This window comes from Lolium perenne, chromosome 5 (assembly GCF_019359855.2).
Source record: "Lolium perenne isolate Kyuss_39 chromosome 5, Kyuss_2.0, whole genome shotgun sequence".
NCBI lineage: Eukaryota > Viridiplantae > Streptophyta > Magnoliopsida > Poales > Poaceae > Lolium > Lolium perenne.
The window spans coordinates 214,612,018-214,684,106 of NC_067248.2; the positions used below are offsets into that span (position 1 = coordinate 214,612,018).

General features: G+C 42.3%; 1 protein-coding gene and 1 pseudogene across 1 annotated transcript; both read right to left on the reverse strand.

The window, feature by feature from the left end:
* Positions 1-11,232: 11,232 nt before the first annotated feature.
* Positions 11,233-12,248, reverse strand: LOC127301902 (glutathione transferase GST 23). Its single transcript, XM_051332193.2, has 2 exons — positions 11,846-12,248; positions 11,233-11,741 (listed from the first exon to the last, which is right to left on the reverse strand). The coding sequence occupies exons 1-2, from the start codon at positions 12,161-12,163 to the stop codon at positions 11,391-11,393; spliced, it is 669 nt and encodes a 222-aa protein (XP_051188153.1). The 5' UTR covers positions 12,164-12,248; the 3' UTR covers positions 11,233-11,390.
* Positions 12,249-14,684: 2,436 nt separating this feature from the next.
* Positions 14,685-15,550, reverse strand: LOC127298217 (glutathione transferase GST 23-like; annotated as a pseudogene).
* Between the last annotated feature and the right edge of the window lie 56,539 nt (positions 15,551-72,089).

The following is a 72,089-nucleotide window of genomic DNA, read 5'->3' on the forward strand; positions in this document are numbered from 1 at the left end:
ACGAGTGCGGGCGCAACCACACGTCGCCACCGCCTCCGCTCATTCATCTCCGGGATGCCTCCATGTCGTCGAGGCGTCCGGTTTCCGTGGCGTTCGAGTGCATCCGAGCGGTAGGTTCACCGCCGAGATACGCGCCGGTGGCTTCCGCCTCACCCTCGGCACGTACAACACGCCGGAGGAGGCGGCGCGCGCTTACGACGCGGCGGCGTGGCGCTTTCGGCGGCCAGGGCACGACATCAACTTTCCGGATGTTGAATCGCTAGAGGAGGCGGAGTTCCTCGCGCCACCGCCGTGCCTCGTCACCGACGAGGACCGTCGCCGCATCGCTGTGTGCAGCGCAGGATCGCCATCGCCGAGCGACGAGCAGTTGATGCGCCAGTGGAGGGCGCGGTCCCCCGACGCGTTCTTTGCTAACCTTAGGGCACAACGCAGGTCCAACAGGCGCAACCGTCGGGCCGTCGCCGCCTTCGAGCTCGAGAACTCGAATACAACTTGGACCGAAAACGACCCTCGGTGGGATGACCTTTGGACGGAGACAACCTCCGACGACGAGTAGAGACTAGACTAGTAATTTATCTATTTTATTGTAATTTCAATAAAGTCGTTGTCGGTTCTATTAGTTTAAATTTAGTTTATAAAGTCGTTGTCGGTTGTTTTTGTTCAATAAAGTGGTTGACACGAAATTTATTACGATTGAACTGAAATTAAAGTACAGAGCTCAACTGAAAAATAAGATACATGGCTAGATTCGAATGTTGGAGCCATTCAATCATAGTCGTGCCTAGTCCTATACACGTCGCCACTGTAGTCATCAAAGTCGCCGACGTCATCGTCGCTAGCATCGGGGTCGCGGTTGTCGAACCTCGGCGGATGACCACGCGTGGGCTGGGATTGAGGGTAGCGCAGGCGGGGCCACGATAGGCCAGGACGCTCTGGAGAGTCCGGCCGCGCCACCACATCCGACGGCCGGCCTCGTTGAAGTTCGAAGGAGGCGGGCCGTCCTCCTCGTACTGCAACCGCCCTCTCACGCCGATTGATGAAGAAGCTGTCCCAAGTCGGGCTGTAGTCGGGATGCCACCGGGATTCCTCCGCTGCTCGGGCGTGAGCTCGAAATAGTAGTGGTTCGTGATGGCCATCTCGCGTGGCACACCTACAGGGATAGGAGGGACCGGTACGCCTCCGACGCTCAGCAACCAGCCGGTCGGGACGCGGTAGCCGGGCGGGCAGGGGTAGTTCGAGGCGCAAAGCGCCTCCGCCTCCCGGGGTGTTAGACATACGATGGAAGCCATGGGAGAGAGTGATGAGGTTTGCAGATATGAGAGTCCAAGCCTACATATATATAGTGGAAAATGGCGGGAATGCGGGAAGAAAATAGGCGGGAACGAAGTGGCGCGCGAAACTTTCATCCCGGGTGGAGGCTCAAACCGCGACAAAAGACCGGGGAGGCTTATCTAGGAGGGCCTTTTGTCACGGTTGGTGGCTGCAACCGCGACTAAAGATGTCGGCAGGATAATAAGGATGTGTCGGTAACCTTTTGTCACGGTTGGTGGCTGCAACCGCGACTAAAGCTGTCGGCAGGATAAGGATGTGTCGGTAACCTTTTGTCACGGTTGGTGGCTGCAACCGCGACTAAAGGTGTCGGCAGGATAAGGACGCGTGGGTGGACGCACTTGCTCGATGAGATAAAGCATGTAGCGCACGACGGCTGTCGAAGTAATAAGACAAAGTAGAAGCGGTGCCGTGCCTATAAAAGGAGCATCGATACGCCTTGCCAAGCAGATCAACAAGCCAAGCACAGTTTAATCTTCATTATTACATAAATGTAGAGATTGTCTTGGGAACTATATATGAAGAATACATTATTACATCGCCATCTAGTGTTGTGATCTTCTACGCCGTAGCCATGGAGAATCTTCATCATTTAGCAAGATGCTTGGGTCAATTTTCACCGTGAAGGGCGGAATTTCTTTAAACTTATTATAATCGTCGACATGTCTGTCTTGTCATCCACTCCCACGATGTTTCTTTTCCCGAAAGAACTATGTGGCGCTTTGGCTCCTCGATTGATGTATTCTTTTGTTGATTTCTTTTTCTTGATTTGCTAGACATGTCCTTCACGTAGAAAACTTGAGCCACCTCGCTGGCTAGGACAAAAGGCTCGTCCAGGTACGCAAGATTGTTGGGATCCACTGTTATCATACCGTACTTATCGTCAATATGTATAGCGCTGAGCTTCACCCATTTGCACCGAAACAAAGGGACCTTAAAAGTGGGACCATAGTCAAGTTCCCATATCTCCTCTATGTATCCATAATATGTGGTGGTCTGCCCATTCTCGTCTGTTGCATCGAAGCGGACACCGCTGTTTTGGTTGGTGCTCTTCTTATCTTGGTCGATCGTGTAAAATGTATTCCCATTTATCTCGTACCCTTGGAATGTACATATGTTTGAAGATGGTAACCTGGCCAACAAGTACAGCTGCTCCACCGCAGATGGGTCATTAATGAGATGTCTTTGCAACCAACTGCCGAAGGTATTCATGTGTTGACGTGTAATCAAGGACTCGGGCTGGCCCGGGTTTATTTCTCGTAAAACATTCTTATGTTTCTCGATGTACGGAGCCACCAAGCTGGAATTGTATAGAACTGTAGTGCGCTTGATTGAAAGAAATCTTGTCCCTCCACACCGTTGCTTTCCTTCCTAGTGTGCCTTTTCCACCAGCCTCCCCTCATACCGAGATTCAGGAACACCAATCGGCTTAAGGTCGGGAAGAAAGTCAACACAAAACTCAATGACCTCCTCGGTTCCGTAGCCCTTTGAGATACTTCCTTCCGGCCTAGCTCGGTTATGAACATATTTCTTTAAGACTCCCATGAACCTCTCGAAGGGGAACATATTGTGTAGAAATACAGGACCGAGAATTCTAATCTCTTCAACTAGGTGAACGAGGAGGTGCGTCATAATATTGAAGAAGGATGGTGGGAACAACAACTCGAAGCCGACAAGACATTGGACCACATCTTCCCGTAATCCCGACAAAGTTTCGGATCCATTACCTTCTCGAGAAATTGCGTTCAGAATGCACATATCTTCACAATGGCTAGTCGAACATTTTCTGGTAGAAGTCCCCTCAATGCAATCGGAAGCAATTGTGTCATAAGCACGTGACAGTCATGGGACTTCGGGTTCTGGAATTTTTTCTCCTTCATATTTACTATCCCCTTTATATTCGACGAGAAACCAGACGGAACCTTGATATCTGAATAGGGCTTCAAAAAGATCTCCTTCTCTTGTTTGGTAAGAGCATAGCCGGCAGGCCCTACAAACTGCCCCTGGATGATTGCCGTTTCGTCCTTTATGAAGTTCCTGGTCCTCCCGTGCTTCGTTGTATCTTTTGTCTTTCCATACACGCCGTAAAACCTAGAATATTCACACAAAGATTCTTGGTCAGGTGCATCACGTCGATTGCAGAGCGGACTTCCGGGACTTTCCAATATTCTAGCTCCCGTAAAATAGATTTCTTCTTCCACATGGGCGCGTGTCCGTCATCGTCTTTCGGAACAGGTCGATCGCCTGGACCCTTTCCAAAGATAACATTTAAATCCTTGACCATGTCAAATATATCAGCACCACTACGGGGACAGGCTTCGGACGGCGGTCTGCCTCGCCATCGAAATGCTTGCCTTTTTCCTTAAGGGATGCTTGCGCGAAGGAAACGACGATTGAACGGGTACACAACTTTTCTCGCTTTTTCCCAAATATTTACTTTCAGTCTCATCTAAACAGTGTGTGCATGCATTGTATCCTTTGTCTGTCTGTCTGAAATGTTACCGAGAGCAGGCCAATCATTGATGGTTACGAATAGCAACGCTCGTAGGTCAAATTCTTGCTCCGTGTGCTCATCCCACACACGTACACCTGGTTTGGCCCACAACTCCAAAAGTTCATCGACTAATGGCCTTAGGTACACATCAATGTCGTTGCCGGTTGCTTTGGGCCTTGGATAAGCACCGGCATCATAATGAACTTCCGCTTCATGCACAACCAAGGAGGAAGGTTGTAGATACATAGAGTCACGGGCCAGGCCGTGGACTGCAGCTCTGCTCCCCAAAAGGATTCATGCCATCTGTACTTAGACCAAAGTATAAGTTCCTTGCCTCACCCGCAAAATCCGGAAACTCTCTCCCGATGTTTCTCCACCGCCGACCATCAGCGGGGTGCCTCAACATCGCGTCTTTCTTACGTTCTTCCATGTGCCATCGCAACAACTTGGCATGCTCTTTGTTTCTGAACAAACGTTTCAACCGTGGTATTATTGGAGCATACCACATCACCTTCGCAGGAACCCTCTTCCTGGGTGGCTCGCCCTCAACATCACCAGGGTCATCTTTTCTGATCTTATACCGCAATGCACCACATATCGGGCATTTATTCAAATTCTCGTACTTCTCACCGCGGTAGAGGAGACGATCATTAATGCATGCATGTATCTTGCACATCTAATCCTAGAGGGCAGACAAGCTTCTTTGCTTCATATGTACCGACGGGCAATTCATTATTTCTTGGAAACAGCTTCTTTAATATTATCATCAATTTCTCAAATCCCGAGTCACTACACCGACCTCTGCCTTCCATTTCAGCAATTCCAATATGCTACCCAGCTTTCTATGCCCATCTTCACAACCTGGGTACAACAATTTGTGGTGGTCCTCTAACATCTTGTCGAACCGCAACCTCTCCTTATCCGTGTCACAGTCTCTTCTTGCATCGAAATGGCCCGACGAAGATCATCATCAACAGGATCATCTCGATGCCTGTTCTTCACCTCCTTCTTCTTCATTGTCGTCCATTGCGGTATCAAAGCATTCAGAGAACATAGATCGATAATACTTCTCATCATTATCTTCTTCCTCATCGCCGTCTTCCATCATAACCCCTTCTTCTCCGTGCTTGGTCCAAACATTATAACTGGACATGAACCCAAACCGAAGCGGGTGGCTCTTAATATCTCTTGAGCAAGAGTAATCCTTCTCGTTCTTACATTTTAGACATGGACAGCACATAAAACCTTGCTTCGACTTGTTGGCCTCGGCCACAAGCAAGAAAGAATTCACGCCCTCTCTCGAAAGCGGGAGCACATCGGTTACCGTACATCCATGGATGACTCATCTCGCATCATAAGCACAATTATATATGTATCAGATGCAATCACCTTGCTAAAATTAGTATTGTACGGACTATGCATATATATATAGTCAAGAAAATAGTTGCTAACCTTTTTGGATCAAAAAGAGGAGAAATCTTATCAAATAAACCAAGTGGCATCCCTCTCACAAGCATTCCATCAAACACCTCTTGTGCACATGTAGAAAAAATGAGCTAGCATACACCTCCACCTTCACCACCAAGGAAAAAATGAGGTGGGGGGGTGGTCAGGCTGCTTCTATATATAGGGCGGGGACATTTTGTCGCGGGCCGTATTACGACCCGCGACAAAAGGGGTGGCCACGTCGCTCCTACCCCTTTTGTCGCGGGTCGTAATACGGCCCGCGACAAAAGGCCGCGACAAAAGCCTCCGCGCGCTCCACATGGTTTCGGGGCGACGTGGCCAGGCCATTTGTCGCGGGTGCAGGCGCGCCCGCGACAAAAGGCTCCCACGGAAGCCCTGTTTTCCACTAGTGGTTAGGTAGTAGAAGAGGATGGGTCAATCGTTCGCCGCCATACGGTTGTTCCACGCGTGCCTGTTTCTGCTCAGGGTCTTGCCGTCGGGGTTCACCCGGAACGGGCCAAGCTCTTGAAAGGCGCCGACACCCAGGGACGAGCACCAAGGCCCGCCGTTGAGCCAGAGGACGAGCGGCTTGGAGGAGGCCTCGTAGGGGGCTTCGACGAAGTAGTAAAAGAGCGCGCGGCCGTGCTCTTCGCTCACCGTGACGTAACCGGAGTACTGATCGAAGTTGACGCGCGGGGGCTGGCCGGGTAGCGCCACGATCTTGTCAGCATCCTTGGCGCCCGGCGGCGAGCTCGGGCAGTGAGTGGGAAGGTGTTTGAAGCTGCTGTCCGGGTCGGCCCATGTGTATGGCTCGGCATAGGTGTCCGGCTTGACAAGCCCGTTCCCCAGCGTATGTGCCCTGGATTGCAGGAAGGTCCTCAACGCATCTCGCTCGTGCAGCAGGGTCGCGCTCGCGAGCGATGCGCCCAGTAGGATGATTACCAGTATGACGGCGTAGGCGGAGACATGGGTCATTGTAAAACTGCGAGGAAACTGAAAGTGTTACTCCATTTACTTGCTGAGGATATGATCATTCGGTGTTTTTATACAGGTATACGGAGCGATCAAAGGGGCGGTAAACTACCACCAAATGGTACTCCAAGCACAAACTTTGCGGTTAGGATTCTCCGGAATCGGTACCGAATCGAACAAACTAGCTTAGCTAGCTGGTGGCTGTACATTGATCGATGTTTGGCCGGGCTCAACAATGCTGTATTTCAGATATCCTTCCAGAGTGCCGGACATAGTTAGAGCATCTCCAACAGACGCGCTAAATCGCGGCGCGCTAAATCTTAGATTCCGCGCGCTGTAAACAGGTAGCGCGCGATGGGCCATATTTTTCCCCGTCGGACGCGCTACTATGCAGCGCGTGCGCGGGCGGAAAAAATCGTCCTCCGCCGGGCGCGGTAAAATACAGCGCGCGCGGACGCGGAAAACAGTTTTGTAGACTATTTTGCAATCACAAAGATCAAATAATCACACATAATTCATGAAACAAATGATGTACCATAATTTTAAATGGACACAAAGTGCAACATACATCACATAGTTCAAGAACGACACACAAAATGACGTAGTTCAACAATGACACACGACATATGGTTCAAATGAACAAAGTGAAACACATATCACAAATGCATATCACACTTCCGCATTTTCCAAATCAACACCTTCTTCTTCTTCCTCGTCATCTTGGGTTGAAGGAGGAATAGTAGCATTCATGGAAGACACGAAGCCTCCCGACGATGGTGCTCCCATACTCCCATACACACCACTCACCGAGCCTCCCATGGTCCCTCCAAAGACTCCTCCATAGCTTGGTCCTCCCATGCCGGCCATGCCTCCATAGCCTCCCATGCCGGCCATGCCTCCCATGCCGACCATGGGCATGCTTCCCATGCCGGCCATGCCTCCCATGGTGGGCATGGGCATGCTTCCCATGCCGGCCATGCCTCCCATGCCTCCTCCAAACGTCGGCATGCCTCCTCCAAACATGCCGGTAGTGGAAGTGTTCATGGTGGCTACCAACAATCTCTTTTTGGCCAACACTTCATCGCGAAGAAGGTTGATGTACTCCTTTTGCCTCTCATCCATATGGGAAGTATCCATCAAGAAAAGCTTCCTCTCCTCCTCCGCTAGGCGTGCATGCTCCTCGGAGGCTTGCCTCTTCTCCTCCAAAGCCAACTTCTTCTCCTCGTTGGCGGCAATCCTCTCCTCCAAAGAGGCTCTCCTAGCTTCAATAGCATCCATAGCATCTTTCTCCAAGTTTCGTTGCATCTTTCTATCTTCATTTGCTTGCAACCTTGCATTTGCAATCCTTTCCATAGCCATGGCAATGTCATCATCTCCAGCCTTCTTTCCCTTCATGTCCTTGGCGGTCTTCCTACCATGCACATTCCTCCGCCCATTGTTGACGGAGTGAGGAGTGGAGCTTCTCTTCTTCCCTTCATCACTTGAATCATCATCATCGATGATTGTTGCATCACCGGTAGCATTGGCCGCCATAGTTGCCGCATCCAACTTGCCGCGCGTCTTCCACTTCTCTTCATTCCCTAGCACGTCATAGCAATGATGCAAGGTGAATGGCTTGCCAAGAATCTTGTTGCCTTTCTTGTTCTTCTTTCCCACATCCCTAAACAATCCTTGAGCCATGGAGTTCTACACATATGCGGAAAAGAAAATGGATGAGCTATATGAAGTAGAACCGTATTCTTCTCATATGAGCCATATGGTGAACATAGTAGAATGACTTACCCTATCATTCTCATTAGTGCCACTTGGATTGAGAACATCGATGTTGGCTTGCACGCCCGCCCATTTTTGGCAATCGGTGTTACCAGACCAACGGGACCGAAGTGAGCGCATGGTTCGCTCGTTCCCACTTGTGTTGTGTGTGTTGAAGTACTCCGTCATCCTCATCCAATATGTTTCTCTTGTTTGATCGGTACCGGTTGTTGGATCCATTCCAATTGTCAACCACGTCTTGCAAAGCAACTTGTCCTCCGCTATGGTGTAGTTGGCGGACCGACCGGGAGGGCGAGGTTCAATCAACCCTTCTCCTTCCTCATCTACATCCTCATATTCCTCCTCTCCATCGGCGGCTTCATCATGCATGAACGAGGATCCAACATTCATTGTCTCCATGAATGTCGCATCATCGACTCTACATTGCAATGAAATTCATCACTTCCCGGCTAGGTATGCATCTAAACTACAATTTGGACGAAAAGTAGTGTTTTTTTTACCTCTCGGGCATTTCATCATGCACCGTATGTGCGCCCGCGCGGTTGCCGGACGGAGGCGGCGGCTGGTTCGTCATCGTCGGAGGAGGAGGAGTCGCCTGGTTCGTCGTCGGAGGAGGAGGCTGCGGCCGGCGGGGGACGGGCGCCTTCGCTTTCTTCGGCGGCGCGACGGAGGCGGGACCGATGTGCGGCCGTTTGCTCGACGGCGCCTTTCCCCTCCTCGGCGCGGGCCGGGCGGTGCCGGCGCCTGCGCGCCATCTGCTGGCGGCGGCGCTGCGTCTGATGCCCGCGCGGCGGGACGAAGAGCGCGCGCGCAGCAGCCGTTGCGTTGCCGCCGTCGGCGCCGCCGCTAGGGTTTGGCGGTGGTGCGGCGGAAGTGGCGGCGGCGGAGGGTGGGACAGAGTAGGGAGGGGTCGGTGGGTTGCCGGAGGGGTCGTCCATCGTCGGGATTTCACCGGCGGCGCGCGGAGACGACGGATTGGGCGCTTGGGCGGCGACGCGGAAGAGGAAGTTTCAGCGCGGGGGATTTTTCGCGCTTGGACGAGCTTTGCCGCGCGCTGTAGCCGACGCGCCAGATATGCCGCTCCGGTTTGTGCAAAATGCCGCGCGCCCAAAAAAATTTACAGCGCCACGCCGTTTACCGCGCCTGCTGGAGCGCCACATTCCCTCCCGCGCGCGCTATATCGGACGTTTTTATGCCGCGCAGCCTATATAGCGCGTTTGTTGGAGATGCTCTTAGCGTACTGCAACGAACCAAGTCGACATCGAAACTCATTCCTGTCGATTGACGCCGTCGATGCTGAAGTGAATCTCTCGCCAAAAATCCATACGACCTGACCGAGGTGACAATTAATATGTCCACCTGTATCAGTATTAACTGATTATTATTAGGTTGTAGAGTATTGGGTGGGTGTGTGACATTACAGTAACATGCTATGCTACCACTCTCTTTAAGGTGAAACAGATAATCTGATGATCAAGCGACGACGATGGTGTTTGTGCACTATTCGTTTTCTAGATGCGTTATTCTAGAAGAACATTTTTAAAATCTGTGTGTGGCATTGGGTAATAGTTCATGTTGCATCGTTAAGCACCACGGTCAGGATGTTTCTTTTTCTTTTCTTTTGGTTGCACTAGTAGCAAAAAGCCTATTGGCGTCATGGCAAAATGGCTTAGCGGCGTGTAGGTGCCACACGTCGCCGTTATCATGACGCTGGTAAATGATATCAGCGGCTATTTAGTACATATGGTGGGAGCTGTGACAAGTTACTCATGGGGGAATATTCAAGTACCAGCAAGATCAGCTCAGGCGATTTCTCTCTTTGTTACAAATTAATCAAGGGCAAAGAAAAGGGGTACCCCACTAGTATCTCAGCATGGTTGGATTTAACCATCAGAGGGTTATGTCAAGTTGAATGTTGATGCTGCTTTTGATATCGATCAAGGTTCTAGTGCAACAGGTGCTATATATAATCCGTAATTCAACTGTCTGTTCATTGCATGTAGCAATTCTACCCTGCCTTATGTTACAGATGTTCCGTCAGAGGAGGCTACAGCGTTAAAGAATGGTTTAGCCCTAGCTAACTCTATGGGGTGTAAACGAATCATGGTTGAAGTGGAGTGCATGGAAGTCATTAAGGTGATGAAGGATGGATGTAACTCTATTGAAACAGCAGCGGCGATATATGAGAATTGTTCGTTTCAGTATCATAATTTATCTCAAGTTTCGTTTAGCTACTTTCTGGGGAAGCCAACATGGCAGCTCACTTCACTTGCTTGCTAGCAAAGCAGAGAGACCTCAATTCACAATATATCAAGCGTAACCTCTGCCGATATTTTATTAGCTGTAATCATGGACCATTTGTCTTCCATAATTAAGAAAATCTGCCATGCGAAGGACGAAAAAATTCTAAGGTAGGGCGAAACCTTGAATGATGCAAATACCAAAATAGTCCTAAAAACAGTAATGATATTTTAGTACAATAAAAATTAAAACATATTTGATTATAAGTAAAACCTAAAAAACATACCAATAATGCTAACTCAACGGCAAAACTTTACATCTTTTAAAAAATATAATGTAATTCAAACAATCAAGACGTTTGATTATCCCTCGTTCGCGTAACTCGGTTTTGATTATCTTTTATGCTGGAAAATTCCTTTCAATTTTTCATGTCACCACGGGTAAACCCAATGTCATCTTAATGGGTAATAATGTGGTCGGAGAAAGTATGACGTGCATTTCGAATATCTTAAAATCTTTGAAGTCTTCAATTCTATAAGTATGTATAATGAATAACTCAGGCTTATCTTGTATATACTAGGGTACATTCAATGATAAATCTATGTAATATAAGCAATGTTATTTACATTGAACATATATACGAGTTTATATTTGGAGGTAAAATAGTTTATGTTTTTGGTCTATAATCAATTTTGTGCAGTGTTCACCGAAACACGCATAACTTTCTCATACAGAGTCCGTTTTCGACGTATAACCACTCAAAATTTTCAGAAAAAACATACGCATTTAAGTGTATTCACAAAAAATCAAGGTAGGGCGGCTGCCCTACCTTGCCCTACTGGGAGCTTCGCCCTTATGGCATTACCTAAATAAAAAAAATTATCTCATTTCTTGGCATGCATGAATGGGCCAACCGTCTTTAGGATTTTCAGAAATTATAGACTAAGTTAAATAGGTTGGGTCTATATTAGACAAAATTCCAATTGAAACACCATTGATGAAGATTATATAACTGAAACCGTCATGTGTAAGGCAGACACTCTAAAAGATGATACTAACATCAGTTGCACAATACAATGCTTATTTATCCGTGGTATATTGAAGATTACGTAGCTTAAATGGAATTACTGGCACTCTACGCTGATAGAAGCTGCTCACGGCGAGCCTTGTTGAGCGCGAGGAGCTTGTCTCTCGGGGGCAGGGTCTCCTTCACCACGTCGACGGCAAGGATCTGGTCGAACCACGCCTTCATTAGAGGAAGCTCCCCTTCGGTGACGACGCTGGCGCCAGACACCTCCTCGATGATCGGCAACCAGTGCGCGTACCACCCGACGACGATGTCGAGGTACCCGAAGGCGTCGCCGCCAAAGAACTTCTTCCCCTCCAGGGCCTTCTCCAGAGTCTTCAGGCACTGTTGGGCCTCGTGCACCACCTTGCTCTGCGCCTCGCCGGTCGCGGTGAAGACCGGGAAGATGGCGGCGTTGCACTAGACAAACCCAGTCCAATCGTCACAATAGAGCAACTGTCTTGTCTACTTAAATACTACTAGAACTCTCTAGGAGTGCTTTGCTGGACAGAGTATAATTGTACCTTCTCGTCGGCATACTTGGCCCAGAACCTCGCCTGAGCTCGCTCGTAGGGGTCGGCTGGCATGATCGCGTAGCCATCCTTCCACACCTCGTCGATGTACTCAACGATGATGGCGGACTCGGCGATCGGCTCGCCGTCGTGGACCAACACCGGAACCTTCTTGGTCACCGGGTTGCAGCGGAGCAGCGCGTCGCTCTTGTTGCCGAGGTCCTCGTCGATGTACTCGTAGGCGACGCCCTTCAGCCGGAGCGCCCACTCCACCCGGATGACCATCGGGCTCGCCCACATGCCAAACACCTTCACGCCCTTCTCAGCCATTCTTGGAGCTTCGTGCTGCTAGCTGCTGCAAGACACCAGGGGGCGTCGATGCCTCTTTTTGAAGCGTAAACAAGTCCAGATCTGGGTTGCCGGGTCATTGTTGGCTACCAAGTAGTCAACTCTCTATCGGCAGGCAAAAGTACTTTTTTTTGTTGAAATAAACAGGCAAAAGTAGTTTAATGAGGTGGGGATACGATGTGATGGTTCAGATCCTCTAGAGGCTTATCTGAAGAGTGCAGAGATATTTTTCTGGAAGTTGTCACAGGGAAGTCATATGGATCAAGCCATAAACTACGATCTGTTATCTTTATAAATATTCCCGCAAACAAATCCCAAGTAGTCTGAGAAATATGTTGTCTGCAGTCCCGAGAAGTGGAGTGCAGAAAGATATTGTATGGTTAATTTTGCAAACAAAAATTGGGACGAACGCTGCAAATCTTACACATGAAAAATAGTGAGCTGCATATTGCATTTATCTTCTCCAAACTGCAGCACTAACTAGGGAAGTCAGCGGCGTACAACCAAATGCTTCACCTGAAGAGAAACAGGGACTAAATTTAATTGTTTATTTCCTGTTCTATTTGACATTGCATCACCGGGCATATATGCATTCATGCTCAGTGGAAAATAGGTCCAAGCTTCAGCGGGGATGATATTGCTCGTCAGCTCATGTGCATATAACAACTACAGGGCGTTTAAGAATTTGTCAACAACAATATATTTTATACTAGTGCTAGCTGCGGGGTTGAAGATCATCGTCAGCTTTACTGTGCTGACCTGATTGTGGGTATGATCCGGTGCTTGCACCTTGCTAGCGATCGTGTTAAAAATGAAAATCCGCATAGAAAATTTCCCAGTGGACGGCCTGGGGCCGCGAGATGACTAGACCACCATAACATGCGGATTGAAATGCATCCAGTAGTGAGTAGTCATTGGCTCATTGCCCAAGAAATATAGACCGTTGATTGTTGAATCTCGTTAACAAATATCATCTCCCGTCTGCTATCCTGTCTACTTTTTGTTTGAAAATTTTAAAGATGTATTTTCTTATCCTGGTTAAAGGTAGCAATGTTGGTGTAATTAGGGGTTTGTGTCCAAATTTTATTCTATCAATTTTTTTTAAGCACATTTTATTCCATCAAGTTCATCAGCTTACATCTATGCAACTCTTCTTTTTCTTTAAACAGTAGGCTATTGGTGAAGGATACAAGAGTGTTCATCCAGATTACAACATTTTTTTTTCGAGGTAGTCCAGATTACAACATAACACCCAACACACTCAAAGATAAACTAAAAGAACGAAGTGAACTAGGCATCAAAAATAAATTAGGTCAAGCGGAAGAGCCAAACAAAAAGCAAGAAGTATCTAAGAAGAACTACGCCTTTGAAGATGAGGAACACGCTGGACGCCGTAGCATTGTCGTCCCGTCTTCAGTGTCCATCATCCGAGGAACCCCTGTCCTTGGACAAACAAGAGACGCTGGCACCGGCAGGCCAGAGCTCTCCCTAGAGCCTGAGCCGGCGTAGCAACAGACGTTGCAATAAGTCAAGACGCGTACACCACCAATACAGACATCGCCTACAGGAAGCTTCATCGCCAACGTCAACACCGCCGACAAGGAACAAACTGTGGGCTCCAAGGCGGCGCCTTCAGCAAGGAAGCGACACCTAAAGGTTCTGCCACCGCCCGATCCGAGCGGATCTAGGGTTTTCACCTGAAGCAATAGGTCGTATATGGAGGAAGCCACGACGGCGTCTTCAAGAAGAAAGCGGCGCCCATGGGCGTCGCCAGCCGGACACGCCGGGCAGGTTTTCACCCTGACACGATGTCTGTATCCGAACCCGAGCTTGGCCAGCAACTGCCAACCACACCCACTGCAAATCCCTCCCCGGTCATCACGCTGCCCTCGCGACCGCAACCATCGAGCAACACTCGAGCCGCGGCCTCCGTCGGTGTTCCACGGCTCCCACCAGCCAGGGCAGCTACCCTGACATCCAAAGGGGTCCCACCCTCGCCGATTGTCAAAGAAGATAGGCTGCTCACGCGAGACCGGCCACCCTAGCCACCGCATCAAGCACAACTCCATGGCCACTTGCCCAAATCATCCTCGCCGTCGCCCACACCGCCTTGCTCCACCCGACGCACGCCATCACAGAGACAATCCATCGGCCGGGGGACAGCCACCCGAGTTGACCCAATCTGAATCTGGCTGGTTTTTCGATCTGCATCCGAAGACGGGGGGGGGGGGGGGGCACCACTGGAAAAGCACCACACACCGGCTCCCTAGCCGTGCTGGAGCTCTCCCGTGGCTGAGATCTACCCTCCCGCCACTCCCTTAGCCAGAGAAATCTTCATTTTCTAGAAAAGATACCTCGAATAGCCCTTAATTTTACATTACATGGATTTTAATATGTTGTCGCATCAATTAACACTCGGGAGGAAATACGTGGCTAGTACACCGCATAATTGACGAAGATTATACAGAAAAAGTATCTGAAAAGAGGAAAGCTCCAGCATCTGCATCGATCGATGCATATAGTCATTTAGTTCGGAAAGATGTTCCAAACATCTGTTGCACAAGTGTGCAAGACTTATTATTGAACCTTATGTGTCTGGATTGCCTCTCTACGCCGACAGAAGCTGCTCGCGGCAGGAGTTTGTCTCTCGGGGGTAGGGTCTCCCTCACCACGTCGACGGCGAGGATCTGGTCGAACCATGCCTTGATCAGAGGAAGCTCTTGGTCGGTGACGATGCTGGTGGCAGACAGCTCCTCGATGATGGGCACCCAGCGCGCGTACCACCCCACGACGATGTCGAGGTACCCGACGGCGTCACCGCCAAAGAACTTCTTCCCCTCGAGGGCCTTCTGCAGCGGCTTGAGGCACTGCTGGGCCTCGTGCACCAACTTGGTCTGCCCCTCGCCGATCGCCGAGGTGTAGACTAGGTAGATGGCGGGATTGCACTAGACGAACCCAACACAATCCTGACATTAGAGTAAGTACTAGTAGAACTCTAGCTAGCACTAGTAGTGCTTTACAGGGCACAGCATATATATGTACCTTCTCGTCGGCGTACCTGGGCGTACCTGGCCCAGAACCTGGCTTGAGCTCGCTCGTAGGGGTCGGCCGGCATGATGGGGTAGCCATCCTTCCACACCTCATCGATGTACTCGACGATGACGGCAGACTCGGCCATGGCTTGCCGCCGTGGACCAGCACCGGAACTTTCTTGGTCACTGGGTTGTAGCGGAGCAGCATCTCGCTCTTGTTGGGGAGGTCCTCCCTAATGTACTCGTAGGTGACACCCTTCAGCCGGAGCGCCATCTCCACCCGAGCGACAAACGGGCTCGCCCACATGCCGAACACCTTCACGCACTCCTCAACCATTGTTGGAGCTCGGTGCTGCTGCGAGAGACCAGCAGGTGTCAGTGCCTCTTTTGAAGCGTAAACAAGTTCAGACTTTTCTTTTTTCAGAAACTAGCATAGTGGCCCTCGCAAATGCGAGGGCGTCATCTTTTGGTGGGTTGGAAGTGTTCTATAAATAACACATCATTTTAATCGAAAGCACATTATTTTCTATTTTCTACAAAACATAGTAACTTTTGTACCAAACTAAATTAATCCATAAATGAGAAATAATATGGTGTATCTTCTACGTCACATATCCTTAACTATTCTAACGAAAAATAGGAGTTCTAGATGCGATCAGAAAAATATATAATTGGATGCAGGTGTTCTGATGCTTTCACTAATCATAGTAGCTAAATTTTCTAATCGGATGAGAAGACAATTAAACCATAATTACAAATATACCGATTAACAAATGTTCTCTCTATCTAGAAACATCTAGAACTCAAAATCTAGGACAATTCTGGAAGCTCAAACTAACCACCTACTAATAAATAATAACAAATTTGACTACGTAACCTTTTGTGTAGCTTGCAAAATATAAAGTTCTACAAAAATACATGCATTTGTGTATTAATTCAACTTGATCATTCTGTGCATCCAACAACAGCTAATCATACTAATACCTTATTTTGCTCTCAGAATATGTAATGCCATCCGTTCTCCAATTTCACCACTTTAGATGTGAACTATACTTAAACAACACTTTACACACTATAAGTAGAATTGTATTTTTAATTATTTTAAAAATATACGGTTGTACACCATCCATGTATTTGTATTATTCGTAAATCAACGTTCAAATCTTAGTAATACTACCATAGATTACTTATTATTTTTCATTAGTAGTTGCAAAATCACAGCGACGGAAACTCCCTCCGTCCCATAAAAAATATCTTAGATTTGTCTAAATTTAAATTTATCTTGATACTAAATATTTTCTAAATATATTTAAATTTAGAAAACGTTAAAACATCTTTTATGAGATGGAGGGGGTAAATGAATTTATTAGTCTCATGTGCGGTGCACCGTGGCAGAGAAGAAAAGGAAAAATCCGATCACAGACCACCAACATTTTGCTCAAGTCTTCCTGCTGGGCATGTGAACATCGTATCTCGCCATCAGCTTCTAGCTGCGTATGCTTTCTTTAAAACAGCCACAGCTAGAGTCCTACGTATTTACTTTACATAGTAACGTGATTGAAACGGTTAACATGAAATCTATAGATCCGATTTATTCTAGCTTATATACACGGCAGCTACGTACGTGTCTAGAGAGTCCACATCTGGAACGTTATCTCTTTACCATTAACAGTGCCAAATATGTTACGGCTGACACGTTAAACATGTTACGTAATTTTTAATGCATAAGTAAATCCTAACCGTAAAATTTAGATCTAACTGTCATGATAATTTAGATGATGTGGATTAACGTGGTGTCTCTATTATATATTCGTGTTTTGCTTTTAGTATATAATAGATTGCCTGTTTTGCTATGTTTGATGGATTTCTTTGTTCCATTAACTTCCAGTAGTTTTGGGCAATGTCCAGAAGTGTTAAGAATGATTATGTTACCTCTGAACATGTGAATTTTTGATTATGCACTAACCCTCTAATGAGTTTGTTTTGAGTTTGGTGTGGAGAAAGTTTTCAAGGGTCAAGAGAGAAGGATGATATACTATGATCAAGAAGAGTGAGAAGTCTAAGCTTGGGGATGCCCCCGTGGTTCATCCCTGCATATTTCAAGAAGACTCAAGCATCTAAGCTTGGGGATGCCCAAGGCATCCCCTTCTTCATCGACAACTTATCAGGTCACCTCTAGTGAAATTATATTTTTATTCAGTCACATCTTATGTGCTTTACTTGGAGCGTCTGTGTGTTTTTATTTTCGTTTTGTTATTTTCATTCTCTGAATAAATTCATGCTTGTGTGGGAGAGAGACACGCTCCGCTTTTTCATATGAACACTGGTGTTCTTAGTTCTATCTTTAATGTTCATGGCGGAGTTGAAAACCGCTTCGTTAATTGCTATTTGGTTGGAAACAGGAAATGCTTCATGTGGTAATTGGTATAATGTCTTGAATAATTTGATACTTGGCAATTGTTGTGCTCATATAGATCATGTTTAAGCCCTTGCATCATGTACTTTGCACCTATTAATGAAGAACTACATAGAGCTTGCTAAAATTTGGTTTGCATGATTGGTCTCTCTTAGTCTAGATATTTTCTGGTTAAGGTGTTTGAACAACAAGGAAGACAGTGTAGAGTCTTATAATGCTTGCAATATGTTCTTATGTAAGTTTTGCTGTACCGGTTCATACTTGTGTTTGCTTCAAACAACCTTGCTAGTCTAAGCCTTGTATTGAGAGGGAATTCTTCTCGTGCATCCAAATCCTTGAGCCAAAAACTATGCCATTTGTGTCCACCATACCTACCTACTACATGGTATTTCTCTGCCATTCCAAACTAAATTACTTGAGTGCTACCTTTAAAATTTCATTCCTTGTCTTTGCAATACATAGCTCATGGGAAAATAGCCATAAAAACTATTGTGGTATTGAATATGTTGCTATGTATCTTATTTCTTATAAGTTGCTTGTTGAGCGGTAACCATGTTTCTGGGGACGCCATCAACTTTTACACCTTTGTTGAATATCATGTGAGTTGCTATGCATGTTCGTCTTGTCTGAAGTAAGGGTGATTTATCATGATCAAATGGTTTGAGTATGCATATTGTTGGAGAAGAACATTGGGCCGCTAACTAAAGCCATGAATCATGGTGGAAGTTTCAGTTTGGACATCAATCCTCAATCTCTTATGAGAATATTATCTGTTGTTGAATGCTTATGCATTAAAGAGGAGTCCATTATCTGTTTTCTATGTTGTCCCGGTATGGATGTCTAAGTTGAGAATAATCAAAAGCGAGAAATCCAATGCGAACTTTCTCCTTAGACCTTTGTACAGGCGGCATAGAGGTACCCCTTTGTGACACTTGGTTGAAACATATGTTATGCAATGATAATCCGTGTTAATCCAAGCTAATTAGGACAAGGTGCGAGCACTATTGGTATTCTATGCATGAGGCTTGCAACTTATAGGATGTCTTATACATAACACATATGAATTATTACTACCGTTGACAAAATTGTTTTTATGTTTTCAAAATGAAAAGCTCTAGCACAAAAATAGTAATCCATGCTTCCCTCTGCAAAGGGCCATTCTTTTACTTTATGTTGAGTCAGTTTACCTACTTCTTTCTATCTTAGAAGCAAACACTTGTGTCAACTGTGTTCATTGATTCTTACATGTTTACCTATTGCACTTGCTATATTGATTTATGTTGACAATTATCCATGAGATATACATGTTACAAGTTGAAAGCAATTGCTGAAACTTAATCATCCTTTGTGTTGCTTCAATGCCTTTTACTTTGAATCTATTGCTTTATGAGTTAACTCTTATGCAAGTCTTATTGATGCTTGTCTTGAAAGTACTATTCATGAAAAGTCTTTGCTATATGATTCAGTTGTTTAGTCATTGTTTTTACCATTGCTTTGAATCACTTCATTCATCTCATATGCTTTACAATAGTATTGATCAAGATCATGTTGGTAGCATGTCACTTAAGAAATTATCCTTGTTATCGTTTACCTACTCGAGGGCGAGTAGGAACTAAGCTTGGGGATGCTTGATACGTCTCCAACGTATCTATAATTTCTTATGTTCCATGCTAGTTTTATGACAATACCTACATGTTTTGTTCACACTTTATATCGTTTTGATGCATTTTCCGGAACTAACCTATTAACGAGATGCCGAAGTGCCAGTTCCTGTTTTCTGTTGTTTTTGGTTTCAGAAATCCTACAAAGGAAATATTCTCGGAATTGGACGAAATCAACGCCCAATATCTTAATTTTCCCGGAAGCTTCCAGAGCACAGAAGAGGGGCCAGAGGGGAGCCAGGGGCCCCACCCCACAAGGCGGCGTGGCCATGGGGGGCGCGCCCCCCTATGGTGTGGCCCCACCAGAACTCCTCCGAGGCTGCCCTTCCGCCTACTTAAAGCCTCCGTCGCGAAAACCCTAAAAGAATAAGCCACGATACGAGAAAAGTTCCAGAGCCGCCGCCATCGCGAAGCCAAGATTCGGGGGACAGAAGTCTCTGTTCCGGCACGCCGCCGGGACGGGGAAGTGCCCCCGGAAGGCATCTCCATCGACATCACCGCCATCTTCATCAACGCTGCTGTCTCCTATGATGAGGAGGGAGTAGTTCTCCCCCGAGGCTGAGGGCTCTACAGGTAGCTATGTGGTTCATCTCTCTCTCCCATGTGATCTTTATGTGATCATGAGCTTTGTATCACTATTAATCTATGTGCTACTCTAGTGATATTATTAAAGTAGTCTATTCCTCCTTCATGATGTAATGTGGACAGTGTGTGCATCATGTAGTACTTGGCGTAGGTTATGATCGTGATCTCTTGTAGATTGTGAAGTTAACTATTACTATGCACTCTAGAGTTACTTTATATGAACTCTGGAATTACTCTCTATGGTGTGACAGTGACAGTGTTTGCATCTTGTGTGATTCCTTTATGACGTTGTGGAGCTTGTTTACTCCGGCTTGAGGGTGCTCTCGTAGCCCTACACAATGAATGGTGTTTGTTATCCAACAATAGAGTCTTTGAAAGTAGCATAAGAGAAGAGAACTTATTTATTTATGTGATCGTTGTTGAGAGTGTCCACTAGTGAAAGTATGATCCCTAGGCCTTGTTTCTAAGCATTGAAACACCGTTTCCAATAAGTTCTGTTACATGTTTACTCGATGCCTTCTTTATTTCAGATTGCTATTACCACTCATATTCATACATATCACTTGCATCTTACTATCTCTTCGCCGAACTAGTGCACCTATACATATGACAAGTGTATTAGGTGTGTTGGGGACACAAGAGACTTCTTGTATCGTAATTGCAGGGTTGCTTGAGAGGGATATCGCTGACCTCTACCTCCCTGTGTTCGATAAACCTTGGGTGATTCACTTAAGGGAAACTTGCTGCTGTTCTACAAACCTCTGCTCTTGGAGGCCCAACACTGTCTACAGGAATAGAAGCGTGCATAGACATCAGACGGCGCCGCCGCCAATCCCATCTCGGGGGATTCGGAAGATCGCCTCTGGCACCCTGCCGGAGAGGGGAATCATCACTGGAGGGCTCTACATCACCAATGCCCGCCTCCGGACTGACGCGTGAGTAGTTCATCCTTGGACTATGTGTCCATAGCAGTAGCTAGATGGTTGTCTTCTCCTCTTGTGCTATCATGTTTAGATCTTGTGAGCTGCCTATCATGATCAAGATCATCTATTTGTAATGCTACATGTTGTGTTTGTTGGGATCCGATGAATATGGAATACTATGGCAAGTTGATTATCGATCTATCATATATGTGTTGTTTATGTTCTTGCATGCTCTCCGTTGCTAGTAGAGGCTCTAGCCAAGTTGATACTTGTGACTCCAAGAGGGAGTATTTATGCTCGATAGTGGGTTCATGCCTCCATTGAATCTGGGACAAAGGATGAAAAGTTCTAAGGTTATGGATGTGCTATTGCCACTAGGGATAAAACATCAATGCTTTGTCTAAGGATATTTGTATTGATTACATTACGCACAGTACTTAATGCAATTGTCTGTTGTTTGCAACTTAATACTGGAAGGGGTGCGGATGCTAACCCGAAGGTGGACTTTTTAGGCATAGATGCATGCTGGATAGCGGTCTATGTTCTTTGTCGTAATGCCCTAAGTAAATCTCATAGTAGTCATCATGATATGTATGTGCATTGTTATGCCCTCTCTATTTGTCAATTGCCCAATTGTAATTTGTTCACCCAACATGCTATTTATCTTATTGGAGAGACACCACTAGTGAATTGTGGACCCCGGTCCATTCTTTTACATCTGAAATATAACCTACTTCAATCATTGTTCTCTGTTGTTCTTTGCAAACAAACATCATTCTCCACACCATACGTTTAATCCTTTGTTTACAGCAAGCCGGTGAGATTGACAACCTCACGGTTAAGTTGGGGCAAAGTATTTTGATTGTGTTGTGCAGGTTCCACGTCGGCGCCGGAATCCCTGGTGTTGCGCCGCACTACACTCCTTCACCAACAACCTTCACGTGGCCTTGGTTCGATAACCTTGGTTTCTTACTGAGGGAAAACTTGCTGCTGTACGCTGCTGGTGTGTAGTTGACACACGTCTGTTGGGAACCCCAAGAGGAAGGTGTGATGCGTACAACAGCAAGTTTTCCCTCAGTAAGAAACCAAGGTTATCGAACCAGTAGGAGATGAAGGCCACGTGAAGGTTGTTGGTGAAGGAGTGTAGTGTGGCACAACACCAGGGATTCCAGCGCCAACGTGGAACCTGCACAACACAATCACAATACTTTGCCCCAACTTAACAGTGAGGTTGTCAATCTCACCGGCTTGCTGTAAACAAAGGATTAAATGTATGGTGTGGAAGATGATTGATACGTCCAAAACGTATCTACTTTCCCGAACACTTTTGCTATTGTTTTGCCTCTAATTTGTGTATTTTGGATGCAACTAACACAGACTAACGTTGTTTTCAGCAGAACTGCTCTGGTGTCTCATTTTTGTGCAGAAATCCAACTTTCAGGAAAATCCTCGGAATTTATGCGAAAGGTCCTATTTTCCCAGAATATTGACGGAGCCAGAAAGGCAAGCCAGGTGGGGGCCCGAGGCCCCCACACACTAGGCCGGCGCGGCCCAGGAGGGGGGCGCGCCGCCCTATTGTGTGGCCTCCTCGGCTGGCCCCCGACGCCCTCCTTTGGACTACTTAATGCCTTCGACCTAAAAACGCACGGGGGGTTAGAAGAAATCGCCAGAAGACATCCAGTACGCCGCCACCATCGTGAAACTCCGTCTCGGGACCAGAAACTCCGTTCTGGCACTCCGTCGGGACGGGGAATTGGAGGAGATCATCGCCATCATCACCACCGACGCCTCTCCATCGACCAGCCATGTTTCCCCCATCCATGTGTGAGTAATTCCCCCGCTGTAGGCTGAAGGAGATGGTAGGGATTGGATGAGAATGGTCATGTAATAGCATAAGATTGTTAGGGCATAGTGCCTAGTGTCCGTAGTTGGTACTTTTATGATATTGTTGCAACTTGTTATGCTTAATGCCTGTCACTAGGGCCCGAGTGTCATGATCTCAGATCTGAACATGTTATCAATTCATAATGATATTCATTGCTTTATGATCTTACCTGCAAGTTGTATACACGTATTGTTATCCGGAAGCCGAGGCCCCAAAGTGACAGAAATTGGGACAACCGAAGGGGAAGGCGGTGATATGAGGATCACATGTGTTCACGGAGTGTTAATGCTTTGCTCCGGTGCTCTATTAAAAGGAGTGCCTTAATTTCCAGTAGATTCCCTAGAGGCCCGGCTGCCACCGGCTGGTAGGACAAAAGATGTTGTGCAAGTTTCTCATTGCGAGCACGTACGACTATATATGGAACACATGCCTATTGATTGATTAGTACTTGGATACCATTTTATTATTATCTGCAAATGCCCTGCTTTGATTGTTACATGAGTTTCTCTCATCCATGCAACACCCGTTCATCCATCCCTGTGCCTACAGTATTTTAATCCTGCTGTTTACTAAAATCACTACTGCTGTCTTTGTTACTCTGCTGCTGTTATTTCACTACTGCTACTGCTATAAAACTGTTACTACTGATAAACTCTTGCGAGCGAGTCTGTTTCCAGGTGCAGCTGAATTGACAACTCCGCTGTTAAGGCTTTCAAGTATTCTTTGTCTCCCCTTGTGTCGAATCAATAAATTGGGTTTTACTTCCCGCGAAGACTGTTGCGAACCCCTATACTTGTGGGTCATCAAGACTATTTTTTGGCGCCGTTGCCGGGGAGCATAGCTTTATTTGCAAGTTCACTTGGATTGATATTGTTCGCTGCAAATTCTCCATCATGGGTAAACCTCGCGATACTAAAGTCGCCATATTACCATCCACTACAAGAAAAGGTACAACTCTGAGTACCTCTGCTGCTCTTGATTCACCATCTGTGATAGATAAACTTGTTTCACCACCACAAGCTTCACATGCTGGTACTTCTGCTAGATCTGAAAATTCCTCTTATAATTTTGATGATGCTCTGCTGTGCTTGATAATGATGGTTCATTAGGATCTTTTCTAGATGCTACAATTGCTAGGTCTAAACAAATTGATAATACTGAAACTCCTAATGAAAATGCTGCTACACCTGTTAATTCACCTGAGTCTGTTGAATACTCTAGCGATGATCTTGATGAAGATTATGTAGAACTTGATGATGATTTTATTGATAAATGCAATGCTACTACTGATGCAAGAAAAATTAAAAAGTTGCTTGCACAACATACTGTTAGATATAAGCTATCTCCTGATCCTAAATTTGCCACATCTCCTATAAACATTAAGGATAAGGATTATGATTTTTCTCTTGATCTATCTCATATAGCTATTGTTGAGAAAACACCCTTTTGTGGTACTGAAAAAGAAAGTGCTGTTGAACACATGATTGAGCTATCTACTCTGAGTAGCTTGTTTTCTGATGATGTTAAGAAGCGTACTTACTTTGTTGCTAAAAAATTTCCATTCTCATTAAAGGATGATGCTAAAACTTGGTATAATAGTTTGCCACCTGATTCTATTAATAGTCCAAAAGAATTGCTTGATGTTTTCTTCCGGAAATACTTTCCTGCTAGTGCTCAACATATTGCTTTGCATAGAATTTACAATTTTAATCAGGAAGATGGAGAGAAATTGCCTGAGGCTTGGGCGAGATTTTGCTCTCTTATTAGAGCTCGGCCTGAACATGATTTGGAAAAGCATGATTTACTTGATATATTTTATAGTGGACTAACCATTGAGTCTAGGGCATACCTGGATAGTTGTGCTGGTTGTGTTTTCAGGAAAAGAACTCCGCATTTATCGAAGAATTATTGGCGAGAATAGGCCGGAATCATGATGATTGGTCTACACCTGAACCAACCCCGACACCGATATTGAAGAAGAGGGGGATGATTAAATTAAATGATGAAGATATGAGGGAAGCCAAGAAATCTCTTAAAGAGAAGGGTATTAAATCCGAAGATGTGAAGAATTTACCTCCCATAAAAGATTTATGTAAGATCACTCCCCCTTCATCCATGATTGAGGTACACTCTCTTGAACGCTTTACTAGGGAAGATATTCCGTATTCAAAACCTCCTGCTCAATGCTTAGATGAGTTTGATAATTATATTGTTAAGCAAGAAAATTTTAATATGAGAATAGAGAATCATTTAATGGAAAATTCTCAAGCTATTAGTGAATTGCATGGTATTGTGGAGAGAACCTCCAATGATGTTAAGATGCTTTGTAAACATTTTCATATGGTGCAAACTCAAATTGATCAACTCACTAAAGTACAAAATGACTTGTTAAAAAACAATTCTAAAGAAAGACATGCTTATGAAGTAACAACTAGAGGCGGTGTTTCTACCCAGGATCCTCTATATCCTGAAGGGCATCCCAAAAGAGTTGAACAAGATTCTCAACGAACTGAAACTAGTGCTCCATCTAAGAAAAAGAAAAAGAAACATAAAACTGTTGTAGAATCCTCTAAACCTGTTAATGATCCTAATAGTATTTCTATTTCTGATGCTAAAACTGAAAGTGGTAATGAACATGATAAAGATAATGATAAGAATGATGCTTCTGATAAAGAAGAGGTTGAAGAAGAACCTGAAAAGCATGCTAAAAATAAAAAGTATACTAAAGAAGATTTTGTTGCTAAGAAACATGGTAATGAAAGAGAACCTTGGGTTCAAAAGCAAATGCCTTTTCCTTTTAAGAAACTAAAATCAAAGGAAGAAGAACAGTATAATAAATTGTGTGATTGGATGAAACCTTTATTCCTGCAAATCCCTTTGACTGATGCTATTAAATTGCCTCCTTATTCAAAGTATATGAAAGATATTGTCTCTAACAAAAGAAAAATTCCCAATGAGGAGATTTCCACTATGCTAGCTAATTACTCTTTCAATGGTAAGGTTCCAAAGAAGCTTGGCGACCCAGGTATACTGACTATTCCTTGTTCTGTTAAGAATAATTATGTTAGAACTGCTCTATGTGATTTGGGAGCGGGTGTTAGTGTTATGCCTTTTTCTCTTTATAAGAGACTTTATTTAGATAAGTTGATACCAACTGATATATCTTTGCAAATGGCTGATAAATCTACTGCTATTCCTGTTGGTATATGTGAGGATGTTCCTGTTCAAGTTATTAATAACTGCTTGATATTAACTGATTTTGTTGTGTTGGAAATGCCTGAAGATGATAATATGTCTATTATTCTTGGGAGACCTTTTCTTAACACCGCAGGGGCTGTTATTGATTGCAATAAAGGAAAAGTTACTTTCAATGTTGATAACAGGGAGCATACCGTTTATTTTCCCAAGAGGATTGAGAAAGCATGTGGAGTTAATACAATTTCTAATGTGAGAACTATCAAAGTGGGAACTATTGATTGTCCTATATATGAGCCTAAAGAAGAATATCAAACTCTTGTGATTGGATCCATATCAATACAATACAAGGTAACATGATTGATTTGAGGTTTATTTCTTCTTATGCTATGTAAAATTTATTTGGTGGCAAGACTTGATCAACCTTGTTAACAAATTCATTTTATATGCATAAAGGAACTAAACAACATCTCTTTCTTCCTCCACTTGATCTACTTGCTGTAGCACTTTTGTTTTGCAAAGTTCTTTAGTTAATTAGAGATTTCAAAATCTTTTTCTGCCCTGTAATAATAAATTTACACCCAGAAATGTGCATTTTTCAAAGTTTTCAAAAATTCACAAAAATTATACCATTGGTCCTATTTTCGACGAGGCACCTGGGAACACCTGGGGATGACCAGTGGGGCACCCCAGGGTGGCACTCCACAGGCCGGCGCGGCCTGGAAGGGGGGCGCGCCACCCTGGTGTGTGGGCCCCTCCTTGCCCCACCACTTCATCTCTTCCTCCCACTCTCTTCTCTCTCCCGAAAAAACTCGCACCAGATTTCTCTCACTCGCGTTTCTGCTCAAGAGCTCAAGATTTCTCGATCTCTTTGCTCAGCCCAGATTTCTGTCTGAAATTTGGCACATTTGCTCTCCGGTAGGTGACTCCTCCGATCACCCAAGTAGAATTTTGTTTGGTTGAGTATATCTTGAATATTTTGCTGCTGTAGGTAACATGTTTAGTGAGCTTGCATGCTTGTTCTAAGTGGTAAAAACTAGTTTTGATGCATGATTAGTACTCTAGCAAGTTCCTATGGTAGTTTCCCTCAATTATATGTCACCAAATCAAGTTTTATATTGTTTGTTGAAAAATTTCAGAAAAGGGAGATGGACAACTATAACTTTGGAGAAATGTTTGAAGGGGAGACGAAAAGCTCGAGGAGGCCCTCAAGGGCAGCCACCCGATTCAGGCGATCCTATAATGAGGATGTCATCGCGCCAAGCTTCGAGCCCGAAGAGGACAATGGAGTCCCTAACGCTTCAGCTTTCCCAAGTTATGACTTTTTGAGTAATGCAGGGTTGCTGGATGATTTCTTGACCCTTGACGGTAAGGCGGGCTTAACCACCTACATGGGAGATGAGAGGGAGCAATACCACATGCTCACTAAAATCTTTGTGGAGAGCTTCAAGTTCAACAACAAGCACTATCACCCGACAGTTGCATTCAGGATCTATGGTAATCCTATTACTATGAAGTTGATGGATTTTTGTACTGCATTGGATATCGCCCCTGTAGGTACAGCGAAGAGGATTGAGGACAATCCCAGGGTTTTGCTTGAGCTCTATCGAGAGATCACCAATGATGACTGCCGCACCATTCAGCGTGGCAAGATAAGAAACATTCAACTCCCCGCCATTAAGTATTTTGCTTATTACCTTGCTACTAGCATTCTTGGTAGGGAGAACACTAGCAATATTTCTAGTTACCATCTTGCTTTCTTAATTGCTGCACTCACTGGAGAGACACCTTATCATCTTGGTTCTCTTATTGCTCGCCGCTTGTCTAACAAAGGGCCTATTTTTGGAGGAATTATTGCATCACGCATTTTAGCACATCTAGAGCTTCCTCTTGACCCTACTGATGTGAAAATAACTCCTATAAGGCTTGATATTGCTGCTATGAAGAGCATTAATTTGTTACATCTGACTCTAGTTTAGATAATATTGTCTATAGAATGTTGTTTGCTGACGGGGAAGAGAGGGAAGTTCCATTGCCACAGCCAGATTTCTTCAGTGTTGACAGGAAACCATGGTCGCGCTCTAAGGAGATGGATGAGAAAATGAAGATACAAGGCTTCCACCAGCAGCATGACTCCGAGGAAGCCAAGCCCTCCTACGACTACACCGTCACGTATCCGGGTGCTTCTTCCAGCACATACCCGGAATATGATCCATCTTCGTCGTACTACGGAGGTGCTACTTCATGGGCACCATGGGATTGATCTCCACTTAGACCAAAAGCCTAAGCTTGGGGGGAGGTATACCGGCATCACTCATTCTTTGCATATTATGATTGCTGGATACTTGTACATACTTGTTTAGTTTCTTAGAGTGGTTTTCTAATGAGAGGGAGATGATATTTGGGGAAGTGCTGTCTAAAAAACAGATTCTGGGCTGTTACTAAAAAAATTCCTGTGCGCAGCCAGAACGTCATTTTGAGCTGCCAATTTTTTTGCATATTCCCCAGGTTGTTATCTAACTTTCATTAGTTGAACACTTTTCGAGCGGAGCAGCGGAAGAATTTCTTAAAAATCGATTACTGTACTGCTGTCAAGTTTTGGCAGATTTCTGCCATCTTGCTTTTCTGTGTTTCTTTTAGTTTTCATCTTCTTGTTTTTGCTTTGTTTCTTTCCTAAAACACAAAAAGACCAAAAATATTTCTGTTGTTTCTCTTTACGATTTGTTTACTTTGGTTTCTTGCTTTTATTTTGCTTTGGTTGCTATCGTTGGTTTGCTATAAGAAAATCCAAAAAGATTTTTCTTTGTTTGCTTGTTTCCTTTTGTTTTTGTTTCTAATTCGAAAACACCAAAAATATTTGCTGTTCTTCTTTGGTTTTGTAAAGTTCATTATGAGTTTCAATGGTCTTCGGTGGCTGGAGCGTGGTTTTCATTACATATTATTCAAGCTACACAAGTGAAAAGGCAATAATGATGATCTACGACAATCCGATTGTGGTGAGAGGCTGGTATGAACTCTATTTGTTTTCATTTTTGTACATATACTCATCCATGTGAGCATGCTTAGTTGGTTCATGTGAGGTATATGTCACTTAAGAAAGTCTAGTAGTTCATGATCTCTCATGATTAGTTCCAATTTATTAATATGAGTAGCATGTCATAAATATTTGCTTGCATTGTTTTATTCATAGATAGATATGACATTGTGGTATCCTCCTCTGAATAATTCACTTGAATCAACTTGGCACATGCTCACGCATGCATATGACTGAACAAAAGTCAATTAAGCCTCGATGATTTACTTCACCTCAGAGTTCTTGTCTCACTTTTATGCCTCCGTTAATTTATTTTGTCGCAAGCATGATTATGACAGTTACTGCTCTCTTGATTGTCGCTTCCCAGTCTATTGCTAGCCTTCACTTGTACTGAGCGGGAACGCTGCTCGTGCTTCCAAACTCCTGAAAACTAAGTTATTCCAGAGTGTCCACCATAATTACCTGTGCATGGCATTTCAAACCATTCCAAGTAAATTCTCATGTGCTACCTTTAAAACCTTCAAAATGCTTCTCAATTTGTGTCAATGTTTTATAGCTCATGAGGAAATATGTGGTGTTTATCTTTCAATCTTGTCATTTACTCCTGACAGACTTTCATAATGGACTAGTGGCACATCCGCTTATCCAATAATTTTGCAAAAAGAGCTGGCAACGGGGTTCCCAGCCCCAATTAATCAACTTTCATTAATAATTCTCTTCACATGTTTTGTCCTGATTTATCAGTAAGCAACTTAAATTGCAAATAGACACTCCTCCATGGTATGTGATTGATGGAAGGCACCCGAGGATTCGGTTAGCCATGGCTTGTGTAAGCAAAGGTTGGGGGGAGTGTCATCCATAATGAAACTAAAATATATGTGTAAACAAAAGAGAAGAGGGATGATTTACCTTGCTGGTAGAGATAACGTCCTTCATGGGAGCCGCTCTTGAAAGTCTGGTTGACGAGGTAGTTAGAGTACCCACTATCATTCGTTGACAACAACAAACACCTCTCAAAATAATTTTACTCCTGTTTTACAAATGAAAAGCTCTAGCACATGTTAATCCCTGCTTCCCTCTGCGAAGGGTCAATCTTTTACTTTTACATTGAGTCTCCATCCTTTCTTTGAGCATTTTCTTGAGAGCACAACTGTCATTCTTAGTATAATATGCTTGTCCCAAAATGTGATTAACTGTGGTATAACTTTGATGCTTTTATCTTTGATAATCTCTACTTCCAGTCTTCCCATGAACCTCAAAGGTGCCCAAGCATTTATGTTTTGCTGTATAAATACGGGCAAGCGAGATACCACTTTATCATATCCTTCTATGAACATTGCAATCCTGCTGATAGACATGATTCATGATGCTCATTATTAATTTGTTGGTACCTTTTCCATGATTGACATAGCTATTAGATGATTTTATTTGCATGTATCTTATTATGAATTGCTTAACTACTTGCCATATCATGAGAATATTTACATCATATTAACAAATGTGTTCGTGAAAGTTCTTTTATCGCACTCAGTTGTTAACTGAATTGCTTGAGGACAAGCAATAAGCTAAGCTTGGGGGGAGTTGATACGTCCAAAACGTATCTACTTTCCCGAACACTTTTGCTATTGTTTTGCCTCTAATTTGTGTATTTTGGATGCAACTAACACGGACTAACGTTGTTTTCAGCATAACTGCTCTGGTGTCTCGTTTTTGTGCAGAAATCCAACTTTTAGGAAAATCCTCGGAATTTATGCGAAAGGTCCTATTTTCCCAGAATATTGACGGAGCCAGAAGGGCAAGCCAGGTGGGGGCCCGAGGCCCCCACACACTAGGCCGGCGCGGCCCAGGAGGGGGGCGCGCCGCCCTATTGTGTGGCCGCCTCGGCTGGCCCCCGACGCCCTCCTTTGGACTACTTAACGCCTTCGACCTAAAAACGCACGGGGGGTTAGAAGAAATCGCCAGAAGACATCCAGTACGCCGCCACCATCGCGAAACTCCGTCTCGGGACCAGAAACTCCGTTCTGGCACTCCGCCGGGACGGGGAATTGGAGGAGATCATCGCCATCATCAGCACCGACGCCTCTCCATCGACCAGCCATGTTTCCCCCATCCATGTGTGAGTAATTCCCCCGCTGTAGGCTGAAGGGGATGGTAGGGATTGGATGAGATTGGTCATGTAATAGCATAAGATTGTTAGGGCATAGTGCCTAGTGTCCGTAGTTGGTACTTTTATGATATTGTTGCAACTTGTTATGCTTAATGCCTGTCACTAGGGCCCGAGTGCCATGATCTCAGATCTGAACATGTTATCAATTCATAATGATATTCATTGCTTTATGATCTTACCTGCAAGTTGTATACACGTATTGTTGTCCGGAACCCGAGGCCCCAAAGTGACAGAAATTGGGACAACCGAAGGGGAAGGCGGTGATATGAGGATCACATGTGTTCACGGAGTGTTAATGCTTTGCTCCGGTGCTCTATTAAAAGGAGTGCCTTAATTTCCAGTAGATTCCCTAGAGGCCCGGCTGCCACCGGCTGGTAGGACAAAAGATGTTGTGCAAGTTTCTCATTGCGAGCACGTACGACTATATATGGAACACATGCCTATTGATTGATTAGTACTTGGATACCGTTTTATTATTATCTGCAAATGCCCTGCTTTGATTTTTACATGAGTTTCTCTCATCCATGCAACGCCCGTTCATCCAACCCTGTGCCTACAGTATTTTAATCCTGTTGTTTACTAAAATCACTACTGCTGTCTTTGTTACTCTGCTGCTGTTATTTCACTACTGCTACTGCTATAAAACTGTTACTACTGATAAACTCTTGCGAGCGAGTCTGTTTCCAGGTGCAGCTGAATTGACAACTCCGCTGTTAAGGCTTTCAAGTATTCTTTGTCTCCCCTTGTGTCGAATATATAAATTGGGTTTTACTTCCCGCGAAGACTGTTGCGATCCCCTATACTTGTGGGTCATCAATGATGTTTGTTTGCGAAGAACAGTAAAGAACAAGTATTGCAGTAGATTGTATTTCAGATGTAAAAGAATGGACCGGGGTCCACAGTTCACTAGTGGTGTCTCTCCGATAAGAAATAGCATGTTGGGTGAACAAATTACAGTTGGGCAATTGACAAATATAGAGGGCATAACAATGCACATACATATCACAATGACTACTATGATATTTAATCAGGGCATTACGACAAAGTACATAGACCGCTATCTGATGTCTACGCACGCTTCTATTCCTGTAGACAGTGTTGGGCCTCCAAGAGCAGAGGTTTTTAGAACAGTAGCAAATTTCCCTTAAGTGAATCACCCAAGGTTTATCGAACTCAGGGAGGTAGAGGTCAGAGATATCCCTCTCAAGCAACCCTGCAATCACGATACAAGAAGTCTCTTGTGTCCCCAACACACCTAATACACTTGTCAGATGTATAGGTGCACTAGTTCGGCGAAGAGTTAGTGAAATACAAGTAGTATGGATGTATATGAGTGGTAATAGCAATCTGAATAAAATATGGCAGCGAGTAAACATGCAACAGAACAGTAAATAAACGGAGTTTCAGTGCTTGGAAACAAGGCCTAGGGATCATACTTTCACTAGTGGACACTCTCAACAACGATCACATAAATAAATAAGTTCTTTTCCTTTGTACTACTTTCAAAGACTCTATTGTTGGATAACAAACACCATTCACTGTGTAGGGCTACGAGAGCACCCTCAAGCCGGAGTAAACAAGCTCCACAACGTCATAAAGGAATCACACAAGATGCAAACACTGTCACTGTCACACCATAGAGAGTAATTCTGGAGTTCATATAAAGTAACTCTAGAGTGCATAGTAATAGTTAACTTCACAATCTACAAGAGATCACGATCATAGACTTCTGTCCCCCGAATCTTGGCTTCGCGATGGCGGCGGCTGCGTAACTTTTCTCGTCCCGTGGCTTATTCCTTTAGGGCTTTCGCGACGGAGTCCAAAAGTCGGCGGAAGGGCAGCCTCGGAGGGGCCCTGGTGGGGCCACACAATAGGGGGGCTCGCCCCACCCCTTGGCCACGCCGCCCTGGCATGTGGGGCCCCCTGGCTCCCCTCTGGTCTCTCTCCGGTGTTCTGGAAGCTTCGTGGAAAAATAAGATACTGGGCGTTGATTTCGTCCAATTCCGAGAATATTTCTTTACTAGGATTTCTGAAACCAAAAACAGCAGAAAACAGGAACTGGCACTTCGGCATCTTGTCAATAGGTTAGTTCCGGAAAATGCATAATAATGACATAAAGTGTGAACAAAACATGTAGGTATTGTCATAAAACTAGCATGGAACATAAGAAATTATAGATACGTTAGAGACGTATCAAGCATCCCCAAGCTTAGTTCCTACTCGCCCTCGAGTAGGTAAACGATAACAAGGATAATTTCTTAAGTGACATGCTACCAACATGATCTTGATCAATACTATTGTAAAGCATATGAGATGAATGAAGTGACTCAAGGCAATGGTAAAGACAATGACTAAACAACTGAATCATATAGCAAAGACTTTTCATGAATAGTACTTTCAAGACAAGCATCAATAAGTCTTGCATAAGAGTTAACTCATAAAGCAATAGATTCAAAGTAGAAGGTTTCGAAGCAACACAAAGGATGATTAAGTTTCAGCAATTGCTTTCAACTTGTAACATGTATATTTCATGGATAGTTGTCAACATAAAGCAATATAACAAGTGCAATAAGTAAACATGTAAGAATCAATGCACACAGTTGATACAAGTGTTTGCTTCTAAGATAGAAAGAATAGGTAAACTGACTCAACATAAAGTAAAAGAATGGCCCTTCGCAGAGGGAAGCATGGATTAATATTTTTGTGCTAGAGCTTTTATTTTGAAAACATAGAAATAATTGTGTCAACGGTAGTAATAATTCATATGCGTTATGTATAAGACATCCTATAAGTTGCAAGCCGCATGCATAGAATACCAATAGTGCTCGCACCTTGTCCTAATTAGCTTGGATTAACACGGATTATCATTGCATAACATATGTTTCAACCAAGTGTCACAAAGGGGTACCTCTATGCCGCCTGTACAAAGGTCCAAGGAGAAAGTTCGCATTGATTTCTCGCTTTTGATTATTCTCAACTTAGACATCCATACCGGGACAACATAGAAAACAGATAATCGACTCCTCTTTAATGCATAAGCATTCAACAACAGATAATATTCTCATAAGAGATTGAGGATTTGTGTCCAAACTGAAACTTCCACCATGATTCATGGCTTTAGTTAGCGGCCCAATGTTCTTCTCTAACAATATGCATACTCAAACCATTTGATCATGAGAATCACCCTTACTTCAGACAAGACGAACATGCATAGCACCACACATGATATTCAACAAAGGTGTAAAAGTTGATGGCGTCCCCAGAAACATGGTTACCGCTCAACAAGCAACTTATAAGAAATAAGATATGATGCGTGCAATTAACACACGTCCGTTGGGAACCCCAAGAGGAAGGTGTGATGCAGACAGTAGCAAGTTTTCCCTCAGAAAGAAACCAAGGTTTATCGAACCAGGAGGAGCCAAGAAGAACGTTGAAGGTTGATGGCGGCGAAGTGTAGTGCGGCGCAACACCAGGGATTCCGGCGCCAACGTGGAACCTGCACAACACAACCAAAGTACTTTGCCCCAACGTAACAGTGAGGTTGTCAATCTCACCGGCTTGCTGTGAACAAAGGATTGACCGTATTGTGTGGAAGATGATTGTTTGCGAAGAACAGTAAAGAACAAGTATTGCAGTAGATTGTATTTCAGATGTAAAGAATAGACCGGGGTCCACAGTTCACTAGCGGTGTCTCTCCCATAAGATAAATAGCATGTTGGGTAAACAAATTACAGTTGGGCAATTGACAAATAAAGAAGGCATAACAATGCACATACATATATCATGATGAGTACTATGAGATTTAATCAGGGCATTACGACAAAGTACATAGACCGCCATCCAAAGATGCATCTATGCCTAAAAAGTACACTTTCAGTTATCATCCGAACCCCTTCCGGTATTAAGTTGCAAGCAACAGAGACAATTGCATTAAGTATGGTGCGTAATGTAATCAACACAAATATCCTTAGACAAAGCATCGATGTTTTATCCCTAGTGGCAACAAGACATCCACAACCTTAGAACTTTCTCGTCACTATCCTGCATTTAATGGAGGCATGAACCCACTATCGAGCATAAATACTCCCTCTTGGAGTCACAAGTATCAACTTGGCCAGAGCCTCTACTAGCAACGGAGAGCATGCAAGAACATAAACAACATATATGATAGATTGATAATCAACTTGACATAGTATTCAATATCCATCGGATCCCAACAAACACAACATGTAGGAGTACAAAGAAATGATCTTGATCATGATAGGCAGCTCACAAGATCGAGCATGATAGCACAATTAGGAGAAGATGACCATCTAGCTACTGCTATGGACCCATGGTCCAGGGGTGAACTACTCACACATCAATCCGGAGGCGATCATGGCGATGAAGAGTCCTCCGGGAGATGATTCCCCTCTCCGGCAGGGTGCCGGAGGCGATCTCCTGAATCCCCCGAGATGGGATTGGCGGCGGCGGCGTCTCTGGAAGGTTTTCCGTATCGTGGCTCTCGGTATTGGGGGTTTCGCGACGGAGGCTTTAAGTAGGCGGAAGGGCGGAGTCGGGAGAGTCACGGGGGCCCCACACGCTAGGGCCGCGTGGGCCCCCTCTAGGCCGCTCCGCCCTATTGTGGCGGTGCCTCGTGGCCCCACTTCGTCTCCCCTCCGGTCTTCTGGAAGCTTCGTGGAAAAATAGGCCCCTGAGCGTTGATTTCGTCCAATTCCGAGAATATTTCCTTACTAGGATTTCTGAAACCAAAAACAGCAGAAAACAGCAACTGGCTCTTCGGCATCTCGTCAATAGGTTAGTGCCGGAAAATGCATAATAATGACATATAATGTGTATAAAACATGTGAGTATCATCATAAAAGTAGCATGGAACATAAGAAATTATAGATACATTTGGGACGTATCAAGCATCCCCAAGCTTAGTTCCTACTCGCCCTCGAGTAGGTAAACGATAACAAAGATAATTTCTGAAGTGACATGCTATCATAATCTTGATCATACTATTGTAAAGCACATGAGATGAATGCAGCGATTCGAAGCAATGATGAAGATAATGAGTAAACAAATGAATCATATAGCAAAGACTTTTCATGAATAATACTTTCAAGACAAGCATCAATAAGACTTGCATAACAGTTAACTCATAAGCAATAAATTCTTAGTAGAAAGCTTTGAAACAACACAAAGGAAGATATAAGTTTCAGCGGTTGCTTTCAACTTTAACATGTATATCTCATGGATAATTGTCAACACAAAGTAATATAACAAGTGCAATAGGTAAACATGTAAGAATCAATGCACACAGTTTACACAAGTGTTTGCTTCTAAGATAGAAAGAATAGGTAAACCGACTCAACAATAATGTAGAAGAAAGGCCCTTCGCAGAGGGAAGCATTGATTACTATATTTGTGCTAGAGCTTTTCATTTTGAAAACAAGAAACAATTTTATCAACGGTAGTAATAAAGCATATGAGTTATGTATAAGACATCTTATAAGTTGCAAGCCTCATGCATAGTATACTAATAGTGCTCGCACCTTGTCCTAATTAGCTTGGGTTAACACGGATTATCATTGCATAACTTATGTTTCAACCAAGTGTCACAAAGGGGTACCTCTATGCCGCCTGTACAAAGGTCTAAGGACAAAACTCGCATTGGATTTCTCGCTTTTGATTATTCTCAACTTAGACATCCATACCGGGACAACATAGACAACAGATAATGGACTCCTCTTTTAATGCTTAAGCATTCAACAACAGGTAATATTCTCATAAGAGATTGAGGTTTTATGTCCAAACTGAAACTTCCACCATGAATCATGGCTTTAGTTAGCGGCCCAATGTTCTTCTCTAACAGTATGCATACTGAAACTATTTGATTGTGAAAACCGCCCTTACTTCAGACAAGACGAATATGCATAGCAACTCACATGATATTCAACAAAGGTAAAAGAGTTGATGGCGTCCCCAGAAAACATGGTTACCGCACAACAAGCAACTTATTAAGAAATAAGACACATAAGTACATATTCTTCACCACGATAGTTTTTAAGCTATTTTGTCCCATGAGCTATATATTGTAAAGGTAAAGAATGGGATTTTAAAGGTAGCACTCAAGTAATGTACTTTGGAATGGCGGAGAAATACCATGTGGTAGGTAGGTATGGTGGACACAAATGGCATAGTTTTGGCTCAATGATTTGGATGCACGAGAAGAATTCCTCTCAATATAGGGCTAGGCTAGCAAAGTTGTTTGAAGCAAACTCAAGTATGAAATGGTGCAGCAAGACTCACATATAAACATATTGTAAGCATTATAAGACTTTACATCGTCTCCTTGTTGTTCAAACACCTTAACCAGAAAATATCTAGACTTAGAGAGAACAATCATGCAAACCAAATTTTAACATGCTCTATGTAGTTATTCATTAATGGGTACAAAGTACATGATGCAAGAGCTTAAACAAAATCTATATGAGCACAACAATTGCCAAGTATCACATTATTCAAGACATTATACCATTTACCACATGCGGCATTTTCCGTTTCCAACCATATATCAATGAATGAGGTACACTACAAGAAAAGTTCTGATAGACAACGTCTCAAAATCGTCTGCTAAGGGGTATTTTTCGTCGCCTATGGGCCTAACCCGACGATATGGGTTCTGTTGTGGAAACTGCGTCAGGCAAAGTCCTACGACGATTTTTTCGGTCCGTCGCGCTTGGGCGCCCTTCCGCCACGGAAAATCAGACCGTTGCCCAAGTGTTTCCGGGAGCCCGTTGACTGCTGACGTCATGCAACCGACACGTGGCGAGATGCCGTTAATCGCGGCTTAACGGCGTTAACCGGCTGAAACCCCGTGGTAGATGGTAGGCCCACACGAGGCCTGCCACGTCTTAAGCGGGCCGGCCCATTAAGTTTGCGGGCCGGGCCAGCTGACTTAGTTTGACCGGTCAACTATATAGCTGGGCTGGTCCATTAGTTACGTGGGCCGGGCCTAACCTCTAAGGTTGACTGGTCAAAACTTTAATGGGCCGGCCCACTAAGCATGTGGGCGGGCCGAATGCACTCGCTTTGACCTGGCCAACGTGCAAAATGGCCGGCCCACAAGACATGTGGGACCCACTTTCCGGTATCGGGTCTGGCCCATTTACAAAGTGGGGTCCACATTAAAGCAATCGGCCGGCCCAAGAAGTTAGTGGGCCGCCCAATTAGCATGTGGGTCCCACTTTCCTCGCTATCGGGCGAGCCCATTTAGTACGTGGGGTCCACATTAGATCAAATGGCCGGCCCAACAAGCTAGTGGTCGGGCCAAAAGCGGTGGGTCCCACTTTCTGTTAAAGGGCCACCCATTTAGTATGTGGGGTCCACCATATAGCAAGTGGGCCGGCCCAACAAGATAGTGGGCGGGCCAAAAACACGTGGGTCCCACTTTCCAGCTTAAAGGGTCGGCCCATTTAGTATGTGGGGTCCACCATATAGCAAGTGGGCCGGCCCAACAAGATAGTGGGCCGGGCCAAAACACTGGTGGGTCCCACTTTCCTGTTAAAGGGTCGGCCCATTTAGTATGTGGGGTCCACCATATAGCAAGTGGGCCGGCCCAACATGCTAGTGGGCCGGGCCAAAAACACAGGTGGGTCCCACTTTCCTGTTAAAGGGCCGGCCCATTTAGTATGTGGGGTCCACCATATAGCAAGTGGGCCGGCCCAACACGCTAGTGGGCCGGGCCAAAAACACAGGTGGGTCCCACTTTCGTCTTAAAGGGCCAGCCCATTTAGTATGTGGGGTCCACCACAAAAGCAATTGGGCTGGCCCAACTAGTTAGTGGGCCGGCCCAGTAGTGGGTGGGGTCCACCTTAAAGCAAGTGGGCCGGCCCAATAAAAGTGTGGGGTCCACAGTAAATCAAGTGGGCCGCTCAATAAGTAAGTGGGCCAGCCCGTTTAGTTATGTTTATATGCCGGCGTAATAGGCGCTTTAGGATTTTGCGGGCCGGCACATATGTGATTTCGCTTAATTGGGCCGTTTAAGGGATGGGAATTCGTGATTTAGATACTGAGAATATTTACGCAGCATTGATTTCTGTCGGATAGCCTCACTTACCACAAGCACCAAAGAAAAAATGCGCGAAAGAACTATAAAAACTAACTAAATATTACATCAGCTGCAAGGCATTGAAAAAATATTACAGAACCTAGAGAAATTGAATGGTAATTAAACCTAGCAATACAATGAAGGGATCCGGCAATCTTTTAAGTTGTCCATGCAGCACATGGTTTCGAGGTACGGCGGGGATGATCCGGTCCGGTTGATGACGGCGTCGATGAAGCGGCTCCGGCAGGCAGCCGGCTGACGAGGATCGCGAGGGCTCGGGTAGACCAGGGAAGTCCGGCGGGGATGTTCCGGTGCGGTGGTCGTGGAGGTGGGAGAGAGGGACTTGGGAAGTTCCGGTGGGTGGTCTGAGGGAAATGAATTTTTTTTGGGAGGGTCTCCGGGCTAGGGAGGTGGTGATCCAAAAAATGACGGGCATACCCCCCCACCAACCGACTTTGCTGCCATCTCCACAGGGGTAGAATGGGAATTTGGAAGCGTGTGAAATTTTTGTATTTTGTGGGCGGGAAGTTTTGCCGCTATGAGATTTTGAATTTGGCTACCGTCCAAGTATAATGATAAAAAATTGTGATACCGTACTAGTACCTCTGTTCAAGGCCGAGTGCAAAATCAAATCATCATCACATTAAATACCGGTTACTATCATCGTGATCTATCTTGTTATCCCATTCAAAAACCCGTCTGAAATATTTCAGGATTGGCGGGAGATTTTGCCGCCCGACTGAGATTTGATTTTGAATATGGCTATGGTCAAGTAATATAATATAATACTAATATAAAGACGGTACACCTGGTTAAGTACTAATTGCTCTGCTCCGTGATCAAGGCCAGCAGCCACATCAAGCCATCATCATTACAAACAAAATCAGTCAAATCTAGAAGCTAGTATAGTAAAAATCACATCATCATAATAAATCCAGAAAACTAAGTACGGAGTATAATACATCAACTGCATACAACAGCCAAAAGCAGCCAATAACAATGTTAATGTTCACGACAAACTAATCTGAAAATAATACAAGACGCAATGTATGGCCAACATGAAGATTAGGATACCCCAAGATGAATGAATCTGATCTTCATTCAGCATATATTTCTTCGTCACTCCGTTCTCTGATCTGAAGGAAATATTCATTGAACTCCTTCCGTCTGCATTGTGCAGCCAATACATCCTCAAAACGGTATGGCCTTTGTTCATTTCTCATACCATAGTTTCCTAATCTATCGACACGTATTGGCCACTCATCCCGTGCCTTTATATCATCAAAGTACTCTACGATATAACCCAAATCTGCGTAGTAGATGCAGCCAGGTCGAAGTGTCGGGTGCACTCGGGTGTCGACGGAGATACACCGGATATAATGGACGAAGAAGGCACGATCGCCAATGTTATTGACGGCATGGAGAGAGCGGCTCTCGGTGTCCACACGGTACACCAATGGTTGACCTTCCTCCAAATGCTTGTTGTCCAACAACACAAGCAGCAGAGCACCATCCGACTTCACAAGGTAGAACTTGTTATTTCCAAGTTCGAAATGAAAATAGTGTATCCATGTTGACACCGTCGCGCGCTGCTCCAACTGGACATTGTTGGTGCACACTAATTTTCCGAACTCAAAATTGTTCACAGCTATTGCATACAGTTCACCATTGAACGGGGTAATGCAACGCAGAGAATGGTGCTCGGTCGAAAATCTTCCTTCTCCCCAGTCTTCATCTATACCCTTAGTTGGAGTGCTCTCATCGACCCAAGCAATTTCCGCTGGGTAATCTTTGGAAACGAAGACCATAGTCGGGGACTTCATTACAAATGATCGACTTCAGAATAACATATGGCATATGCGCCTCAAACCTAGTATTCAATGTCTTTGTGAGTGGGTTCAAAAGCCGTATCTTGTGCGGCTGGTTCTTCTGGGCAAGGACGATGACGCCACGGTAAAAGCCGACGAAGTAGTATCTAAAATATATTGATGAAGATAACATTCAGCACTAAGATGTTTACGATTGAAAATAAAAATAGATTAACTCTATAGATATGGAGGAATTTGAACCTTGCATGAACTTCCGTTAGATCGATGGTGACGTAGCGGGATGTGCGGAGGTGGAGGAAGGTGAAATCAGCAGCGCGTGGAAGGACGTGTTCTACCATGATCCATTCATGCGAGTGTACGTCGGGCTCGGTAAACCTGAGCGCCAATTTCTACAAACTTGCCTCAAAGCAGAGTAGGTGTCCATGTACTCCTCGTTCGCCAAGAAGTAGTCCCCGATCTTGTGAAGTGGTCCGTCAGCCCGAGAGAGGCCCGGTCCACGGAGGCGCCGCGCTTGGATGCGCCGCCCTCGGAGGCGACGGTCTCGGGGCGACGGCCGCCGGCGCATTCTTCTTGTCCATCGACGGCACCGAACTCGCGTAGGGCGCTTGTTGTTTTTACATTCGATTTGGAGAAGTTGATGGGACGTGAGAGGCGTGGTTGCGTGCGTGAGTGAGAATGAGACTGTGTGCAGAGGGAGGGACAGAGGGGCTCTGTACAGGCAACATGACGGTTGGTCTCGGCAGTTTCTCAAAAAAGCTAGACGTTTGGTCTCAACACGCGCACCGCCTAACCGCTGCGCACCACGACACGCGTCCGTGGTACTGCACGTGCCCGCACCGTTACGTGTACTCAGTTCTACCGTCGAGCCTTACACTGGAAAAATATATGTACTCCGTACTCAGTTTTCCCCTCGAGTATAGTGGCTAGTGCAATATACTCAGTTTTACCCTCAAGTGGCTGGTCAACAGAGAGTCAACAAATGGGATTAAGTTGTCTAATTGAGTAATTTCATGCGCAAAAAAATAAAATCATAGTGCCTCCTACTCATGGAGTCTTGTTAAGAAGAGGAGGTCTAACACGTGGAAAAGAGAATAACACACCACAGGTCCGAAATGATGGAAAGGGCTAGGCAATCCACTTATTATAGATCTCAACAAAAACCACATGGAACTAGTATATTAAACTTATGCAGTAGCCAACGCAACCAAAAGTCAGAAGTGCAGGCTGAGTCCCAAAGGCACAACACAATACGGAAACTTGCAAACTTATATAAAAGGGGCTATGCAACCCACTTATACACACATTAACAGCCATCCTCCTGTGTGACAAGAGAAATTCAACACTGGATTCGGAGGTAGGCACATGAAGCTTTACAAGGGCCAATGGGGCACCAACAAATTAAGGATGAATTGAACCACACCATCAACAATTCAAACTCGAGACCTTGGCTCTAATACCATTTAAGTTCAAACTGACTGAAAAGGCTAGGCAACCAATTTATAAAACATCCACAGAGTTGATCCCAGCTGCAGATAAATGCATCCACCAACAAAATAGGAACATTGCCTCAGTCTCAGGAAAATTTCACAATACCAAGGTACTCACATGTCAATGTCAGTGTTCATCTCCAATTATCTATGGCATTTTATTAGTCTTTGAGAGATTATAACGAACTTGATTGGCCTCCTCCAAGAGGGGCATCACATGCTTCGATCTCGATCTCAACGTATCAACTTGGTTTCTTAACACATCCGCTGCAGCTCGTTCTATTTGGAGTTGTTCCTCCAGAACTTGTGCAGAGAAAGACTTGGACTTGGACTTGGACTTGACCGCAAAAACCAAAGATTTCGCGGGGAAAGTGTTTTTGGTGATATCTTTATTTTTAAGTACCATGGTAAATGTCTCCATACATTCTTCTAGAGTTTTTTCCATACCGTCTTTCCCGGGTTTTGCCATCTCCAATTTCATATTTGCCTGAAAAAATTCAGTCGTGTAAAAATTAAAGTTATTACAGAGAAACATGCAGACGGTAGATTTAATGTGTATGAACTACTTTTAATCCTACAGGTTGGTATGCCTGATTACACATCAAATGCATTTTCACAAAAACGCCTAAAAGATCATATTGACATGCCCATTATTGCTCCTACAAATTGGCAAGTGTGTCGTTAAAAAAATTAAATCATAAAGAAGACTTACAATAACACTTTCTGCGAGTTCTCCTATCACATTATGTTTGTTCTTCTGGCATGCCTCGAATCGCTTCCGCTGCAGTCATCTCTTTGTCTGGTTGCATGTTGTTTGCATGATCTACTTTCTGCATTTTTGTACAATCATATAGAAATCAAATAACGTGGTTAAAATGGAGGATGGAAATATAACATGCACATTTGAGGCTGTATCATCTGGGACTAGCATCATGTGTCCTTGGCCATTATTACCTACCACCACTCCTGATGATGCCAATTGTTGGCTCGAATTTGCTGTGGAAACTGGTTCTGTTGGCAATTGTTGCTGAGAAACAAGATGGCAAATCGGTGGTTGTGGAATGTGTGGGCTGGTACATCTGGGGCTATCATGTCTCGATTCGATGGTTTGTGGTTTTTACGAGACCTTTTACTGTTATCATTCTCGGCCTGTTCGCCACCTCGTGTCAGTCTTTTGTTAGACCTTGTAATAGGAGGAGCAGCACGAGCATCAGGCTTAACCTTTTTTTATTACGCACTGTCACCCATCCTCCGGTATCAGCCTGAGGTTCCTGTTGAGTGTTCTTCCTCCTGTTCGTTCTTGAAAAGTTCTTGCCCGAATCTGCAGATGCCTGTCACACATAAATGATATTTCAATGTACAATATTATATGATGATGATATGCAGATGGACTGGAAAAACAGTAAGGCAACATATGCAAAAACATATATGATGCGTTAACTAAGCAGGAAAAATGTAGTAATGAGATTGAACATGGCATGGGTAACATATTTGGTAGGACTGGGATACAACAAATGGAAGTTGGGACAAATAATTCGATGACAGGATAGAGAAAACTCACCTTGTTGTGTTGCAAAGGATAGTCGACCAGGGCATCTTCCTGAGTCAGCTCGCCATCACAATCAGCAGGATCAAATTCTGAATCAGAGGAATGTTCCGTATCCTTTGTGAGGGACGTGGGTGGCGTTTTTGCACTAGACCTTGTAGAAGGATGTAGTGTTAGGCCCAACGAGGCTGCAACTCGGCTATTATGCAGGATAGTTTGCCTCCGTTGCTCTTCGTACTCATTCTCGAGTGGAAGACCTAACATGCATTGGCGAGAAATGCAGATGAGATTTATCATGGAACTGTGCATGTAAGAACAAATTAATAGTAGCAGTGAGACTGCTCAAAAGGTGTAATGACAAACAAACTATGGCTCAAAAATAATTGATGTTCATATTGTCAAGCTTCATGCACTAGCCAACGCAACCGGAAGTCCGGACTGATGGAAAGGGCAAACAAATTATGGCTCAAAAATAATTTACGTTGGGCAACAGAGGGCAGCAGCAACAATTTTTAGGATAAGTATGAATGTCAAGCTTCATGCAGTAGCCAACGCAACCAAAAGTCCGAACTGATGGAAAGGGCTAAGCAATCCACATATACACTCAAACACATATAAGTGTCATTTCATGCCAATGGTTAACCATATGGAATGGCGTGTGCTTAATATAATTGCCTAGGGTCTTCCAAGTTCCAACAGATCGGTCTATTGGATGAACTTGCTAGAGCATGCAATTCGAAATGGTATCAGACCTACAAGGCCCCGAGTTCAAATCCTAGCAAGTAGCAACGCAGTATTCAAAATAAATATTTCCAGCCTTCCTAAAAAAATATCTAATGATACATGCCTAAGGCTCGGTCTCTTGAATGAGCGGTTTATCACTTAGCACCACAAGTTGGGGATTTTTTATCACAAAACACCAACATTTGGGGAAATTATTTCACATAACATATTATTTGTCATTAGTTGGCTTGACAAGAGCATCACCCTACAGCGTGACACCAATTTACAGTACGTGAGCATGTTTGCTACAAACAAATGAATTTTGGTGTGAAATTTTGTAGACACTCTGTGGAAATGAGAATATGAGTCACACTTGTTACATATGCTACACACAAAATGAATTACCATATGACAAATATTCATTGAAATTATAACCACACAAGAACATGAGATTTGTGTAATATATTCTGTATCAAAGATAAGGTTTTGATAATGTGTACCAATACAACTACCCTGGACATAAGATTTTTTTGAACTGTCTGGACATAAGATTAAACTACTAGTGTTGACAAACAGCTTTGTATTTAGCGTTTAACAGAAAATACCACAAAATAAAGTCTAATTGTCTTTCACCGCCGTCACTCTTAAACCGACGGTGGCCTGAAGTCACTAATGGGCTATCAAACAGAGATCATGTATTCTCGCGAAACAATTACCCCAAATGTTGGTGTTTTGTGATACAAATTTATAGGGTTGTGGTTCTGTGATAAAATAAAATCCCGAACTTCTGGTGTTAAGTGATAAAACCTCATTGGATGAACTGGCTAGAGCATGCAATTCCACATGGCGCACAAAGAGTTGCAAATAGAAAAAATACAGGCAGTTTAATACTATCAATAAATTGCTCTGCTAGCTTGACTGCTATCATAACCTTTGTAAAACGTACTACCACCATCCCGAAGTTTTTACCAAAAATCATTATTAACATGCAAAATACAAATTTAATATCATTAAATAGATAACGAATATATTTTCGTACGGTATCTACGAAATATTATATTTCTTGATAGATTGTTCTGAAAGTTTGGTCAAACTTTACTTGGTTTGACTTTTATAAATAAGCCTTCAGGTTTGGGGTGGAGGTAGTATACTTCAAACCCCAAAAAAGTACCGCACAGATTTGATATTTGGAAAAGAAAAGCGTAACGAAAGCGGACATAAGCTCTGCCTCTTCATCAGCAGATGTAAGGTTACGATCAGCAGAGTTCCGAGATAAAAAAATACAGGCAGTTTAATACTATCAACAAATTGCTCTGCTAGCTTGAATGCTATCATAACCTTTGTAAAATGCATACTTCAAACCCCCAAAACATATCACGCAGAAGTGATTCTCGGAAAAGAAATGCATAGCGAAAGCGGACATAACCTCGATCTTCCTCTCGATCAGCAGATGTAAGGTTGAGATCTCATATAGCTATGCGGCAAACAACTATCTACACTGATCTAATATCAGCAAGAATGCATTGCAAGAAAGCAACGAAAACTAGTGTCAGAAATCAAATGCATATAACAAAAGCGGACATGTAAAGTATTCATCAACCTTCGTCTGAGGCCAGGGCGGATTTACTCTTTGGTTGGGGGTGGTCGACTTTGGGGCCGCGTTTTTTGCCCATCTCGATCTCCGGTGAGGTGGACTACAGAGTCGGGGAAGCAGATCCGGAGCAGATATGGCGCGGTTAACGTCGGCGTCGAGGAAGCAAATCCGGCTTGCTAGACAGCAAGGGAGGTCCGCCGGTAAAACGTGGTCGGTCACTACGGTGGCCGGTGAGGAGGCAGTGATGGTGAGGAGGGGCGGTAGGCACGGCCGTCGTCGTGGGAGTGTGCCTGGTAGAAGCATGAGAAAGATGTGGTGTTCGAATTGTGTTCTGCAGGGAAATATCCTCTGTTGACCGAAGTTTTATAGGCCGACGGGCAAACCGCAGGTTTTGGGGTAGCTTGAAAATGGGACGCGCCAACAATTTCGGCGCGTGTTTTGCGGCAGAGACGAAAGTCACCCATAAGAAACTTTCCTCATGGAATACCTTTTGCTTGTTGGTTGGTCGTGTGGACAACATATATAGTGGGAGATGCCCATAGCTAGCTAGGCCATTCATATCAAACTCGAGTGATTATCACTAAGTTTACAATGAATATATTTCATGACACTCGCTATTGGCCTGATAGTAGAAAATATATTTCATGAATATCCCATATTAGTTAATTTATATTATTTCAATTGCTAAAATATTTTCATATTCTTTTAGAGTTCTAAAAACACACTACACAATGACAATGGATATTACCACTACCTTCTAGGTCCCGGCCATCAGATTTAGGGCTCCTTTGATTCATAGGATTTGCATAGGAATTGTGTAGGATTTGGTTCCAATGGAAAATTTTCCTATACATGTTGTTTGATTCATACGAATATCCTATAGGAAAAATTCCTATGGAAATCTTGTAGTGTAATTCCTATAGGAAAAAAACATTAGCTCATACCTCATGAAAAATTCCTTTTTGCTTCAATCAAACATACTTCATCTTCCTATGGGATTCAAATAGACATGCCATTTAATCCTATGACTTTCCTATTCCTATGCTTTTTCTATCCTTTGAATCAAAGGAGCCCTTAGAGAAAAGTAGCTTAGCCAGAGATTTAGACCTTTGTGCAACAAATACATGAGTTGGTGATATGTGCAAAAGAACAGGTTAACTGAGTGTTCTGTGCAACAATGACAACAATAAGTGGAGTTTCGTGCAAAGGATAAAAGGTGCAAAAGGGATCACACGGAAGGAGAAAGAGAAAGGGAGAGCAAGATGCCTCACGGGGCCGCTGTTATTTATGGTGAAAAGAAATGCTTCACTTTTTTCGGTGAGTGATGTTGATCGGCACACGGTGGTTTCGCTCAGAGACCTGCAGTGCAGGCTACGCGCCCGTCTAATATTCTTTTTTTTCAGCGACAAATGGGAGAGAGAGAGAGAGTCTTGACGATGCGTCTTTACTTGACAAAGAAGATTGCTGGGAGTTTAACTACCTACCGCACGTGACTTGTGCTCACTGATGTGTGGGACCTACACGCATGGGAACCACACGTAAGTGACCGGCCTACTTTATTCTAGGGGTGCCCGTCAAGCTAATACATAGTCTGCAACATGAAACTCTATTCGCTTATAAAATCTGAACTTTGAAATCCAATTTAATTTAAGTCTATTATTGGTCATATCAAGTATAAAATTACATTCTGAAACTTGTTCAACGCTTTCTCATAAATTATTATGGTAGTTTTTTAAAATCAAATGCTAATTGATTTGAGATAAAAACATATATTATTGCACAACAATGGGATATTAAAATATCTATTTGTAAATAAAATTAAGAAGTCAATGTTGTGGTAAGTTAGGAGGTTCAAAGGGTAAACCAAATATAACGTTTTGTTCAATCTCATAGTTAATATTACCAAGTTTGATTCTCCCTGGACAGCTTTGTTATAGTGTTCCCTAATTGGGCATGGTGGTGCATCTTGCCATTTCTAACACTGTTGATGACTAGACTTTTCAAGTTTTCGGTATAAAAAATCGTTTTTCATTTTCTAGATGATAAAATATGTTTATTTTGTGCATGGGGTAGATAAAATATGGGTCAAAATGGCGCATCTACATTTTAAAAATAAATTAGGCCATATTTTAATGTCAATTCCCAAATTTACGGTTTTTAGTGCTTTCTAGCTAGTTTCGCACATTTAAATGACTGTATGCTGATTTATTGAAAGTAAATCAAATTTGAATTGTAGGTGTGTTATAACTTGGTCCTACAAGTCCCCACAAATCATTTTTAGATACATATTACTTACTATATATAGAAACCAGTGATAGTACTAAAATATTCAACCCCTTTGCAAGGATAATCATGTCGACCATTTTGACCTGGTTTAGAAATAAATAAATGAAAATGAAGAAAACCTCAAAATGAAACCCTTCCGCATGGAGTGTGCTTGTATGTGTTAGTTGACAGGGAAAATAATAAACATGTGATAGGGTAGTGAAAAACAAAATGTCTTCACACAAAGCAGACTATCGTGTATGAAGATTCCTGGTTTGCAAGCCAAATGATATAGTTATGGCCATATTTGTGGCATAGTTTGTTACAATGTGCCCAAATTGGGCATGGTGGTGCATCTTGCCATTCCCAACAATGTTGCTGACTAGACTTTTCAACTTTTCGGTATATAAAACTCATTTATCAATTTCTAGATGACAAAATAGGTTTATTTTGTGAATGGGGTACATAAGATATGGCTCAAAATGGCGCCTCTGCATTTTTAAGATAAATAAGGCCACATATTAGTGGAAATTCCCAACGCTTTATGTTTTTTAGTGCTTTCTAGCTAGTTTCACACATTTAAATGACTTTATGCTGATTTATTGAAAGTAATTCCAATTTGAAATGTAGGTGTGTTATAACTTCGTCCTATAAATCCCCAAAAATCATTTTTGGATACATATTACTTACTATATACAGAAACATGTGATAGGGTAGTAAAAAACAAAATGTCTTCACAAGACGGACTATAGTGTGTATGAAGATTCATGTGCTTTGGTTTTCAATTTTTATTTTTTACGAATGTTTATGCCCATTTGAATCTTGGTCAAATCCTAGGTTTGACCAAGATTTAAGCAAGTTTAAAACACATGAAAATGAAAAGGTAAGCCTGGATCCTTCTTAGTCATTCTAAAATGAAGCTTTTGGGGGGTTTTTGAAATCTCAATGTTTGAAACCCAAAACCACTTCTCTTCATATGGTTGGCTTCATAAGAAAGAGTTTAGGGTTAGGGGTAGATACATGATTTGTCGGGTTTGAATATGTCTAGTACTTGTTTATCAATTTGAATGCTTACTATATATATGACTTAAGAATACTATGTGCTTTGGTTTTTCTTTTCTATTTTTTTTTTGATTTTTTTCTGAATTTTTATGCTCATTTGAATCTTGTTGGTCAAATCCTAGGTTTGACCAAGATTTAAACACGCATAAACATGAAAATGAAAAGGTAAGCTTCGATCCTTTTTAGTCACTCTAAAATTAAGCTTTTGGGATGTTTTTGAAATTTCCATGTTTGAAACCCAAAGCCACTTCTCTTCATGGTTGACTTCATAAGACAGAGTTTAGGGTGTTAGGGGTAGATACATGATTTGTCGGGTTAATTTGAATATGTCTAGACATCCATGCTTATTTATCAACTTGAATGCTTACTATATGACATAAGAAGACTATATGTGTGTTGTATTTTCATTTTTTTGTTTTTTTCTGAATTAATGTTTATGCCCATTTGAATCTTGTCAAATCCTAGGTTTTACCAAGATTTAAACAAGTTTAAAACATAAAATGAAAAGGTAAGCCTGGATCCTTCTTAGTCATTCTAGAATGAAGCTTTTGGGGGGTTCTTGAAATCTCAATGTTTGAAACCCAAAACCACTTCTCTTCATGGTTGACTTCATAAGACAGAGTTTAGGGTGTTAGGGGTAGATACATGATTTGTCGGGTTAATTTGAATATGTCTAGACATGCATGCTTATTTATCAACTTGAATGCTTACTATATGACATAAGAAGACTATATGTGTGTTGGTCAAATCCTATGTTTGACCAAGATTTAAACAAGCATAAATCCTGAAAATGAAAAGGTAATTAAGCTTGGATCCTTCTTATTCACTCTAAAATTAAGCTTTTGGCGGGAAGTTTTTGAAATTTCCATGTTTGAAACCCAAAACCACTTCTCTTCATGCTTGACTTCATAAGACATATATAGTTAAGGGCCAGGGGTAGATACATGCTTTTTCTGTTTTGAATATGTCTAGACCTTGTTCATATCGATCAACTTGAATGCTTACTATATATATATGACATAAGAAGGCTATGTGCTTTGGTTTTCATTTTTTGATTTTTTCTAAATGTTTATGCCCATTTGAATCTTGGTCAAGTCCTAGGTTTGACCAAGATTTTAGCAAGTTTAAAACATATGAAAATGAAAAGGCAAGCCTGGATCCTTCTTAGTCATTCTAAAATGAAGCTTTTGGGGGGTTCGATCTTGAAATCTCAATATAATGTTTGTAACCCAAAACCACTTCTCTTCATGCTTGACTTCATAAGACAAAGTTAAGGGTTAGGGGTAGATCGATAAATGCTTTTTTCTGTTTTGAATATGTCTAGACCTTGTGGATCAACTTGAATTCTTACTATATATGACATAAGAAGGCTATGTGCTTTGGTTTTCATTTTCTATTTTTTTTTTAATTTTATGCCCATTTGAATCTTGGTTGAATACTAGCTAGTAGGTTTGATCGACCAAGATTTAAACAATTTTAAAACATGAAAATGAAAAGGCAAGCATGGATCTTTTTTAGTCACTCTAAAATGAAGCTTTTGGGAGGTTCTTGAAATTTCCATGTTTGAAACCAATAGACTTCGTAAGATCGACCGACTTTACGGTTAGGGGGTAGATACATGCTTTTTCTGTTTTGAATATGCCTAGAACTTGTTCATCAATTTGAAATTTCCATGTTTGAAACCCAAAACCCCACTTCTCTTCATGCTTGACTCCATAATACAGAGATTAAGGTTAGGGCCAGGGTAGATACATGATTTTTCTAGTTTGAATATGTCTAGACCATGTTTATCAACTTGAGTGCTCATGCATTATATGACATAAAAAGGCTATGTGCGTTTTTTATTTTTTTATACCCATTTGAATCTCGTTCAAATCCTAGTTTTGACCAGGATTTAAACAAGTTTAAAACATGAAAATGAAAAGGTAAGCCTGTATCCTTCTTAGTCACTCTAAAATGAAGCTTTTGGGAGGTTTTTGAAATTTCCATGTTTGAAACCCAAAACCATTTCTCTTCATGCTTGACTTCATAAGATAAAGTTTAGGGTTAGGTGTTGATACATGATTTGACTGGTTTGAATATGTCTAGACCTTGTTTATCAACTTCAATTCTTACTATATGACATAAGAAGACTATGTGCTTTGGTTTTTCATTTTTTTTATTTTTTTCTGAATGTTTATGCCCATTTGAATCTAAAGGTGAGAGAACACGTTAAAGGTTATTCTAACAAAGGTCATGCTTGGAATCTTACCTATGTATTATTGTACATCACAAATGTGAAATGAAAATCTGTGCATCTCTATAAACCATAAACCCTAACCCTAACTATATAGAAAAAGATGAACAATCCATGCTTTTCGATTGCCTTTTTTGATACACCTTTGGCTGGATTTCAAATTGGGGGGGGGGGGGGAGGGGACGAGTGTGTTTCTTTGGATGCCTCTCTCGTATTTGCTAGTTTTTGGGGGTCACAAAAATTCAGGGTAGCATCATGCCCCCCCCCACCCGTCACGCGCGGAAAAAGTGGTAGGCGAGTAGTAAAATGGCATGAACAACAAGTTTCAAGTAAAATTTCGAATATAACCAGAATGTACCAATTGATAGATGAGTTAACTTGGCTTCATGGAAAAAATAATGTCATGTAAATGAGTTAACTTGGCTTTCCTACCCTTGAATCCATAGGAAACTTTGTACTAATACAGTATAATGATCACCTGAGTTATTACACCAACAGGTCTGTCACTTACGTGTGGTTCCCATGCGTGAGGTCCCACACTTCAGTGAGCACAAGTCATGTGCGGTCGGTAGGCAAACTCCCATCTTCTTTGTCAAGAGAAGACGCATCAAAACTCCCCCCCCTCTCTCTCTCTCCAGTTATCCACCTCCGCTGGCTGCTGGTTTTGGCATTGCGTTTCTACCTCAGCTCGGAGGCCATGGTGTGCACGCACAGTAGGCCATGGCGATTTGGTCGCGCTAAGTGGTTCGTCCCCGGCTGCGACGAGGATCAATCTGGGCGGTGGCTGTTAAGGACCCGATCGCATTTCTTGCTTTCAGCGTGGGGTCTTCCATGTAAAAGTTAGGGATTTAGATGAAATTTCCTGTTTAATCTGTGTCTTGTTGTAAACTGTGCTCTGGTGCATATTGGAAGTCTGAGTCCTTCAGGATCCTTCGGTTGTCCCTCTCTCTCTCAAAAAAAGAAAAAACATCTCTCTCATTATCGGCCTCGCTCGCTCGCTCGCACCTCCTGCGCACTGACAAACCCTGAAAAAGGTCAGACACCATAAATAAGAGGGCCCCACTCACTTCTCTCCCTTCGTCTCCTTCCGTGTGATCCCTCTTCCTCCGAGTTTCACTGGACGGGCAAACACATGTGCTGCCTAGAAATATTCGACCCCTTTGCATGGATAATCATGTCGACCATTTTTACCTGGTTTTGAAATAAATAAATGAAAATGAAGAAAACCTCAAAAATGAAACCCTTCCGCATTGAGTGCTTATAGGTGTACTAGTTGACAGGGAAAATAAGAAACCTGTGATAGGGTAGTAAAAAACAAAATGTCTTCACAAGACGGACTATAGTGTGTATGAAGATTCATGTGCTTTGGTTTTCAATTTTTGATTTTTTTCTGAATGTTTATGCCCATTTGAATCTTGGTCAAATCCTAGGTTTGACCAAGATTTAAGCAAGTTTAAAACACATGAAAATGAAAAGGTAAGCCTGGATCCTTCTTAGTCATTCTAAAATGAAGCTTTTGGGGTTTTTTTTGAAATCTAAATGTTTGAAACCCAAAACCACTTCTCTTCATATGGTTGGCTTCATAAGAAAGAGTTTAGGGTTAGGGGTAGATACATGATTTGTCGGGTTTGAATATGTCTAGAACTTGTTTATCAATTTGAATGCTTACTATATATATGACTTAAGAATACTATGTGCTTTGGTTTTTCTTTTCTATTTTTTTGATTTTTTCTGAATTTTTATGCTCATTTGAATCTTGTTGGTCAAATCCTAGGTTTGACCAAGATTTAAACAAACTTAAAACATGAAAATGAAAAGGTAAGCCTGTATCCTTCTTAGTCACTCTAAAATGAAGCTTTTGGGAGGTTTTTGAAATTTCCATGTTTGAAACCCGAAACCATTTCTCTTCATGCTTGACTTCATAAGATAAAGTTTAGGGTTAGGTGTAGATACATGATTTGGTTGGTTTGAATATGTCTAGACCTTGTTTATCAACTTCAATTCTTACTATATGACATAAGAAGACTATGTGCTTTGGTTTTTCATTTTTTTGATTTTTTTACGAATGTTTATGCCCATTTGAATCTAAAGGTGAGAGAACACGTTATAAAGGTTATTCTAACAAAGGTCATGCTTGGAATCTTACCTATGTATTATTGTACATCACAAATGTGAAATGAAAATATGTGCATCGATCTCTATAAACCATAAACCCTAACCCTAACTATATAGAAAAAGGTGAATGTTTATCGGGTTTGAGTTTTTATGCCCATTTGAGTCTTGGTCAAATCCTAGGTTTGACCAAGACTTAAGCCAGTTTAAAACACATGAAAATGAAAAGGGTAAGCCTGGATCCTTCTTAGGGTTAGGGCCAGCAGGGTAGATACATGATTTTTCTAGTTTGAATATGTCTAGACCATGTTTATCAACTTGAGTGCTCATGCATTATATGACATAAAAAGGCTATGTGCGTTTTTTTTATTTTTTATACCCATTTGAATCTCGTTCAAATCCTAGTTTTGATTAGGATTTAAACAAGTTTAAGACATGAAAATGAAAAGGTAAGCCTGGATCCTTCTTAGTCATTCTAAAAATGAAGCTTTTGGGGTGTTCTTGAAATCTCAATGTTTAAACCCAAAACCACTTCTCTTCACGGTTGACTTCATAAGACAGAGTTTAGGGTTAGTAGTAGATACATGATTTGTCGGGTTTGAATATGTCTAGACCTTGTTTATCATCTTGAATGCTTACTATATATATGACGTAAGAAGACTATGTGCTTTGGTTTTTTTTTTGTTTTTTTCTGAATTATTATGCTCATTTGAATCTTGTTGGTCAAATCCTAGGTTTGACCAAGATTTAAACAAACTTGAAACATGAAAATTAAAAGTTAAGCCTGGATCCTTTCCTAGTCACTCTAAAATTAAGCTTTTGGGAAGTTTTTGAAATTTCCATGTTTGAAACCCAAAACCACTTCTCTTCATGCTTGACTTCATAAGACAGAGTTAAGGTTTAGGGGTAGATACATGCTTTTTCTATTTTGAATATGTCTAGACCTTGTTTATCAACTTGAATGCTTATTTTATATGACATAAGAAGGCTATGTGCTTTGGTTTTTCATTTTTTGGTTTTTTTAATTTTATGCCCATTTGAATCTTGGTCAAATACTAGCTAGGTTTGACCAAGATTTAAACAATTTAAAAACATGAAAATGAAAAGGCAAGCCTGGATCTTTTGTAGTCACTCTAAAATGAAGCTCGTGGGAGGTTCTTGAAATTTCCATGTTTGAAACCAATACGACTTCTCTTCATGCTAGACTTCATAAGATCGACCGAGAGTTTATGGTTAGGGGGTAGATACATGATTTGTCTGGTTTGAACACATGTCTAAACCTTGTTTATCAACTTGAATGCTTACTATCTATATGACATAAGAAGCTAGACTATGTGCTTTTGTTTTTCATTATTCTATTTTTTTTGAATTTTATGCCCATTTGAATCTTGGTCAAATCCTAGGTTTGACCAGGATTTAAACAAGTTTAAAATATGAAAACGAAAAGGTAAGCCTGGATCCTTCTTAGTCACTCTAAAATGAAGCAGCTTTTGGGGGGTTCGATCTTGAAATCTCAATATAATGTTTGTAACCCAAAACCACTTCTCTTCATGCTTGACTTCATAAGACAGAGTTAAGGGTTAGGGGTAGATCGATACATGCTTTTTTCTGTTTTGAATATGTCTAGACCTTGTTGATCAACTTGAATTCTTACTTTATGACATAAGAAGGCTATGTGCTTTGGTTTTTCATTTTTCTGATTTTTTTGAATTTTATGCCCATTTGAATCTTGGTCAAATACTAGCTAGGTTTGACCAAGATTGAAACAAGTTTAAAACATGAAAATGAAAAGGTAAGCCTCGGTCCTTCTTAGTCACTCTAAAATGAAGCTTTTGGGAGGTTTTTGAAAATTCCATGGTTGAAACCCAAAACCACTTCTCTTCATGCCTTACTTCATAAGACATAGTTTGGGGTCGTTAGGGAGTAGATACATGATTTGTCTGGTTTGAATATGTCTAGACCTTGTTTATCATCTTGAATGCTTACTATATGACATAAGAAGACTATGTGCATTGGTTTTTCATTTTTTCCGTTTTTTTATTTTCCTGCCCATTTGAATCTTGGTGAAATCCTAGGTTTGAGCAAGATTTAAACAAGTTTAACACGTGTAAATGAATAAGTAAGCATGGATCCTTCTTAGTCACTCCAAAATGTACCAATTGATAGATGTGTTAACTTTGCTTCATGGAAAAATTAATGACATGTAAATGAGTTAACTTGGATTTCCTACCCTTTAGTCCATAGGTAACTTTGTTCTAATGCACTATAATAATCAACTGAGTTTTTACACAACAGGTCTGTCACTTACGTGTGGTGCCCATGCGTGAGGTCCCACACTTCAGTGAGCACAAGTCACGTGCAGTAGGTACGCAAACTCCCAGCCATCTTCTTTGTCAAGAGAAGACGCATCAGGATGCGTATTGGAAGTCTCTGGGTCCTTCAGGATCCTTCGGTTGTCCCTCTCACAAAAAAAAAACCTCTCTCATTCTCGGCCTCGCTCGACTCGCTCGCTCGCTCGCTCGAACCTCCTGCTCACTGACAAAACTTGCACAACAGTCAACATCATCACCCGAAAAAGGGGAGACACCATAATGCACTCCCTTCTTCACTCCTTCCGAGTGATCCCTCTTTTTCCTTCGAGTTTCACTCGACGGGCAAACACACATGTGCTGCATAGTAATAATAAAAAAGTAGAAAAATCGACCTACGAATCTATGATTAAATAGGTTAATCTAGGGTTTTGCCCACTACTACAGATCAAGTTCAAAAATATCCAACTACTGGTTCGATTTTGGGCTACTAATGTGCGTTGGTTTTTTATTTTTTATTTTTTTCTGAATGTTTATGCCCATTTGAATCTTGGTCAAATCCTATGTTTGACCAAGATTTAAACACGCATAAACATGAAAATAAAAAGGTAAGCTTCGATCCTTTTTAGTCACTCTAAAATTAAGCTTTTGGGATGTTTTTGAAATTTCCATGTTTGAAACCCAAAACCACTTATCTTCATGCCTGACTTCATAAGACAGAGTTAAGGGTTAGGGGGTAGATACATGCTTTTTCTATTTTGAATATGTCTACACCTTGTTCATCAACTTGAAGGCTTACTATATATATATGACATAAGAAGGCTATGTGCTTTAGTTTTTCATTTTTTTATGTTTTTTGAATTTTTATGCCCATTTGAATCTTGGTCAAATCCTAGGTTTGACCAAGATTTAAACAAGATTAAAACATGAAAATGAAAAGGCAAGCCTGAATCCTTCTTAATTAGTCACTCTAAAATGAAGCTTTGGGGGGGTCTAGAAATTTCCATGTTTGAAACCCAAAACCATTTCTCTTCATGCTTGACTTCATAAGACAAATCTAGTTTAGGGTTAGGGGGTAGATACATGATTTGTCGGGTTTGAATATGTCTACACATGCTTGTTTATCAACTTGAATGCTTACTATATGACATAAGAAGACTATATGTGCGTTCGTTTCTTATTTTTAAATTTTTTCTGAATGTTTATGCCCATTTGAATCTTGGTCAATCCTATGTTTGACCAAGATTTAAACAAGTTAATTTAAAACATGAAAATTAAAAGGTAAGCATTGAACCTTCTTAGTCACTCTAAGATGAAGTTTTTGGGAGGTTATTGAAATTTCCATGTTTGAAACCCAAAACCACTTCTCTTCATGTTTGACTTCAAAAGACAGATCGAGTTTAGGGTTAGGGACATGGTAGATACATGATTTTTCTTGTTTTAATATGTCTAGACCATGTTTATCAACTTGAATGCTCATTATATGACATAAAAAGGCTATGTGCTTTGGTTTTACATTTTCTGGTTTTTTGAATTTTTATGCCCATTGAATCTTGGTTAAATCCTAGGTTTGACCAAGATTTAAACAAGTTTAAAACATGAAAATGAAAAGGTAAGTCTGGATCCTTCTTAGTCATTCAAAAGTGAAGCTTTTGGGGGTTCTTGAAATCTCAATGTTTGAAACCCAAAACCACTTCTCTTCATGGTTGACTTCATAAGACAGAGTGTTTAGGGTTAGGGGGTAGATCGATACATGATTTGTCGGGTTTGAATATGTCTAGACATGCTTGTTTATCAACTTGAATGCTTACTATATGACATAAGAAGACTATATGTGCGTTGTATTTTCATTTTTTTGTTTTTTTTCTGAATTAATGTTTATGCCCATTTGAATCTTGTCAAATCCTAGGTTTGACCAAGATTTAAACAAGTTTAAAACATAAAATGAAAAGGTAAGCCTGGATCCTTCTTAGTCATTCTAGAATGAAGCTTTTGGGGGGTTCTTGAAATCTCAATGTTTGAAACCCAAAACCAGTTCTCTTCATGGTTGACTTCATAAGACAGAGTTTAGGGTGTTAGGGGTAGATACATGATTTGTCGGGTTAATTTGAATATGTCTAGACATGCATGCTTATTTATCAACTTGAATGCTTACTATATGACATAAGAAGACTATATGTGTGTTGGTCAAATCCTATGTTTGACCAAGATTTAAACAAGCATATAAATCCTGAAAATGAAAAGGTAATTAAGCTTGGATCCTTCTTATTCACTCTAAAATTAAGCTTTTGGCGGGAAGTTTTTGAAATTTCCATGTTTGAAACCCAAAACCACTTCTCTTCATGCTTGACTTCATAAGACATATATAGTTAAGGGCCAGGGGTAGATACATGCTTTTTCTGTTTTGAATATGTCTAGACCTTGTTCATATCGATCAACTTGAATGCTTACTATATATATATGACATAAGAAGGCTATGTGCTTTGGTTTTCATTTTTTGATTTTTCTGAATGTTTATGCCCATTTGAATCTTGGTCAAGTCCTAGGTTTGACCAAGATTTTAGCAAGTTTAAAACACATGAAAATGAAAAGGCAAGCCTGGATCCTTCTTAGTCATTCTAAAATGAAGCTTTTGGGGGGTCGATCTTGAAATCTCAATATAATGTTTGTAACCCAAAACCACTTCTCTTCATGCTTGACTTCATAAGACAAAGTTAAGGGTTAGGGGTAGATCGATACATGCTTTTTCTGTTTTGAATATGTCTAGACCTTGTTGATCAACTTGAATTCTTACTATATATGACATAAGAAGGCTATGTGCTTTGGTTTTCATTTTCTATTTTTTTTAATTTTATGCCCATTTGAATCTTGGTTGAATACTAGCTAGGTTTGATCGACCAAGATTTAAACAATTTTAAAACATGAAAATGAAAAGGCAAGCATGGATCTTTTTAGTCACTCTAAAATGAAGCTTTTGGGAGGTTCTTGAAATTTCCATGTTTGAAACCAATAGACTTCGTAAGATCGACCGACTTTATGGTTAGGGGGTAGATACATGCTTTTTCTATTTTGAATATGCCTAGAACTTGTTCATCAATTTGAAATTTCCATGTTTGAAACCCAAAACCCCACTTCTCTTCATGCTTGACTCCATAATACAAAGTTTAAGGTTAGGGCCAGGGTAGATACATGATTTTTCTAGTTTGAATATGTCTAGACCATGTTTATCAACTTGAGTGCTCATGCATTATATGACATAAAAAGGCTATGTGCGTTTTTTTATTTTTTTATACCCATTTGAATCTCGTTCAAATCCTAGTTTTGACCAGGATTTAAACAAGTTTAAAACATGAAAATGAAAAGGTAAGCCTGTATCCTTCTTAGTCACTCTAAAATGAAGCTTTTGGGAGGTTTTTGAAATTTCCATGTTTGAAACCCAAAACCATTTCTCTTCATGCTTGACTTCATAAGATAAAGTTTAGGGTTAGGTGTAGATACATGATTTGACTGGTTTGAATATGTCTAGACCTTGTTTATCAACTTCAATTCGTACTATATGACATAAGAAGACTATGTGCTTTGGTTTTTCATTTTTTTGATTTTTTCTGAATGTTTATGCCCATTTGAATCTAAAGGTGAGAGAACACGTTAAAGGTTATTCTAACAAAGGTCATGCTTGGAATCTTACCTATGTATTATTGTACATCACAAATGTGAAATGAAAATATGTGCATCTCTATAAACCATAAACCCTAACCCTAACTATATAGAAAAAGATGAACAATCCATGCTTTTCGATTGCCTTTTTTGATCCACCTTTGGCTGGATTTCAAATTGGGGGGGGGGGTAGGGGACGAGTGTGTTTCTTTGGATGCCTCTCTCGTATTTGCTAGTTTTTGGGGGTCACAAAAATTCAGGGTAGCATCATGCCCACCCCCACCCATCACCCGCGGAAAAATTTTTAGGCGAGTAGTAAAATGGCATATATGACCAACAAGTTTCAAGTAAAATTTCGAATATAACCAGAATTTACCAATTGATAGATGAGTTAACTTGGCTTCATGGAAAAAATAATGTCATGTAAATGAGTTAACTTGGCTTTCCTACCCTTGAATCCATAGGAAATTTTGTACTAATACAGTATAATGATCACCTGAGTTATTACACCAACAGGTCTGTCACTTACGTGTGGTTCCCATGCGTGAGGTCCCACACTTCAGTGAGCACAAGTCATGTGCGGTAGGTAGGCAAACTCCCATCTTCTTTGTCAAGAGAAGACGCATCAAGACTCTCTCTCTCTCTCTCTCTCTAAAATCGATGCATATGAAGCTACATATATATTCTTGGTCATAATCCCCTTATCTAAAGAGGATGGATGCATGGCTTCACGTCGTCGTCGCTTTCATCGTCAGTATCATCGTCGTCCGAGTAGTAGTACTTCCTGCACATTGTTCCGTCGAACACCTTCACTGTGAGCACATCATCGCCTTCATATTTGAAGTGTACGAAGCAGCCGAAATCCACACCGTGCGCGATGGTGAAATTCTCCCAGCCCTTGTCGAGGTACATCCGGCCTTGTCCGTCAAATAGGACCTCCACGGTCCAAAGACGAGGACCGCAGTCAGCTGCTCGCAGATACACCTTAGCTGGCTCCTGGCCATCAAGATAGTCCGCAAACTTTTTTGGGAGAGCCTGCAAAGAGATCGAGCGCCGATCATTTGAAATTAAATGCTTTTTAGAACATGCCCATAATTAATCACATGCATCATATATGTGGGAACGCGTACGTACCTTCTTGACCAAAGGGTCTTCATAGACGACGATGAAGAACTCCTCTATGATCAAAGGCAGTGTTGACGGTGGTGGTGGCAATGATGATGATCCATCACCCCGGCCGCCCCTTCCCCTTCCCTTTCCCCTTCCTCTTCCCCTTTTGGTCGGTGTCCGAGACGTGGACGCCATGGCAATGGATCAAGTGTATGTGAACGAAGAAGAGAGAGGCAGAACCTATTGACACAAGGGATGGCCGTTGTGGTTGTTTATAAGGAAGAGATGACCGTTGTAGGGGTTTACACAATAAATTAAGGAGGAGGTGACCGTTGTGGGGGTTTTACACAATAAATTAAGGAGGAGATGGCCGTTGTGGGATAGAGATCAGGTGACATGCACCTTTTGCATGTCCCGTGGGACATGCGGCCTAAATCCAAATTTAAACATTGCGAAAAAATCTGAAAAAAATCATGCATGTTCAAAACACATATTAAGATAACCCCTAAAAATTTCAGATCAAAATTCGAAACATACATCGAGAAACAGAAAAGAGAAATCTAAGTTTCTCTGTACACTATTCACATCTGAGTTTCTCTTTTTTGTTTCTCGATGTATGTTTCGAATTTTGATATGAAATTTTTAGGGGTTATCTTAATATGTGCTGTGAACATGCATGATTTTTCCAGATTTTTTCGCAATGTTTAAATTTGAATTTAGACTGACATGCAAAAGGTGCATGTCACATGATCTGTGTCCGCCGTTGTGGGGGTTTATATCTCAACAAAAAAGTAATGCGGACTATCTTGACGGAAATGGAACTTCGTGATATAGTTTATCATTTTACCGTGAAAAGTAATGCCTACAATAAATGGTAATTCGTGATAGTTTATCATTTTCGAGTGGGGTACATAAGATACGGGTCAAAATGGCGCCTCTACATTTTTAAGATAAACTAGGCCATATTTTAGTGCCAATTCCCAACTCTTTACGATTTTTAGTGTTTTTAGCCGTTTCACACATTTAAATGACTATATGCTGATTTATTGGAAGTAATTCAAATTTGAAATGTAGGTGTGTTATAACTTGGTCATAGAAATCCCCCAAAATCATTTTTAGATTCATATTACTTACACTATATACATAAACCAATGATAGTACTGAAATATTCAACCCCTTTGAATGGATAATCATGTCGACCATTTTGATCTGGTTTTGAAATAAAAAAAAATGAAACCCTTCCGCATTGAGTGCTCATATATAGGTGTACTAGTGGACAGGGAAAATAAGAAACCCGTGATAGGGTAATAAAAAACATTTTTTCTTCACAAAATGGACTATCGTGTATGAAGATTCATGGGTTTCAAGCCGAATAATATATATAGTTATATATGGCCATATTTGTGACATATTTTATTATAATGTGCCCAAATTGGGCATGGTGGTGCATCTAGCCAGTCCCAACAATGATTTAAAAGTTTGCCTCGGTTCTCGTAGTAACATGTGCACGTGGGAAATTGAAGAAGCAAGGCAAACTCCAACATATATGAATGGTGAGAGAACATGTTAAATGTTATTCTAACAAAGGTCATGCTTGTTTAATTAATTTCTTACTTATGTAGTATTGTACATCACAAGCGTGAAATCAAAATATGTGCATCATCTCTATAAACCCTAACCCCCTAACCCTAAACACTTATAAATCTATATATCACTACAACAAAAAATCAGTCATGGGATTCAAAGGTTTGCCATTGTTTTCTTGTAGTACTTAATACAATGCTCACACACTTTTGGGAAGTGAGTGGAACTTGTACTCAAGCACACATGTGGTGCCGAAAACTGTGCGGTGGTTCCTCTAAAAGAGGATATACAAGTGTGTATATATATGCCACACGTTCATTTGGTATTGTCATATATATATAGAGGTAGTATGTAAACCACAAATGATATGACTCAATATTCATGCTTTGTTTCGAGCTTTTTTATATCGAGCCCCACAATAACTTTGGCATGTTCTGAAATTGATGTCGATCAATCTCATGACGCTCACCCTTGTTTTGTGCTAGCTAGTTGGACGAAGGGGCTCGTGTGGTTAGCCATTATATCTCTTGTACCATGGCTCCAGACATTCGGGTCACACACCTCGTATTTTTTTCAGTTATTTGTTTGATATGTACTTCATCTATGCACTGTTCAAATTTGCATTTAAGCAATTTAGCCCCCAAAAATGGTACATATATGGATTCACATTGAGATAATTCATGAAACTTTGGAAATGGCCATCTAGTGTCATGTTTCCCCGCAAATGAGAATTGGATTAATTGGTGGCAGACAAGTAAAAGCACATTTATGCGCGACAACCCAAAATGCACAAGTAAAAGCTCTCTTTTCTAAAACATTGGTATGGCATGTCTGCTATTTTCCCTAGCTATATAGAAAAAAGACGCACAATCCATGCTTTCCGATTGCCGGTTTTGAACCACCTTTGGCTTGATTTCAAATTTAGGTCAAAATCATGGGGTGGTGGTGGTGGTAGGGGACACGAGTGTGTTTCTTTTGGATGAAGCGCTCGTATTTGCAAGTTTTTTGGGGTCCCACAAATTTAGCTCGTATTTGCAAGTTTTTTGGGGTCCCACCATCCCTTCACGCGCGGAAAAGTGTTAGGCGAGTAGTAAAATGGCATGACCAACAAGTTTCAAGTAAAATTTCGAATATATAACCAAAATGTACCAAGTGTTAGATGAGTTAACTTGGGTTCATGGAAAAAATAATGTCATGTAAATGAGTTAACTTGGCTTTCCTACCCTTGAATCCATACGAAACTTTGTACGGAGTTCTAATACAGTATAATGATCACCCGAATTATTACACCAACAGGTCTGTCACTTACGTGTGGTTCCCATGCGTGAGGTCCCACACTTCAGTGAGCACAAGTCACGGACAATTTTTTGCAAATGTTGCAAAGGATAAAAGGTGGAAGAGGGTCACACGGAAGGAGAAGAGGAAGGGAGAGCAGTCACGGCCTCGAAATGCTTCAACCTTTCCGGGAAGTGATGTTGACTGGCACGCAAGGTTTTTCAGTGCTGCAAACCTGCAGTGCGGCGATTTTGACAGAAATAACCCTTTTGGCAAAGAAAAACACGGATCGAGCCTACGAGCAATCTATTTCACTGGACTAACATTTTTGTGTGGCTCATTCTGTGTTTTTCTTCGCCAAAAGGGTTACTTTGTCAAAATCGCCCCCTGCAGTGCAGGCTACGCGCCCGTCTAATATTCTTTTTTTTTCAATGACAAAAGGGGGGAGAGAGAGAGAGTCTTGACGACGTGTTTTCACTTGAGTACTTGACAAAGAAGATTGTTGGAAGTTTGCCTACCTACCGCACATGACTTGTGCTCACTAAAGTGTGGGACCTGCATGTATGGGACCCTGCAGCCCTCTTAGGGCAGACGTGTGAGACGCAAAATATGTTTTTTAGTTTAGTAAGGCAAAAAAAATAAGCCTTGGAGGGCCGAGGCGGGGCGGCCATCCGCCATTTTTATACCTTACGCTCCTCACACCTCGTTTCATTTGTCATGTCTACCAAGGAAGAGCTCGGAGGAGAAGATGCAGTCCTAGCTTCTCGACCCCCTGGCGCCCCACGCATAAATACTACTACCAGAAGTACACTGTCTCTAACAATCCTGCCTCCCGAAGGGGAGATCTCGGAGGAGACGATGCGGGCTCAGCGTCCCCGCCGTTGATGAGCCAGGACACAAGGGTTACTACGCCTCTTTTAATTACCTTCGTTTTGCTGCTAATACTCGGACTTATATCTGTTATCTTCCGCAGGAGAGTGTCGATATCGTCGGAGAAGATGATGTGAGGCAGATGATCAAGCTCGCAGTAGAAGATGATGTAAAGGAGATGGTCAAGCTCGGAGCAGAAGATGATGTAAAGGAGATAGTCAATGTCGGAGAAGATGATGTAAAGGAGTTAGTCAATCTCGGAGAAGATGTGGTGGCATTGGACCAACCGCGGTCGTTGGGCGAGATCCCGGAGATTCACTTACCTCATTTGCACTGGTAATGATATGCCTGATCTGTAACATTTTGAACGTTTTTCGTCGGCTTACACAGGAGCTATCTCGGCTTAGGGTCAACAAGGCCCCGGGAGCGGAACTTCCGCATCTCGGCACCGAGAACTCCGAGTTACGCCAGAAGCGCCCTGGTGAATCGCACGCGCAGGCGCAGCACATCCGTTCGCAGGATCTCTCATCCTTCGACGTCAGGTTCCAGCGAGAGGTCGTAGAAGAAGATAAGTTGCCAGGTTCCCCGCCGTTCAAGAGGATGAAGGAGCTGAAGACGGAGGTTAATATTAGCTGACTTTGGGTTGCTGGTTTTTGGGTACTTCGAGTCACTGACATGTAGACACCACTTAAGTCTGTCCTACATGTTTGTGACCACATTCGTTAATCAGCCAATTTGTGCCCTTCGTTTGCCGGTAACGCTCGATATGTTTGTTGTTACCTTTGGCAGGATCACTCCCCTTGCTTATCTGTCGAAGGATGAAGTTGGATCTTGCCAGCATGCGGGAGGAGAACAGAGAGTTAGGGATCAAGATATTTCGGTACAGGCAGGCGGTGTCTTTCCTAGAAGTGGATGAGATCACGGCCTGTGCTCGTAGGAATTGTGACGAGGCCATTCATCTGGGAGAACGGATCAAAGCTCAGCTTGTCTCTTTGATGGAAGTCGCAGAACGCGTGATTTTCAATGCTAGAGAGGCGCGGGAACGACTTCTGGTGGCTGAAAATCTCGCATAGCAGTTTAATCATGTGCGCTTATTAGTTGCCTACTACTTTTGTAATTATTCACAATTAAGTATGTATCAATGACTTGCCTTTTGTGTGACAGAGGAAATTGCACATACCACCACTTGTTGGTGCAGTTTTTGCACATAACACAATTTGAGATTCTTTTTACACAAATAACCAGATTTTGACGTAAACTTTTGCACAAAAAACAAGCTTACTCCATGTTTTCTTTTGTCTTCTAAAGACATGTAGGTGCTTCGAAAAATACCTCCGTTCCAATGCTTAAAGCTTAGTATATTTATCTTGAAAAGTCAAACCAAGTAAAGTTCGACAAAACTCTTAAAAGAATCTATCAGCACATATAATATTTTGTAGACACCATATGAAAATATAATTTATTTTCTATCTAATAATATTGATTTTGTATCTTGCATATTAATGCTTTTGGTAAAAACTTAGTCAAACTTAACTTAGTTTGACTTTCGAAAAATCAATTTAATCCTTAAGCTTTGGGACGGTGGTTCTAGACGTGGTCTAGACGTGTTTCAACATATTACCTTCGCATTTTCTAAACGCATGGAGTTTCTTACAAAGTTTATTTTTCGAAATATTTTCGACTTTGTATTATTTTTATTCATTTCCCCCCTGGTTGTCATGTTTTATGTCCGGCTTCCCCAGCCCATCCATCCGTAACCCACATGCGCGCGTGACACGAGTAGTGGGAGACATGGTGCCCAAAGGGATAGCTTTTATTAATGGTGGCGACGGTTCCCTAGGCCAATGCTGGCGATACGTCTCATCGTCGCTAGCTGTGCCTTCCCCATGCGGCCGTATTAATGCACACCACTGCTCCTTTAGTCCTTTGCGCCTCCGCGGCTGATCAAGTAAGTTTGATCATAAAAGATGATCACATAAGCTCGATGATTACCTATAACCTAAAAATTATCTTAATTTGTAAACGAAGACATAAAATAACTAGTTGTTTGATTAGGAAAGACAAAGGAAATTTCTATTGAGATTGAGTTCATTTCATAGTTGTTATAGACACATAGCAATATTACCAAGAGATAGGATTGTAGAGAAAGCAATCCATAGGTATTTTGGAGGGTTCTCAATCCTTTGAATCAAGCAAGCTTTATAGGAAAAAGCCCTATGTGTAAAAATCCTACTCCGTACAAGATACCTTTAGAAATCCTTTGAACCAAACAAACTCCGATTCATATTAGTAGACTATAATATGGATATATTTAGACACATTTTAGTTCAAGATTCATCCATATCATTTGACAAGTAATATGAATCGGAGTGAGTATATTAAATGGATTAGTATATATTGTTTGAAAAAAATTAAGTTATACTGTACTAATAAAGAAACCATTTCTGTGGTCAAACTGATTTGACGGGACAAGAATCGCACCAGGGACGTAGTGGCGTGCTATCCTAGCCGAAGTTTTACTCGGCGCATCGATGCACTGCTGAAGAATAAAAAAGTCATATCCACTCCTACTCTTCACCTCCATCGTTTCCATCCTTGGCTCTCCACTTCCATCATCGTTCTCCACTCGCCAAGCGCTGCTAGCAAATTTTTTCATCCTCTAGATCTCCCATTTGCATAGCTTTCTCTCCTCACCCCTCCGCAGAACCGCAGCACTCCTCCTTCCCGCTCGACTCTCCTACAAATCTCCAATCACACATACTTGCTTCCGCCCTCTTAAATCCATCTCGTCTCCATGGCGGCATCGAATGACGACCAGGTTTGTATGGCGGCCCCGGGGAAGCTCCCGCCGAGCTGTTCAATCTCATTGCCCAGTCCGGACGTTACGATCGACGTCCGGCTGGCCGCATGCTCCAAAACGCTGTGCCGCCATGTCGCCGACAACATGAATCTACACCATTGGGATGGACCCCGCTTGCGATGCCCGATTCTGCCCATTGGCACTATGATGATAGTAGTGCGCACCACACGGTGTACCACGTTGTGCCCCTCGACCATCCTCGGCGCACGGCCATCCTGCCGTTCATGGACAATAGATTACGGGTTGGCATGAACGGCGACTGGATCGCCGGCGTGGACAGTGGTGGGAACTGGTTCCTCGCGAACATCTACACGCACCAAGAAATCTCCCTACCATCTTCGGAAACTTGCAACATTTTTCGGGAGGAATGGATTGGCTTCCCCGACTTGCCTCCTGAAAGGTACATGACGTATGGGCGTGCCATGTTTTTGTTGAAGATTGTAATTTGCGAAGTGCCCACAAAAGCTGGACATTACTCAGATTACAAGCTCATCGCTCTATTCAATTCTGGACTCGCTTACGGCTAATGGTAGCCAGGAGTGGAGGTTATTCTCTCTTGCTAGTTGGGGTGTAGATTACAGTGACGCCATCGAGCACAACGGCTTCATTGTTGCGGTGGATGGGTGGACCGGCACCACATATTGCTGGGATCAATCACAGGCCGGTAATTCTTCAATCCATATGATATACTTCGCAATAAATTTTAATATCAAGCGCATTCATGATATATTGTAACTGAATTAACTAATTGCTCAATAAGATTTTTTTCACCTTTCAAATGACTGTGCACCATTTAATTATCCACACCTTTATGAACCATTGCTACAAAGGAATTACGGTACTATATGCGGTGCACTAATCATCAACCCAAACCAGATTATTGCGGTATATGAATGCATTCCTGAATTAGTTCTTGCATGCTCTTGTCGAATATGAATAAGTAGCTTAGCCCTGGCCTCTTCATCAATTGATGCATGCAAACTTTCAATTTATTTGAATATTCGATGTACTCAAAGCTTTACAATCATGGATCAGATAAGGTTGAGACATGTATCTACCATCAATGAATATGAGTGTAATTAACATAGATCTCAAATGGGAACAATTTTATTTCTTCGAGTTTTTATACAAGTATAATGACTGCATCTTCCATTTGATCCTACAAATGTGAAGTTGCAGCTATTTGGTATTATTGTCTTCTGAGCCATTCAAACACTATTTTTTTTTGTCTCCGTTTACAATGCAGATGCACACCTTGCCCTGCCATTCGTGATCCCATCACCGATGGAGGATCCATTTGGCAGATGGTTTTTAGCTCGATCAGCCGATGGCAAGCGCTTGATGATCATCCATGAAGATCGGTATATACGTAGCAATGATCACCTTGAGCCTGCAGAAGTTCTGCATGATGGTAATGGCCTTATCCTGCGGGAGTGGCCTGCCCCTGTCATACATATTTTTGAGAAAGATCTATCCCTGATTGGACCCAATTGGAGTCGAGTTGACAGCCTTGGCACACACTCTCTGTTCATTGGACTGAATTATCCAATGAACCTGAAGATAAATGATGGCAATGCTCCTGATGGAACATTGACTCCATTCATGAGGTCAAATTGTGTGTACATCGCGTACTATGCATTTCGGGAACCAGCATTTAGTTGTATTTGTCGTTGTAACCTGCAGCAAGGGGAAAATGAGCTCATGGGAGTTATCACCCTTCCAAAAGAAGGTTGGGGATTTCCCCGATAGGCGACAATGTGGTTTAAGCCTAGTCTGAAAAATATCCGCATGTTGATGCAACCCTAAACTGAGCCATGAATCTTTCTGGAGAAAATAATCTTTTTTGTACGATATATTTGAACAATTCAGTAACACATTCCGTATCTTAATATGCTCTTCCTTTTTTCTGAATCTTATATACCTTGACCCATTTCAGTGTGTCTGTTTACTCATTTTAGTGTGTATGTAGCCCACATTGAAGTAATCTAATCTTATTTAAACGGATGGTGATGAACTATGTATTTCCATCCTTCGTAAACCGTGCATGTCTGTTTATTTTTAGTTTCATTTCAGCAACTATTATTAGTATATGCACACCTTTTTTTTAATGTTGAGAGGAGTATAAGGGCATTACAATGCTATATACTATATGGCGCTAATAGAGAACAAATGAATGTGAAAAGATTGTAAAATCCTCCGGGTACTCTCCTTACGGCGCTAATTGCTGATGGCATCGACTTCTGTTGGTTCGGTCTTGTAGCTAGAATTTGGTGAAAAGAGTTTCACGCCCCTTGCGGTAAGCGCTTTGTGTTGGACGTGCCCTAATGTTTTCTGCTAAAAGTTGCAATCTTTTAAGCACTTGGGTACGGTATTTCCCCACCAGCACGGATGCGAGCCGCCAAACGCGTCTTAACCAATGTTTAAAATAGCGTGTTAAATGAATTAGCGGCAGCCTCCTTCAAACGATATGAACGCTATATCGTGGTAATAGTGTGGTATATTTTAAATAGCATTTTCAAAATAATACTAAATATACCCTAAAAATAAATAATTTTACTAGAGCGAATAGATATATATAGTCCAAAAGTGACTGAATCATACATACATAACCACATATAGAAATAGATCTCAAGTATTTTAGAAGGCTAACATCAACATTTCACAAGGCAACAACATAGTATAAATTATTTATTAAAACATATTAGCATGAGCGATATTATCTTCTGACTTAGAAGTGGAACCAACAGATTGTAGTTCATCACCACGAAAAAGTGAAAGCAACTTGCCTGAAAAAAATAGCGCGCTAACACTATGAAGTAGGGCGATATAGCATGCTGTTTCGCAAATAACGCCACAGCGTGAAAAAATACTAAGCGTGGACCCTCTAGATATGATATAGTGCGCTTTTAGCGGAGAAATAGTTAACTGGGCTTCATTGAGGCCCTGGTTTGACAAAGCAGCCTGAGTACGCATCTAAAAAAAAATCTGCCTGAGGACGCATGCTTGTAAAAATGAGAGAGCATACTACAATTACTTCAGTCCCGAACCCTCTATCTCTCCCACCTACTTCACCTCTTTTACACTAATGACTGCCATGAACGGCTCGCCTCCTCCCTCCACCAGCAGCTGCCTGGCGGTAACGGCCGCCGACACAGATGAACATCGCCGATATTTCCTGAACTCAGCTGATTTGATCCACCGCATCCTCCAGCAGCTTGATGGACGTCCAGTCTCTTCTATCCAAATCGTGACTAGAGAAGGATCTACGAGTACATCCGTTTCTTACCCTTTGGCAGCGTCGGTTCCATCTCTCGCGGTACTTTCTTCTCCGCTGGAAGCACCATCTGGCTCGGCACTGATTTCCCTGGCGGTGGCACCAGCTTCTCCGGCTGTGCCGACCCCAACCCCCGCGACACGGTCTTCTCCGGTGGCGGCACCACCAAAAGTGGTTGTAAGTTGTCCTGAACTCACTAGGATGCAGGTGTAAGTAGTCAATGATAGTTGGGGTTTTAAACAAGTTCTTTTTTCTTTAATGATAGGAAACTATTATTCTTCTGCAAATGTTTTTTTAATGACGGGAAACAGTAGATGTTAAGTACTAGTTCTGGCAAAAAAAGATGTTAAGTAATAGTATCCATCACAGAGCAGGGTTTGGCAGTCTGAACATACAAATATATGCTCCATGTTACCTGTTTCAGAAAGTCTGAAAACTTGCTCAGTACCTGTAAAATCAAATTGTCTTGCTGCTGCTAGATTTTGTGCAAACTAATTAAAGAGATAGCTAGATACATTTTCTCCATGTATGTTACGATACGCTGTTGATTGATATATACCGTGCTTAACTAGATGCAGAAGCAAACTCGCTCCAACGTCAATGAGCAACTACGTCTTAGTACTGTCGATTGTACATGTCCTCTGCACCCCCCCGAGTTCAGAATTCAAAGAAACTCACTAGCCAAAAAGCCGAAGGTGACGGGCAGGCGTGATGCAGCAATTCAACGTTTTATATTAAAAGGGCAAGGGAAAGGCCGCCCTAAACGGGTTGGTCACTCGGCGGACCCTCCTCAGCCCTCGTGCTTCTATGTGCAACTGGATGGCAACGATGACATGTATATGTTGGTCATCCCCAGAGAATTCAAGCAATGTCTGAAAGGGATTCTTCCCAGGCCTATCAAGCTCAAGACGAGCGTAGGCTGCGCCTGGTATGTGCACATCGATGAGTACCAGGGTGAACTGGTCTTGAAGGATGGTTGGTTCGGGTTTGCAGAGGCGCATGAACTGCAGCTCGATGACATTCTCGTCTTCGAGGTGAAAGACACTTCCTTGATGAATGTGTTGATCTACGATCGTAACACCTCCACCCGAGAGGGTAATATTTTGTGCTGATCACCCT

Bases quoted from the DNA above. Each gene is read 5' to 3' on its own strand.
- LOC127301902 (XM_051332193.2), bottom strand. From the start codon at position 12,163: ATGGCTGAGAAGGGCGTGAAGGTGTTTGGCATGTGGGCGAGCCCGATG. The intron at 11,742-11,845 runs GTACAATTATAC...GGGTTTGTCTAG, and splicing joins CCAAGTATGCCGACGAGAAG to TGCAACGCCGCCATCTTCCC.